The 72089-nt window shown below is 35.0% G+C and overlaps 6 protein-coding genes across 9 annotated transcripts in view; 1 reads left to right on the plus strand and 5 right to left on the minus strand.

The window, feature by feature from the left end:
* Positions 1-615: 615 nt before the first annotated feature.
* Positions 616-3735, minus strand: LOC133199664 (uncharacterized). The gene is made up of 5 exons (XM_061335537.1): positions 3721-3735; positions 3255-3444; positions 2879-3039; positions 2573-2670; positions 616-847 (listed from the first exon to the last, which is right to left on the minus strand). The coding sequence occupies exons 1-5, from the start codon at positions 3733-3735 to the stop codon at positions 616-618; spliced, it is 696 nt and encodes a 231-aa protein (XP_061191521.1).
* An 11746-nt stretch (positions 3736-15481) lies between these two features.
* Positions 15482-21705, minus strand: LOC133199430 (F-box only protein 32-like). The gene is made up of 8 exons (XM_061335235.1): positions 21476-21705; positions 20249-20336; positions 19979-20071; positions 19713-19806; positions 18538-18707; positions 16745-17010; positions 16559-16631; positions 15482-16052 (listed from the first exon to the last, which is right to left on the minus strand). Exons 1-8 carry the CDS (start codon positions 21601-21603, stop codon positions 15966-15968), a joined length of 999 nt encoding a protein of 332 aa, XP_061191219.1. The 5' UTR covers positions 21604-21705; the 3' UTR covers positions 15482-15965.
* A 2250-nt stretch (positions 21706-23955) lies between these two features.
* On the minus strand, positions 23956-29366 carry LOC133199616 (coiled-coil-helix-coiled-coil-helix domain-containing protein 7-like). The gene is made up of 3 exons (XM_061335462.1): positions 29118-29366; positions 24326-24424; positions 23956-24239 (listed from the first exon to the last, which is right to left on the minus strand). The coding sequence occupies exons 1-3, from the start codon at positions 29256-29258 to the stop codon at positions 24132-24134; spliced, it is 348 nt and encodes a 115-aa protein (XP_061191446.1). The 5' UTR covers positions 29259-29366; the 3' UTR covers positions 23956-24131.
* A 34-nt stretch (positions 29367-29400) lies between these two features.
* On the plus strand, positions 29401-37398 carry LOC133199613 (PR domain zinc finger protein 10-like). The gene is made up of 7 exons (XM_061335460.1): positions 29401-29473; positions 30585-30628; positions 30831-30959; positions 31947-32776; positions 33067-33219; positions 33557-33665; positions 34666-37398. The coding sequence occupies exons 2-7, from the start codon at positions 30604-30606 to the stop codon at positions 36753-36755; spliced, it is 3336 nt and encodes a 1111-aa protein (XP_061191444.1). The 5' UTR covers positions 29401-29473; positions 30585-30603; the 3' UTR covers positions 36756-37398.
* Positions 37399-37800: 402 nt separating this feature from the next.
* LOC133199615 (dehydrogenase/reductase SDR family member 11-like) lies at positions 37801-44614 on the minus strand. The gene is made up of 7 exons (XM_061335461.1): positions 44445-44614; positions 42682-42885; positions 42410-42504; positions 40889-41009; positions 40422-40508; positions 38123-38188; positions 37801-37926 (listed from the first exon to the last, which is right to left on the minus strand). The coding sequence occupies exons 1-7, from the start codon at positions 44574-44576 to the stop codon at positions 37885-37887; spliced, it is 747 nt and encodes a 248-aa protein (XP_061191445.1). The 5' UTR covers positions 44577-44614; the 3' UTR covers positions 37801-37884.
* Positions 44615-53727: 9113 nt separating this feature from the next.
* Positions 53728-72089, minus strand: part of LOC133199617 (serine/threonine-protein kinase Sgk1-like) — a 57435-nt gene continuing 39073 nt past the window's right edge. For 2 of the 4 annotated variants that reach the window (XM_061335463.1, XM_061335465.1), the window contains 12 exons: positions 68111-68256; positions 62015-62099; positions 61862-61911; positions 61435-61708; positions 60320-60432; positions 59080-59116; positions 58844-58930; positions 56804-56899; positions 56479-56586; positions 55986-56123; positions 55309-55366; positions 53728-55049 (listed from right to left, as the gene is read on the minus strand). In XM_061335463.1, the coding sequence (XP_061191447.1) occupies positions 54934-55049; positions 55309-55366; positions 55986-56123; positions 56479-56586; positions 56804-56899; positions 58844-58930; positions 59080-59116; positions 60320-60432; positions 61435-61708; positions 61862-61911; positions 62015-62099; positions 68111-68256 (1308 nt within the window). In that variant the 3' untranslated portion in view covers positions 53728-54933. Of the gene's footprint in view, positions 55050-55308; positions 55367-55985; positions 56124-56478; positions 56587-56803; positions 56900-58843; positions 58931-59079; positions 59117-60319; positions 60433-61434; positions 61709-61861; positions 61912-62014; positions 62100-62191; positions 62582-68110; positions 68257-68733; positions 68755-72089 lie in introns of those variants that run through there. The other 2 variants (XM_061335467.1, XM_061335466.1) reach the window with 2 other exon arrangements.

A 72089-nucleotide genomic window follows, 5' to 3' on the forward strand; every position in this document is an offset into this window, starting at 1 on the left:
AGATGACCATTGACAAGGCATGAAAATTTACGAGTTCCATATTTATTGAAGAATTGTCTATGATGTCAAAAAGCTGCTCTTTAATTTATATTTGGGAATGGTTGTATAACATACACAAATTTATGTAACCCGGATATTACCAAAAGCCCTTGACCTACTGATTTGACTTTGAATCAAGATTGAGACATTGGCACTAACATATCGAAGTTTAAATCAATTTGAATTCGTTGTGGTCCAAACACTTTTTTAATACTATTTCAATACCAAGTGACCTTGGGATATGACCTTTAGTCAGAATATATGTTAAACCTTTCAGTCATACTGAAAATTGAATCCGTTCCAATACAGGGTGTGATACGTATGGCCCAGGTACAATTTTGTGACAGGCAGACAGAAAACCATGCCAAAACCAACACGTCTTCCCCATTGGCTACTTCTTAAAATGTCAGAAATTAAGAAAACCCCTACAAATGCCCTTTAATGAAAGTAACATGATTTGAGAGAAAAAAAAATGTGTTGTCCTCTCCACCCAAGCTTAAGAAACGGGTTTAGAATTCTTCTGGATTTCAATTAATTCTCTTAACTCTTAATTCTTTTCTAAAAACAATGTCCAAATCATGTTAACAAATGTCTTGTAAGATATAACAAAATATATAAAAGAAGTGAGAACTTGTTGATGTTGCTCCTGTAGTCTGATGCAGCCTCGTTTTCGGCAATTTGAGGAAGTGCTTTGAGTTTTGGACACTCCTTTGAATCATCTTGGTCGCTGCTTTTTATTGCCACGTACCGAATTTCTTCGCTATCGTTATTTACATACAGGTTACCATGACTACCTATGATGGTGGCTCTGAAAAATAATCAAAAGTAAAAACTGAGGAAGAGCCAAACTTGTCTGTGTACCTTAAAACACCAAAATTAGGTTAGTGTCTGTGAAAAGCTGTTGCAGAAGTACAATTTCAAGAACTACTCAAGAATAATTCGGTCTAATACATGTACAGTGTATGTAATTTTACTATTTAAGGTTGTTCCTAAAGACGGCAAAGCTTTTTTTGAAAAAAGCTATACTTGTTAGTGTGTGCGAGTTGATAAATGAAGCCGGCTTTACAAGGATTGTCACGTGCTTCAATGTCAATTATCACTCCATATACACCAAAAATGGATGCTTAATCCAAGTACATCAGAATTTTTGCTTTAAAGGGTTGTTTAATTGTTTGTTTACTTCTAGAATTTTTTACTCATGTTATGACGCCACGCATAGCCGGTGAAAGGCTGCAAATTCTAGGCGCTTCTGGTCATTGTGCAGTGCATGGGGTATCTTTTACGTACCAACACTAATGCAACACCATTGTCCGTCCATGTACCGTAGTGGACATGCATGGACCCATACGTAAGAATCATCTCCTAACTACGCGACTCTAGAACGAAACATTCTAACCACTATGTCGCGCGGACGATTATATAAAGGGTGTCAAGAGAAGCAAAGCATAACAGAAACCGCCACGACTAAGAATAAATCGGATAGAATCGACAAAATTCAATCGGCAATGATATTGATTTTTCCATTTAAGCAGGTTCAATTTGAAATTATTAGAAATTTGATAAACATTCTCCATTCTAATTAAAATTCTAACGTCGAGCTGTTGAAATCTTTGTGAGGTTAGAATGTAAATGAATCATAAATTAAGTTTAACTGTTGTACTATTTTTTTTATATTAAATTCCTATATTCAAGAATGCTCTACATAATCTCCAAGATGAATTTTATTGTAGTGTATGATTTGATTGTCGACGGAGATTGTGAATTTTCCATACTTGTTAAATGGCGAGGAACCAAACGCAATGCTCAGTTAACGCCGTTTCAAAACAACATGGTTCTTTGATTTAATTGGTGTATAGATTATTACCATCAAATGTACTTTAAATCACAATACAGCTTCCTTCAGAACCAAAGGGTAGCTAAAAGTATGAGGAGATTTTTGTATACAATTAAATCAGTTGTTCGGGTGTAGATAAGACTTTAAATGGAAAGAGATCTTTGAATTTTGGGAGGGAGGATTGTTTGCTTTCAATATAAATCTTTAAAAAATACTAAAAATACAGCAGATATCTTGTTAAGTTTATCTTAAGATCACATCAGCGGCACTGTTGACAATTTATAGTTGGATTTAATCTTCTATACATCTTTATATGCGTCGACCAATATGTTTTCTACCTTAAGAGCGATACTTACCATGATATGCAAATACGTTTAATTATAACTGATAATTTAAATAAAATACGAATGGTGCCCAAATGCTACAAGTGTGTAAGAATGCTACATCAAAATGAGTTTTTCTTTTCGATGCAACGAAGATATTTGCATTTTCATATACATGTATACTCGTACAAGTGTAGTATACTGAAACAAACTATTCAGCAATACAACAATGCCAAAAAAGATTTACAATTTATATATTTGCCTCCATGTGAAGAGGAATAAAATCAGCAGATATTCAAGCCATCCTCGTGATCTAACAATTGTTCTGTTTTTTTTTTTGTTTTTTTTTTAATGTTTAATGCCATGAAATAAATACCTAAATCTGAGTTTTCTCTTGGTGTTGGTAATGATAAAATTGACTTCTATTTTTCCTTGGTAAGGTTTACCTGTCCAGTGTTTGGTCGAAACCGCACCCTGAAATAAAGAGAAACATCCTTAATTTTACTCTTCTTATAGTAAAAAAAACCGCGACCTGAAATAGGACGAAACATCCTTAATTTTACTCTTCTTAAAGTAGACAAATCCCCGCCTTCAAATAAGATCGAGAGACATCCTTAATTTTATTTTCCAAATAGTAAAACAGCGATAGAATCGAAATTCTTCACATCTCTGAGCGAGTTACCTTTGGATTTCTTCTGCAGTTGAGGAATTTGAAGTAATCATTTCCGGGAATCATTTCGAACTCTCCCACATTGTGATCGACATCCGGTCCCTCACATCCGCCCAATCTGGGCTGCAATAACACTCCAATTATCGGTCGATCTGTCATGTTTTCCACACTTACTGCAAAAAAAATTAAAACGAACACTGTTTATGAAATGGATAGAATGATTCTCTATTAAGGTTCTAAAAAAGAGATATTTCGCATGTAAAATTCGTTTTTAACCTTCAAAAGGAATTTACCTTAAACCCTCATCCAACATATAAGTAAATGGGAAATGGCTAGATATAGCGCTTCTATTCAAGTAGTGAACATCTCTGGATTTTTTTTTTCATACCTTGAATGTGATGCATTGCTTCATGGTAAATTGTGTCACTAACAGCAACTTTAAATAGGTTTTTGTCCTTCCTCGGGGGTGATCGTGACCCAGAGGGAAGCATAGTTCGGCACTCTTTGTCTGTGTTCTTAAATGGAGAGCTTTCCTCACTTCTATGGACTAACAGTATGCAAAGACACGTTAGTACCGTCTGTAAGTAAATATATCCGTGAGATTATTTCATCTCCACAACAAGTAAGCCTTAATTACAGCAAATTTACGAATTGCTCTAAATCTTATCAACAATTTAATAACTCTTTCTATGACCTTGACCCTATTTATGTTTAAATGAATATGCATGTTTCCCTGTCATCTACAATTTTAACTGAAAGGGTCATAGGTACTTACATACTGTGTTCACAAGAATAACAAGAGGCCCCTGGGCCACAACGCTCACCTGAGTAACTTTGGCCCTGCTGTTCTTCACCAGACTTTCCCCCATGTAAAACACCTCTTGTGGTCCTATCCTATCCCAGGGGTCATGATTTTAACAATTTATAATCTACACTACCCCAGGATACTTCCATATAAGTTTCAGCTTTTCTGGCCCAGTGGTTCTTGAGAAGAAGATTTTTAAAGATTTTTTCTATATATTTCAATGTAAAAAATGGATTCCCTATTGTGGCCCCGCCCTACCCCCAGGGATCCTTTTTTTTTTTTTTTTTTAAAAAATTAGAATCTACACTACCCCAGGATACTTCACATAAGTTTCAGCTTTTCTGGCCCAGTGGTTCTTGAGAAGAAGATTTTTAAAGATTTTTTCTATATATTTCAATGTAAAATTTGGATTCCCTATTGTCGCCCCGCCCTACCCCCGGGGGTCATGATTTTAACAATTTAGAATCTACACAACCCAAGATGCTTCCACATAAGTTTCAGCTTTTCTGGACCAGTGGTTCTTGAGAAGAAGATTTTTAAAAATTTTTTCTATATATTTCAATGTAAAATTTGGATTCCCTATTGTGGCCCCGCCCTACCCCCGGGGGTCATGATTTTAACAATTTAGAATCTACACAACCCAAGATGCTTCCACATAAGTTTCAGCTTTTCTGGACCAGTGGTTCTTGAGAAGAAGATTTTTAAAGATTTTTTCTATATATTTCAATGTAAAACTTGGATTCCCTATTGTCGCCCCGCCCTACCCCCAGGGGTCAAGATTTCAACAATTTAAAATCTACACTACCCCAAGATGCTTCCACATTAGTTTCAGCTTTTCTGGCCCAATGGTTCTTGATAAGAAGATTTTTAAAGATTTTTTCTATATATTTCAATGTAAAAAATGGATTCCCTATTGTGGCCCCGCCCCACCCCCGGGGGTCATGATTTTAACAATTTAGAATCTACACTACCCCCAAGATGCTTCCACATTAGTTTCAGCTTTTCTGGACCAGTGGTTCTTGAGAAGAAGATTTTTAAAGATTTTTTCTATATATTTCAATGTAAAACTTAGATTCCCTATTGTGGCCCCGCCCTACCCCCGGGGGTCATGATTTTAATAATTTAGAATCTACACTACCCCAAGATGCTTCCACATTAGTTTCAGCTTTTCTGGCCCAGTGGTTCTTGAGAAGAAGATTTTTAAAGATTTTTTCTATATATTTCAATGTAAAACTTGGATTCCCTATTGTTTCCCCGCCCTACCCCCGGTAGTCATGATTTTAACAATTTAAAATCTACACTACCCCAGAATGCTTCCACATAAGTTTCAGCTTTTCTGGCCCAGTAGTTCTTGAGAAGAAGATTTTTTAATGACCCCACCCTATTTTTGCCTTTTCTTGATTATCTCCCTTTGTAAGGGGGCTTGGCCCTTCATTTTTACAATTTAACTCCCCATCACCCAAGGATGTTTTGTGCCAATTTTTGTTAAAATTGGCCAAGTGGTTCTTGAGAAGAAGTTGAAAATGTGAAAAGTTTACAGACGGACGGACGGACAGACAGACAGACGGACGGACGACGGACAATGGGTGATCAGAAAAGCTCACTTGAGCTTTCAGCTCAGGTGAGCTAAAAACCTTTAATAATTTTAGGCTTGACCTGATTTCTTTTGACCAAAAGAAAATGCATATCTCTTCTGATCATCTACCATCCCTGTGCCACTGAATCCGCAGAATTGTTAAAGGCACATGGACACATTTGAAGTTTACAGTCTTCAAAATTTTTGGAAGAATTTAACGAATTATATACTGTATACAGGGAAATTTTCGCCCCCGTTTTATTTTCGCCCCTTTCGCCCTACCCTCATTTGGGCGAATTTAAAACGGGGCGAATTCAAAGAATACAGTATAATTTCTTAAACAAAACTATGAGTGGGCGAATTTAAAACGGGGCAAAATTGTTTATAAGTGTGAAAGGGCGAAAATAACCCTGTATACAGTATTGCAAAAGCCTATTAGGCTGATATATAATAAAAATCTATATAGAAACTTCTATGTGAAAATTATTTTGTAAAAACTACGGGCATGTTTGATTACCAAACATCCTTGCACTTTCGTAAACTAAAATTTATTCAAAATATTTAAGGAAAAGGGGCCCGGAAATCTGAGGTAAATTAGTAAAAGACATTAAAACTAGAATCAAGAAAAGTAAAGCCTAATGTGTAAGAAAGCAAATCCAGCACGCCAATGGTGTCAGTTTGTGGTCAGTGATGTGAGCAATGTCAGCAAATCGAACACACCTGGTAAAAGTAAACATTAAACAAAAAGAGTCGTGCCAATGTTTACAAATACAAGTGTTCAGTGTAAGGTTATAAAGATTGCCGATAACATTGAGTATTAAGAATCTTCATGTAAGCTCAAATAACGAAACTGAAGCTGTGTTTGAAATAAAAATAGAAATTTCAAATTTTAAACAGCAATGCAAATATTCCATGCGTCGCCCGCGTGGCGCAGTGGTTAGAGCGTCCGCTCTAGAGTCGCGAAGTAAGGAGTTGATCCTTACGTCGCGGGTTCGAATCCCACTGTGGGACGTGGAAGACCGGTCTTTTGGATGAGACCGTGTAAACCGAGGTCCCGTGTCGCAGTTGGTGCTGGCACGAAAAAGATCCCTCACTGCTCAATGGCCGTAAGTGCAGAGTATAGGACAAAATTTGCAGCTCTCCACCGGCAAGTGGTGGCGTCTCCATATGAGTGAAATATTCTCGAGAGGGACGTTAAACAACATACAAACAAACAAATAAACAAATATTCCATGCCCCTTTAAGAGGGATGGGTGACCAAGGCCATTTTTACTAAACTCGTATATACCCTTTTAAACCTCCTGGAAAGGAGGAGTTCTGCATTAAAATATAGTAAATTTCACTATTAAAGTTGACATCCCATCTCCACCCCCTTTTTACGAAAAAGTTGGGACTCGAAATTATTTAACCAAGAAATATAATTAACCTTCTATCAACTAAAGATACGGAATCAGAGATGAGGTAACCTCTGTAAACACCCAGAGGCCATGATGGCCCAGGAATCAAATACAGAACCGTCCACTTGAATTGTAGTTCTAATATTTTATTTATTTATTTATCTATTTATTTATTTATTTATTTTATTTTTATTTTTATTTTCTTTTTTTTTTCTTTTTTCTTTTTTTGCTAAATAATTATTATGTTAAGGCGTCTGGGTGGTCAACAAATTACCCAACAGATTCACCTTAACATATGTGAAATATGATATTTTTTTTGCAATACGCTACTATTTAGTACAGAGGAAAAAAAATCATATCTGGATTAAAAAGTTTCCAAATTATAACTCAACAATTCTTAAACACACTTTACATACTTTTTTTTTGGATCGTCAAGATAATTTAAAAAAAAAAATAGAATTGCGTCTCATATTGCTTTACATTCACAGGATACACTTTACAATATCTAATTACTACCAATTAACAATCATGTCAGCAGAGTCTGGATTTTGCCGCGAAATTTGCACTTTCGAAGCAAATAATTTGCATTCTCAAACAATTTGCATTCTCAAATAATTTGTTTGTTTTTTTTTTTTTAAAAAAGCATAAAATTACATCTTGAATGTAACTTTATTTATGCAAAGCTAAAAAGAACGAAAAAAATGTCCTACCTTCATTTTTTTTGTCTTGGTCAATGTTTATGAGCTTAATTTCTTAATGAACCTTGTTATTACTTTTTATACTAAAAGGTTTGAGGGCCGTAATTAGTTAACTGTCACCAGTGAAAGGTTGGATAAAAGTGGGCCCTCCAAACGGAATGAAACATACAGGGTTGGTCATCGACTCCCAAACTATTGGTCTACCGCTATATTTGGTCTGAGGTGGTCCAGTGAATAATTGTACCTTAGTGTCATTATTGTCAAGTATGAATATCTTGATAAATGGCAAGTTATTCTAACACATTTTTATTTATTTGCTCATATCCGGTAATTAGAGTAAACAGCCTCTAGCATGGCATGATGACTGGGCTTATGGGATGTGAATTGCGACCAAAAGAGTTAATGTAGTAGAAATGTATTGTCTAAATTCCAAAAAAAGATGATATTTGACTGTCTTTTTTATGATCGACAAACTTCACATTTTTTTGAGTTTGTTAGTTAACGGAAGTTATGGCTGATCTGTGACATTCTTTCTTTTACGAGGGTCATGTCATAAGTCAAAGCTCTACGTGTTATCTTTTGGGGGATTAAAGTTGCTTGATTCAACTGTTTATTAATGTAAACATATTTGACTACCCCCCCCCCCCCCCGGAAAAATATTTATCGTTTGCAGATAAAGGAAATACGAAATACAAATGGTCACTTCAGCATTTATCGAAAATGCAATTTTACAACCCTTCTAGACCCTATTGATAATGTAACACATTATTAAATCACGCGTATAACACTTGCAAAAGGGTGCACTTTTGAAACTTGTGTGAGAAAATGGCATCAAGGAACAGTACGTTTCTTGGTGTTTGGTTACGTAAAAATAGTAATATAACTGTAATTACACACGACGACCGACGAATAAAAAGTTTGATGTTTATTCATTGTATACACTCGAAAAACAAATTATGATAAAAAGATATGACAAATAAACAAAGCATTGCTTAAATAATGTTGTCACAACTTTGATATTACTTAATGAAGCAGAATACCTCTGACGGCACCTGACAGACAAACAGGTAAACAACTTAATTAAATTTGTTACAACTTTTATTATTTTCATGTTTGTAAATTCGCTCGAAAAATTCACTTAAAATCAAATAAAAGGAACAAGATATGTAAATAACCGCGTCACAAATTTGGGTATACTCAGTATATTATTTAGTTTTTGTTGAGACATTGGCTCCTTGGGGAGGTATATGGCGACCCTTTAATGTGGTGTGAAAATTAGCGAGAGGATTACACTAAGTGACGTTTCGCTTACCCCTTATTATGGTTTATAATTCAGTCTTAAAAGCAAATCGTTTCTACGAAATTAAAGGATTAAGCGTGGCAATGAAAAATAATTTTAACCCGGGTTAATATTCTTACATTAAAATTAAGCAGCAGTTCAACGTATATTCGTTAAAGGGAATAATTTATTTTAAATTTCCGTCATTTAAATTAAGATTCTAATGACAGAATATTGGTATGATAACCTGACAACACTTTCAGTCTATTTTGATCTATTTCACAGTTGCAATTCAAGTTAATAAAGTTCACTCTTCAGTTTAAGAGGTACAGTTTCTCGAGAATGGTTTGCATTTTCTTATTTTAATAAAGCACACATAATAAAAAAAACTTGCATTTTACGAATACTTGTACCATGACAAATGACAAATGAAAGAAAAAATTAACAGTATTCTCAATACTTTGAGTATAAAACACACAAAAAATATTAATATTTTTTAAAGTATAGTGTTGAACATTTCTGCTTTACCAAAACTAATTCCCACAGAAGCTTGACTGCAGTGTAACAAAGGATATCATCACTGCTGAATCCGAATGTTTTCTGTTACTTTCTCTTTCTACATCTATATGCGAGTCCTTGTCCTCATTTTAATAATAAAATATATGGAGGTAACGAACAGTATTCAAGCTCAAAAGTTCATTCAAACAATACAAATCAGGAGCAGAGCAAACACGAACCTCAAAAACATCAGAGGTGGGATCAGGTGCCATGGAGGAGTGAGCATTCCCTGCCGACCGGTCACATCAGCCGTGTGCTCCTTGTCATGATCGGGAAATAACGGGAAAAAAAATCTGCCGACAATTCAGTGGGAAAAAATAGTGGCCTAACAATTAGTATGAAAAAAGTTAGTCAGCATTTGACTTAATGATAGGTTGTATTTGCTGACAAGGTCATTGTATCGACCGTAGAACTTACAAAATGATTACTTTAAACGAGACTGTTGATATTCTTGTTTCATCAACTTGTTTGTCAATAACATACCTCGTTTTAGAAATTGTTCATACATAGAGCAACATACGTAGAGCACGCTCTTGCGAGTCGAATCAACTGAGAGATGTAAACCCAATATGCAGATGAAGATAAGGGTATAGTAAGTAAGTAAGTAAAAGTAAGTAAATTATTTATTATAGTGACATGTGTATTATACAGTTATACAGTGTATTTTACAACAATATACTTAGTTTTTTACACCCGGCCCAAAGGACCTATATGTCACTGTTTATATGTTAACAATATACATATATACAGGCACATAAATGAAGATAAATTATATTAAAATGTTCTTTTTGTGAAATTCTGACGAGTTTTAAAAGCGTCGAATATAAAGTTTGCAGAATGTCTGGGAAATTTACATAAAATATCTGAAAAGAATGTATCATCTGAAGACAAATTTGACAAATTTTTAAAACCTATTTTACGAAAGAAGTCTATCCTTTTAATTTCATATAATTTACAGTGTAGTAAAAAATGTTTTTCATTTTCATTTCGTTATTTTCGCAAAACTGGCAAATTCTGTCTTGGGGTGGCTCAGATTTATAACATGCAGTTTCAATTCGAAGTGGTAATACACTGCAACGAAACATTGCCATAACTGATCGGACAGGTTTCGGTGAATCCATACTAACGTACTGCTCCAGTTCATATTGATTTTTAAAAAGACGGTAAGTTCTTATATAGTTTGGAAATTTTTTGTAAATCTTCAATCCATTGTGTTTTAATTTTCTGACAGAGGAGTCTTTAATAATAATAATAATAATAATAATAATACTTTATTTAAAGAGGGTAACCCGATTAGTGCAATGCACTAGTCTTCCTCGGGGCCCTCTAAACATATTAATAATAATACAATTATGAAAACATTGTACAATAATTAAATAATACAACATGACGTAAAAGTACAAGTACAATTAAAAGTCTTTCGGCAAGTTCTATGCTGCATGTTGATAAGTTTGTGTTTGTATACGGCATATTCAGAGAATCAAATAATAGTTTAGTTTTTGAGGTCCAATTTGTTCTGTTATTTTGATTCCGATCCCAAAGGAAAATCTTCTTCGTCAGACGGTCGTTTTCTAGTGTCACCAGACGATTCCAGAATCGCAAGACGTTAATCTGATGTCGATAGTAGCATGGCATCCAACCACATTCTCCTTGGATTGCAATCAATGGGGTAAATCGGTGTACTCCTAAAAAATACCGCAAGGCGCGGGACTGCACCATCTCTGCACAATAATAATTTGTGGTTCCCTAAACTCCATTGCAGTAATCTAGAATAGGAGCAACACAGTTGAGAGATAGCTTTTCAAATGTTTCAAATCCGTCCATTTTAAGGGAGTGAATTTTAGATATCATAGATCCAAGAGCTCGTCCTCCAGATTTTCCTAAATTTTCGGCATTTTTTTTTTAAAATCAATATTCTCATCAAAGATTACACCTAAATATTTGTAAAAAGGTTCATAAGCTAAATTTTCTCCTCCTAGATAAAATGTATGAGTACTTCTTTTTTTTGCGTTTTTTCACAAAGTGAACTATTTTGGATTTATTTGGATTGATTCGAAGACGCCATTTTTTACACCACGAGTTCACAACATTGAGTATGTCCTGCATGTTCTTTTCGTTCGGAGAAATGATTGCGATATCGTCCGCATACAATAGAATACTTAAATTAAAATTTTCTTCAATCTGTACTCGTTTATTTAATGCTTTGATGGCCGTAGCGAGATCATTGATGAAAAGCGCAAATAACGTGGGCGACAAATTATCTCCCTGTCGAACTCCTGAAGAACACTCGAACCACCCTGTTTAGCGGTCTCCTATCCGGATACAAGATTCAGTGTTAAGATAGAGAGATTTTATTGCATGATAGAAGTTTCCATCGATACCATGCTTCAGCAGACTAAATTGTAGTAATTCTCTGTCGACCGTATCAAAAGGCTTCATAAGTAAGGGAAGTTGACGATTGAGAAATTAAAGTCATCACGTTTATCATATTTAGCTTTGTTTTTAGATAACCATTAACGTCTTTTTCTCGTAAAACATCCAAATATAAAACAGATGAGTCAGACTCTGTGGTATCTTATCTCAAGCTCACTGGGATATATCGTGTCGACAAATGAATGGAAATAACTATTGTTATTCAATAATACGTCATCGATAGGCCTATATCTATATGTCGAGTTGAAGGCCACAGCATGAGTTTTCTTTTTCTCATGCATAAGATCTTAAATAAATTCTGCTTATATGAATACAAAAATAGGTCTGCTAATAAGGGGGCGCAATTGGTATTCATGGGAATTCCAACAGATTGTTGGAAGACCTGGTCTCCAAAAACCAAACAGATATTGTCAATCAGAAACTCAAGCAACTTTTAATATCACCTTCAGGGTACTTGTGTGTAAAATCAGAATGTTTTTTAACAAAATAATTTTGCAAATGACCAATGACAAGGTAAGTAAATTGTGAAACATTATTTTAAGCTTCATCAGTTGAGGACAAATGTAAGAGTCCAGAAGCGTCAGTCAATTCCACCTAAAAACATTATCTTCATGCATTTAATTAATTAAGATCTTGCTAAAAAGTCGGTAATCAATAAAAATGCATTGAACCATTGAGGAAGTTTTATTTCAATAGAGAATAATACATGGCAAAATCTGTATCACACCCCATATCAACCCGAGACTCCAATATCAGCCCGAAGGCCGAAGGCCAGAGGGCTGATATTGGTCGAGGCATTCCAGTGAGGCATAAGAGGCATAAGAAATGAAATAATTATAAATTAAACAAATAATTATTTTGAATAACATAAAATATCTTATGAAAATAACAATTCAAATAAGCTTCATTAACAATAGAAAAAGATCCAATGAAAAATACAAAGATGTTCTGGAAAAGTGTAAAAAGGGCGAAATAAAGGGTGCTGATACAGGGTGTGTAATACAGGGTGTGTAATACAGTGACTCTGGACTTCTGAACTCGTGTGATGCATTGTGTTTACAATTAAAACAGAGGTTCACTCAATCATTTTTCTGATAAACATACTGTTAAGGATTCTCTATACACTGATGAAAGATGGTTTTAGGCTTTTGAGAAAATTACATCGTATAAATATGAAAATATTCATTTTCAAAATAGGGTACCTGTGATTCTCCCACGGAAAAAGAAATTCCATTAATGACAACACAATATTAATAAACAGAAATCTCTGCTGCTTACTAAATTAAATAGAGGAAACATATGCAAATAAAGTATTCAATTACTTAATCCTGGTATTATATAATGTTAAGAATACTAGTTCTTGAACTGGCTACAAACGTGTATTAACGGCAGTCGCTCGAACTGTATAAACGTACAAAGGAATTGGAACTCCCCAGTATGCAGTGTGTAGAGATCAGTATTTTAGTCAAAATCAATTATTTTGGCAAGAAACGGCTAAGTAAAAACCAGTATATGGAAATAATATTTCTTTAATTAGGAAAGGAAGGATAAATGATGTATATATATATACTGATTAACAACTCATCAAAGTCATAGCTTCTTGTATTAGTACTTCTATTTAAGTATACATTGTTTCAGACATTCCATAATCTTGTCTCCTATTTCAACAGGAAAAAGAATGTTTCCATTCAAGATTGAGCATACATGTATTTTGAAAGCAATGCAATAGGCTTCTTAGGAACAAGGCATTTCGAAAAAAAATTACACACGGTCATTGAAATTTTGGTTACCTCTACCATTGGTACGCCCTTTTTAGAAGTGTTCACCTTTATTAAGAATAAAAACAAGTCACCGTAAGAATAAATTCATCACAAATTACCAACAAAAAAAGAAAGAAAATCTAACTAAAAACCAATAAATCGTCCTCAGTATTAACTGCAGAGTTTCGGGCTAAGGAAATTAATACGCTTGAAGGCCCGGACCATTGTTCCTTTTAGGTTTACCCTTGATATATATCAGCCTCTTTTTCCGGTAAGTTATTTAAGAAATTGATTTCTAAGCCAGGTATCTTAACATGTTGGGTTTTTCTATGTTTTTCAAAGCATACATTGATATAATCACGCACCATTAGTATTCATTGCAGATTCTGACGAATTCTGAAGATCAAAGACGGCAAGAGATTTACGTGTCACTTAATCAAGGAATTTTTCATCTCAAATCAAAAGCGCAAGTTTGTAAACTGTAGGCAAAAATAGGTCAATGCAAAAGGAAATGTAGTTCAAACATTTCTATACATAACAATAGCCGATTCTTGGGAAAATGACAGAACCCAGAATTTCAATTAAAAGAAGTTTGTATTCCGTTATGCAACATTAGCCTGTTCTGTGATGTGTGAATCTAAATCGTGCATTCTCACAACAGATTGGATTGTGCATCTGAAATATTACTTCATAATTGATTCAGGTTTTAGGTTTCGCTGTTGTCTTTTTGTATCTATTCAATGAAAATGCCTTCTCACTCGATAAATCACGATAGATGAAATGGGAATCAGAGACCCACCACGAGGGAACAGACTCTTAAAGACAACGTTCTTATATTCTACAGAACAGGGGGTTTCAACAACCTTCTATTAGCTTATAATATACTTTCAACAATCTCCTATATGAAGCTTATACGTCCAACAACCTCCTGTATGCAGCTTATATATTCAATAATTTCATATATGCAGCTTATAATCTCATTAATCTCCTATGTGCAGCTAATACTTTCAATAATCTCCTAAAGCCAAGTGAAGAAAATAAACCGTGAATTTAAAAAACACTTGGCCACTCCAACCCCATCTATTATTTCCTGATTAAATCTATAATTGACAGAAAGAGGAATAAGTAGATAATTAGGTTAATTACTGGATTCTTGACTTTTGTTCAGTAATTGCTAAAACAAAATTCTGAACAAGTTTTTTTTTTAATCCTTTAATTTCAGATTGGCTTTTCTCAGAATTCCAAAATATTTGCAGGAAAAAACAATTGTAAAGACATTGAGGAAATATCAACAACACTTATACATAAGATGTAATAAATTAAATTTGTCTTATTCAAAATTATTATTGGTATGGACACCTGTGAGAATTATGGCACAATAAAGTGCTAAAAAGTAATCACTCAACATTTCATTAAATGGAATTTTACATTTTCATGCTTTAAAAAATGTTATAAAGATTCCATTCTTTAATAGATATTGCTGTTTTTTAACATTTTATTATAAAAATTAGAGTATCCAGTAATAATAAAATCTAATATTCTGACAGAAATTAAGTCTTTATTTATGATATCATCTAACTTCACTATGTTTTGGCATATGACCTTAAATTTACATTTACCACTATGGAATTTAAACTTTTAACAGGATAATAAATCTGTATAAAGAAAATGAAGATTTTTTTTTTTAATTTAGATTTTATCATTATAATTGTCAATGAAAATTGTTATTCTCATAAAAATGTGGGTTTAAATGCTGGTTCCATCATCAAGATTGCACTTTCTGAGGGAGGTGGGGTTTACAAGTTAATACAAACACAGTTATTATCTTAGAATTGCACTAAATCATGTACCATATATACATATCAAGTACAGATAAGACATGTACTTATCATGTACAGACAATACTTTTGAAATGGAAAATATTTGAAAGCACTCAGTAAAGCAATAAAATACTTAATAATCAACACGAAAAAAAAATGCATTGAACTGACAAAAATGTTCACAACAAAATAAACTATGTAAAAATCACTCATACTAATATAATACATGTATATGATATTTACATATTTACATATCTTCAAGAATTTTGAAAGACAATACACATGTAAACTTTACACCCTTATCAAACTTTACAAAACAAATATATGAAAACAGAATTATGTATAGACTATATATACAACATGTATATTCTTACTTTGTGTAGATAGGAAAAAATGTCATGATCAGTATTATCCAGGAAAAAATGTCATGATCAATATTCCATACAGGAAAAATAGAAGAAGTCAATCCCAGAAACTATGTGAAGGCTCTAAAAACTTGAAAATACATCAGATATTGTACATGTATTATACTGAATGCTCATGAAGTTTTTCAATGATGAGGATTACACAAATACCATTTCTTGTGATAAATTAAGTTTCTGGGATATTTTTTGTAGTTTGTGATCGCCTTCCGGGGCTGACATAGTCATTGTAGCAGATCTTTTCTCATTTGGCAGTGACAAAAAAATCAAATCTAGATTGAGTTCTGAAACCTATGGAATCCCTCACTATTGGCCGATTAAGTCCATAATCAAAAAAAAAAATAATGCCCTCTACAGCAAGAACAGATCTAAAAAGGCCTCTGGAGAGAGAGGTCTTGACTTGCCCTCAGAGTCACTGAAGCATGGATGCCCAATGGACTGAAACAAAACAAATTTTTAAAATTAATTTTTTTTCCCTTAAAAAAAAATTACAAAATATTTGCCTTACCTGCCAAAAAAAAGTGTTTCACAACATGACAACATATTGCCTTACCTGCCAAAAAAGTCTCTTGCAGTGACAACATATTGCTTTACATGCCAAAAAAGTATTGACTTACCTGCCAAAAAAAGTGTGTCTCAGTGACAACATATTGCCTTACCTGCCAAAAAAGTGTGTCGCAGTGATAACATATTGCCTTACCTGACAAAATAGTGTGTCACAGTGACAACATATTCCCTTGCCTACCAAAAGTGTGTAGCAGTGACAACATATTGCCTTACCTGCCAAAAAAGGGTGTCACAGTGACAACATATTGCCTTACCTGCCAAAAAAGTGTGTCTCATTGACAACATATTGCCTTACCTGCCAAAAAAGTGTGTCACAGTGACAACATATTGCCTTACCTGCCAAAAAAGTGTGTCTCATTGACAACATATTGCCTTACCTGCCAAAAAAGTGTGTCACAGTGACAACATATTGCCAAGTGGTCTGTAAAGATGTCTTTCATCCCGAAACGCCTACAAAGAAATTGAGACATTAGAAAAGTTGCAGAGGGTGTTTCTCTCTCTCCTCTGTAATTTGTGCATCATAAGGGTTGTGTTTATTACTAGTATGTTTCATGGTTATTTACTTATAGCAGCGTCTATAGATGTACTTCCAGTTGATTTTATCCTCATCCAGACCAAGTTCATGTGGCAAGAAGACTAGAAGCTGGTGATCATTGAAGTGGAAGAAACAGAGCTGTTTCCATAGCAACATCTGTGAAGAGACCTTATGATTGGCTAAGTTTGCCTGGCCTGTGTGTATAATGTCAGTGTGATCTGAGAGTTTTCTGAAAATGCATCTCACACAATCCTCTGGTAAATCTTCAAACATTGGCTTCCCATCTGCCTGTCTCTGAAAAAAAAGTATAAATCTAATTAGACAAAATATCACATAAACTTAATCTTTTCTGGTCCAGTGGGTCTTGAAAAGATTTGAAAGATGCATTTAAACTTTCACTAATTCTAAATTATCTCTCCTTGAAATAGGGTATCATTTGAACAATTTTAATCCCCTTTACCCAAGGATGCTTTGTGGCAAATTTGGTTGCAAAAGATGAAAATGTGAAAAGTTTAAAGCAATGATGCCGACTACGATAGACAATGGACAAGTTCTGATCAGAAAAGCTCACTTGAGCCTTTGGCTCAGGTGAGCTAAAAATCAATTTATGTTTAAAAAATTTCACAAAGTTCATTTAAAGATATAATGAATTCCCAACAGTTTAGTTGGAACACATGCAGCCTATACAGTGTCATAACAGGCCCATGTCAGTTTCTATATCCTGGGTACATCTGACCGATTCTCTAAAAATGTGTTCTGACTGAACTGTTAGACCTTCTGTCTTGTGACTGATCTGTTTGTCAGATTGTCTATTTTATTTGCTGACTGACCTGTATGACATATTCTCTAAACCTGTCTGTTGACTGACCTATTTGTGCTGGTAAATGTCTAGCTTAGAGATCATTCTGTCTATTATTATAATTGTCTGTACACTGACCTGTTTGAGCTGGTATTTGTCTAGCTTAGAGAACATTCTGTCTGTATTATACCTTCCATTCATTGACTTGTTTGAGAAAGTATTTGTCTACCTTGTAGATCATTCTGTCTATATTATACCTGTCTAATCACTGACCTGTTTGAGCTGGTATTTGTCTAGCTTGGAGATCATTCTGTCTATATAATACCTGTCCAATCACTGACCTGTTTGAGCTGGTATTAGTCTAGCTTGGAGTTCATTCTATCTATATTATACCTGTCCAATCACTGACCTGTTTGAGCTGGTATTTGTCTAGCTTGGAGATCATTCTGTCTATATTATACCTGTCCAATCACTGACCTGTTTGAGGTGGTATTTGTCTAGCTTAGAGATCATTCTGTTTATATTATACCTGTCCAATCACTGACCTGTTTGAGCTGGTATTAGTCTAGCTTGGAGATAATTCTGTCTAAATTATACCTGTCTAATCACTGACCTGTTTGAGGTGGTATTTGTCTAGCTTGGAGATCATTTTGTCTATATTACACCTGTCTAATCACTGACCTGTTTGAGGTGGTATTTGTCTAGCTTGGAGATCATTTTGTCTATATTACACCTGTCTAATCACTGACCTGTTTGAGCTGGTATTTGTCTATCTTGGAGATCATTCTGTCTATATTATACCTGTCCAATCACTGACCTGTTTGAGCTGGTATTAGTCTAGTTTGGGGATCATTTTGTCTATATTACACCTGTCTAATCACTGACCTGTTTGAGCTGGTATTTGTCTAGCTTGGAGATCATTCTACCTATATTATATCTGTCCAATCACTGACCTGTTTGAGCTATTATTTGTCTAGCTTGGAGATTATTCTGTCTATAATTATACATGTCTTGAGACTGACCTGTTTGAGCTGGTATTTGTCTAGCTTGGAGATCATTCTGGACACCGCTGCCCGATGTTTGTTCCACAAACATTCACTGCCAATGTGAGAGTATTGTCCATCTGTCAGTGAGTTCACAGCACAGTTCAACAGTGCCTTCATAGCTGGTACATTTATCTCAGTCCTCAGCACTGTCAAATTAATTTACAGATCCATAATTATTTTGTATTGATTTGTTTTCAGATTGATGTATATTTATTTTATTTCTTCTGAACACATTCATTTTACATATTCCTGTTTAAATTTCTTTTATCCTGCCTACCAGATTTTACAATTTATGTTGAAAAAATTTAGAAAAATAAATATATATTTTGTTCAACATTCACCTGCACTATAAAACAAAACTCCCTTGCCAGAATTATTAACTCCAAATATAATATATTCAAATAGTATATTAAGATGAACTATACTCTCACCCCTTTTAAATCCCCTAGATGGCAATCATATTGTTCAAAGTTTTATCTTTAAAAATGTAATGCCTAACAGCCTGTATTGCTCAGAAGCTATTGGATTTGTTTGAACTGATGGTTGCTGAGTTAATGACATAACAAAACATTTCATTGCACCATGGCACCTTGGCATTTAATACTGTACAAGACTTCGTAGCAAGAACAAGACACATCATAAAGATACAGGCAAAACACACTGAAGTTACAATTCATATTATGCCCCAGACATGATTTATATAACATCACTAAGCAAAATTGGCCTTTGAGAAATGACCTTCAGTCATGAATATGACATACTTTACAAAATGGGCAACATCACAATCAAGTTTGAATTTATTCCAATCAGGGGCTCCTGTGTTTCAGACAATATTTCCACTGACCTTGACCTTAAATAAATGATCTTGAATTAAAATCATGGTTTTGATGCATTACAATAAAGGGCTCAAGAGCTTTGGATATATTTCTCTATAGATGAGCAATCAAAAACACGTCAAAAACAATGTGTCTCCTCCCAGCTGTGGGGGAAGGGACCATCAAAATCGATAAAAGTTCCAGTGTACTTGTAATTAAAATTTGTTTGATCGCTACGTAAAGGTGTAAATTAAACGGAGCAAATGAAAGGATTGTTATAGGTTATTTCAAATTCTCATTTGGATATGATTAACGCCTGCCAGGTAGTTTGTCTACCTTGATTTGTCATTTCCTCCAAGATGTTAATGATATTTTTCTGTGACGTCCCACTCAGATATCGAAAGTTCCGGTTTAGCAGCAGAAACATGAGCTATAGAAAGGAAATAGACATCATTTACACCAGAATTAACAGAATGTCATCAGCTATGTACAATAAATATTCAAAGAAATCGATGCGTTTTAGTTATACGTCTACATACAGTTTACTATTGGAAAACAGGAATCAGTTATTTTGAGATCAACAGGTTATTTAATTTCCCTACCTTTCTGACGTAATTGAATCTGCGGAGGTCCCTGGCGGCCCCCGTGATGTCCAGGTGAACAAACGCCTCACTCAGACTCGTCATCACCTTTCTCTACAAAATAAACATTCATTTTCTAATCCAATATTAAATATATAAAAATTATTATTTTGTAAATTTGTATGGGAGGGGAGCTACACGGAAATCTCCACACTAAAAAGTTGTGACTGGAATTGCAAGAAACGCATAAATACAATTTTACAAATATTTTAAATCAAATTTCGAGTGTACCTCCTTTGAAATCCCTTTGATGTAGTGAATATGTGGTTGATGTTTGTGCCATGTGTCATCCCGCTCAATGACGGCAAGCCGCAGTAATCTGAAATCAAGCAAAATGCTTCATATTGAAGTCCATGTTTGAGTTGATTTCATAAGAAAGACACGCAACGTAATAGATAGATGAACCCCTCCCCCCCCCCCAAATAATTATGCTTATATTTAGTAAACTATAGAAACGTAGCGCTAGCTACTTCAGTTAAGGATCTGATTCCTCAATAATCACCTCTAATGACTTTTTATTATGCCCCCCCCCCCTCAATAATAATAATTACTTCTGATTACCTTTTTTTGTTTACTATAAACGTCAAGGAATTTTTATTTGGAAGTGCCCCCTCCCCCCAACTGAAAATGTGCCTGGGGAAGTGGATATGCTGATAGACCGTCAGACCCTTGTGCTAGGTTTTAATTTCACTCGGTCTGTGAAGTACTCAATTTGTTTTTGCGATTAGAAAGAAAAAAAAATCATCAATGGGACAAAATCACATGATTTATCTTCTCTTAATTTTTTCTCTGACGAATATCATAATTACGTTAATCAATGAACCTGTTGAACAGATGAACAGAGACACGAATTTTTATACCATATTCTACTATGTAAATAAGATGCAATTTGTAAATATCAGTATTTAGTTACATCTTAATTAAGAGATCGTGCCCCCCCCCCCCCCCCCGAACGAAATAACGAAAATAAACGCTTAATTTATTATGTAGCAAAAAACTCCATGCATAAACCTAGAAGTAGATAATTTCTTATAAAGTGTTCAATTTTGCAATAATTTCAGTTTTCTGCTATTCCGATGCATATTAAATATTTTTAACAAAAATCCTGAAAGGGGGGGGGGTGTCACTGCCCCCATGAAAGCGTCTGTCAACGTAAATTAGTGGAAAACTGAACATTATTTGTTGTATAGTTAAGGGTGAGATGAGACTATAATTTAATACTATACTGTAACTCTCGAGCTGGGTATAGCAGGTGAGCAGTTATAATTAATATAGATAATTCATATATTAATTGATCTGTAAAGGTCGATCTCGATCTAGATTAATTAATTGTACATGATAGAGCCAGACAGAAATAAATATATTCAAGGAGTAACATACAATATTAATGGCATGAATATTAATCACATGCAAGAATTAATCTTTGGGTAGACTGATGGGTGATGTATACGTACGTACCTTGCCAATATATTTTCATTCATTCGCTCAAATATTTTGATTCGCCATAGCCTGAGTCTTTCCCATCCTTCGTTTGTCCGCACCCACTGGTCTCCCGGAGATCGCCAATCCCGACTTAAAAAGGGCATCCTCAATCCAATAAATTTACCTCAAAAAATATGTCTGCTTCAAGTCTTCTTCCTTTGTGTTTTGGTTAATGCGCAAATGTTTATGTTTATGCGGAAATGAGCAATTTGCTCGGCAGAGAATGAATTCAAGTGATTCCATTGGACAAGGCAACTTGAAGGTCGTTTTTGATTGGTCGGGTTAACTTTAATATGCTAATGCACGTGGTAATGTTTACATACATCAGCTGACTAGGTAAACAAAGTTACTAACACTCTTTACTGTTCTCCTCCAAATATTCATTACTGCATTTACAAAGTGCATTAAAGACTTTTGAAATACCAGTTCGTTTCCTAGAAAATATGACTAGGTCGAAATGCAGTTGAATTATTTTCCTGAAATCGATCCATCAATTTAATTCTTTGTCATGTTTGTGCATGTGTTTTTACATGTGTATAATATAACCATTTAAACCAGCTTTAATTTTGTTTTATTGCAAAAAAGGAAAAAATCCAACAGCACTGTAATGAATTTTCAGTAAATAATATTCATGCTGTACATAGCAAATGCTTAATTTATGGTTTCAAAAAATCCCATATTTTTGTAGAATACCCTAATGTAAACTTGATGGAATCAGTTGGATTCATTCCTAAACATGTTTGTACAGCAGCCAATTATAACTGCGCAGCGAGGTTGTCAATTGCATAAGCAATCAGGATATTTATATATTTAATGTAAATATACACAAAATACGGGCACTGTGGTGGCATTATTTCAGCGCAAACACAAAGAAAAATCGAGGAAATATTAATGACCCACAGACATCTGAACAAAGAAAATGCCTCATATTCCCAAACTTCTGTTGTTCCCAATTTTCATTATTTCTCTCTCTAAAAAAAAAAGAGATAATGGAGTGTACTCTCAGTCTTCAAAATGTTTTATAACCAATTATTATGCATCTTGAACTGAGAATTCATTGCCTAACTAATACGAGTATTACAATTATTACTCTCGTTTTTCTGAAGTGGATCTATTCATATACAATACCAAGTACAAAAACATAAAAGGGGAAAAAATCTTCTCCGCTCTAGGCCTGATAATAAATGAATTATAAAGCGTTTGATTTGCTCACAAGAGAAACACAAATTGGGGGGAGGGGCAATTTTAGTTGATTTTACATTTTAAAAAACGATAAAAAATAATTCTATAGTATTTTAAAAACATCAATTTATAAGTTGCATTTCAGAGAGTAAAATGGAACAAAAAATGTTAGATAAAAAAATACCGAGTTTAGAAAATCACCTTCCTTGGTAAAGAACGGACGTGAATCTACAAGTTGTATGCCTTTAGGAACAGGGGGCACGAGGGGGAGGGGATACCCCAAATTTTGTCAACATACACAATGGGAAAACGAAGATAATTTACGGTTGTGTACCCTTAGTTACAATGTTGATGTCTTTTTGAAAAAAAAAATTGAAACCTTCGTTGATAGTCACTGATGACTCTGATACACCTATTTTGATCATATGCATTTTCTAAGGACGGACCAATAAACACAGCTCGGGTCACGTTAATTTCAAAATGAAAAAATTATCCCAAGGAAATAATTATCCCCTCGCAATTTTACGAAGTTCCAAGGGAATGTTGTCATTGTCCTGTATGCGCACTTTATTTTCGAGTATATGTTCGCGAAAATTTCATTCTCACGTATAATTCTACTACATGTATTAATTACATAAAGCAATAACCAAAATTCGCGAAATTTTGTTTGGCCTATAAATTCCAAATAACAATCTCAAGAAACTAATTAGGTGTAGCGAAAATTTAGTGATCTATCATATATTCTTCATTTCTTCCTTTTCTAGTTTACATTAGAAATTAACATAATTTATTATGAATAATTTCATCATTAATTGTAAACCATTACACATGATTATTGTCAATTCCTTTGTAACCTTGACCTTCTTGGAGAGGACTTGTATAGGCTATGCCTAATGTCCAATCCATTTATGTGATTTGACTTTGCATAATAAAATATTGATTAAAAATACATCTGGGAAGGCCCAATGCTAAATAGTCAAGTTAAAAGACTGCAATATGGGTAAACAAATCATTGACACATTTTAAACAGTATCACTTGCTTTTTTGACTCATACTTGCTTCATAGATGTATTGTAATCAGGGAAAGAAGCCTACTTATTCCGAGGACAAAAGGTCTGGGTCAAAGACAATACTTGATATTTATAATCTGTAAACACAGTATCAATTCATCCTGTGAGAAACTGTGTTCTTTGAATGAAACCATCCTGCGAGGGATGTTCTGTTTGTGATGCCTTCCTTACATTTTTGCAGCATAAATAACCCAAGCGAAGACATTACTTTATGTTTTTATTGTACATAGTTTTATTAACAATACCATCATTTCATGTCTAACAAAAAAGATGGCACATACATTGTCCAGTTCCAAGAGAGCTTAATTTTTATCACCACATCCATAATAAATTATTTAGTTTTCTATAAAATAAATTCACAGTCACTGAACTTTCCACAGTTATTTAGACAGCCACTTAGAGTACTCCTTCTTCACGTTCTCCCACTCTTCCTTCTCAGGCATGCTGGGTTTTATCCTCGCAAAAAACCTGTGCCACTGAACTTTATTCTGTAATTTATCATTTAAGTTATGAAATTACATTTATATCTGAAAAATAAAACAAGGAATTGACAGTAGATTTATTTTATTCTTACCCAAAATTTTTTACAGGCACGTGTATTTTCAAATTCCAGCACACACTTTGATTTATCATACATGTGTTTTTTCAGGCAATCTAAAGCCATCTGTCCTTCCTGAAATATAAATAAAATATTCTGTGATACTCGCATTGAAGGATGTCCACAGTGTTTTCCCTAAGAACCAGCTATGGCCAAATTGACGACTTCAACTGATAAAAATGCTGCTTAGAAATAAATATTTTTAAAAATAATTGTTGTATAGTTCAGAGAGATTTGTTTGTAAACCTCAAGCCCTAGCCTGTTACAACTGATCTCTAACCCTTTACTTTTTAAATAAAGGGAATACACAGTGTCCATCCACTGCAGTTAGCATCTTTGAATATACAAAGAATGTTTCCACACTGTTGAAAGGGAGTCTTTTCACTGAATATGGAAAGAAATGGCCCTGTTTGTCTCAAATTACAGAGTTGTTTGCATGAAGGATACAGAATACATGTTAATTATATTGAGATTGTTTTTTCTTGCTCAGGGATTCAGCAACTTTGTATTGCATAAGAATGCATTTTCAAGTATAAGGCCTCTGCTTTGAGCCTCTGAAAAAGACCTCATTATTTTCCCAATATTTAGTATCTTCCTACTTAAATTCACTTCATTAATAAAGTTTCCATCTGTATTACAGAGATATTAGACAAGAATTAGCCCCTGGTATACTATGATGACTGAGTTATAGAGTCACTAGCTTCATGACCCTAAGAGGAATAAAGCAAAGAAATATTCAAGGGTGACAATATGAAAGGAGACAACAGAGGGGGCACAAGGATGACAAAGAGAGAACAAAAACCCACTATACAACTCAAGGGAGCAAAATAGTGAAAATGAGAGGACAACAAGACAAAGGAACAAGAATTCAAGTTTGTTGATACAAGGTTTGCCTCTATTACTGGTGCTGTAGAGTAGGATTTCCACCATAGCCAGCTTACCCCTACAGAATCTAAGAGCAGGACTTCCCCCTGAAGATGGGTGTACTTAGTATTTAGCATGTTATCTGTAGGAATCATCTGTATGAAACATTTATAGTTTAAATGTCCATGATTTGGTCAGCTGACCACAGCATAAGCATGTCCCCTTGACCCCAGCAGGATAAGCAGAGAGCAAATACTGTCTTAGAGTTTTGCAAAATTTCAAATTGTTAGAAATTCACTCATTTTTAGTTCCAAGGCAATGGCAGCTATTTTGGATATCTAAATTCCAGAAACTTGGAGAGACACTTACACAACAATATTATGTACATATAGTTTGAAATAAAATTGGGGAAAAAATTGGGAAAAATTTAATCCATTTAAAATAAAATTCTTCCTTTTCATTTCCCTGGCTTTAGTTAAAAATCTGTCCAACTGATTACATGTACCATTGGGTTTTTTTCTTTTTTTCTCCCAAAAACCAGTTTGTCTAGATGAAAAGAAAAAGACTTAATGTTTTAGAAGAATTTGCTGGACATTTACTAAGAAAAATGAGATTTGAAACTTTCATTTTCATACTTTTTATGTTCTGGGGGAAAATCATAGAAGGGACACCTGTAACAATGTGTTGCCCCCTCCTCCCCTCAAATATAAGACATATTTTATTTGGGGGGGGGGGGCAATTGACTCTGAAGGAAATAACACTCTAAAATTATTACACAGAGTGGGATCCCCTCCAAAGCAAATTATATAAAAAGTGTAAATCAGAATTAAATTATTTACGGATAAGTCAGTCTGTTCTCAGAGGAACAACTCTAAAAATAGTATACAGCTAATTCTCTGCACAGATCATACTTCAGATCATCCTCACAGCATAAGGGTTCCTGAGTCCACTCCTGGCTGTTGGATACATGACAAACTTCACCCTTTTTTTAGGGCTTGCTTCTCTCATTGAGAAGCACCAATCAAATTGGGGCTTTAATAATAATACATAAAATGTAAACAGAAAGTAGCAGTTAAAAACACCTCAATGCACATGTTACTGGTTACATGCCACAAAAAGACTTAATGTTATTGGTCGAAAGATAAGATAAAGAATATCAGTGCAGTAAACCTGTAAAAAAAAAATGAATAAAAATTTTTAAGGGGTTCCATGGCCAAGAGTGGACTCAAGACCCCTGACATTGGAGTACACTCCCACAAGCACCTGAATTTTTAGCAATAAGTTGCAAATAAAGTCCTAGATCAAAATACCTTCCCCCGCTATATATAAATACACAGGGGATAGAATTTTTTTAACTTGGGCTTTATTTCACTTTACAACTTATTAATAAAATTCATGTTCCTGTTGTTATAATGACTTCAGACGCTATTAAAAATAAAATGTTCAATATTGCATTTAATCGATTTCCAGAATACCTGATCATTTTATCAATTTATGAAATCTGAAGACTAACAATAACAATACTATTCACTGCTATTTATTCAGTTTTTAGCTCACCTGAGCCAAAGGCATAAGTAAGCTTTTCTGATAGAAATTTATCCACTGTGTGTCATTGTTGTCGTCATTATTGTACACTTTGCACATTTTCATCTCAAGAGCCACTGAGCCATTTCAACAAAACTTGCTACAAAGCATCCTTTGGTAAAGGGGATTCAAGTTTGTTCAAAAGAAGGACCTTCCCCTCTGTGAGTGTCAAGGGGAGATAATTAAAAACAAGTATTCTGAGAGTATTGCATTAGCAATACTAGTCCCCTATCGGCAAGTGTAATCTGGTTCCCGTAAAAAATTGAAAATGCCATAATACTTGATATCATGATTACTTAACTTAATGGAACTCTTTCGCGGTGAAGGTAGAAAACATCTGTTAGCTGGGGGCAATGTGCTGTTGCATACAACGCGAGATCAAGCATTGTGTATTTTAAAAGGGGAGATATGAAAGATATCCTGGTGAAATACCTTGCGAAACATTCCCTGAACCATGCTTAAAAATTTTAAGAGAATCTAGTCTTCGTGTGTTACATATTTTTTAAATACCTTTTCACTAAGCTGACTCTTCTAATTAAATTCAAGTTGAAAAGGTCATAATTTCACCAAAAATCAATGAAGCAGAACGAAATGCAAACTTGATCTGTAACTCCTCAAGATACACTCACATACCTAAAAATCAGCTCAATATCTGCAAGTGTTTCGGAAAAAAGTGCAGAAAACCAAGTGCGACAGACTGACATACAGACAGAGAGACAGACAGATGGACAGATGCAGAGGAAACCTATAGTCCTTTCCGGTTATACCGGTAGGGGACTAATAAGTGAAAATTAATGGCATCTTTAAAATGTCTTCTTCTCAAGAACCACTGGACAACAAAAGATGAAAAATGTGTGAAAGCATCATTACATAGTGTTAATTCAAACTTGTTCAAATCATGACCCTGAGCATTGGGTGAGGCCACAATGGGCAATCAAATTTTTAATAAGAATACATAGGAAAAGATCTTTATTTTAAAATCGTTTTCTTGGGAACTGCATAGCCTGGCATGGTTAGTCATATTTATACAGAAACATGCCCAGGACTAGTGTAAATTCAAATTTGTTCAAATCATGACCACCTTTGAAAGCGCTGCTCGTGTAGCAAGCTCAATAGACAACGTGTACAAAAGGAGGAAATTCGGGTTGAAATCTGCACATTGTTCAAATAAATTTATATCAGTCCTCATGAAAAAATTCCAAACTCCCAATAATCCTTTGCAGTGAACAGCAACTTGGTGGCTTAAGCATAGCAAAAACTTAACTTGAACAAGCAACAATTTAATGCAATTTCCAAACCACAAAACTATCATTTGCATCCTCAGACTAAATGATTTTGTATGTATCATCATTTAAAAGGCTTAGGTATTTCCGAATTTGTAGGAAAAATCCGAAATTCGGAATCTCGATCCCGATGCATGGGAAGTCTGCAAAGGAAGAGAATACTAATATTTCTATTTTGTCATAAATATCATCATTTTTAAAAAAGTTGAAGTTACAAGACATGTACAGTAAAAGCAGGATAAAGGAGTTTACTGAAGTGTAACTCATTAGTCATCATATGCAGAATGCAAAACGACATCTGAGAGGTGTATAAAGTTGTGGAATTAATTACTACAAAAATGAAACTGTGCTCGCCCTAACGGTTTCACCGTCAGACATATTATGGAAACAGGCAGTGTATAGATTCAAGTTTATATAATTAAATCATGACTTCATGGGTATGGTTGGGCCATAAAATGTGATCACATCACAGGTACTTGGGTCTTGGTTTATAAATATGTATGTACCTTATTGTACCTCCAAAGTTCTAGAGGCGCTCCGAGAAAACTAAAAATAGTTCTGGGATAATTCAAGTTATATTTAAATTTCCCGGAACGCCTCTAGAATTTTGAAGTGTCTGAATGGCCGGAATATGTCGTTTTGAATCGGGTTTTATTATTTGCACTTAGTTCCGGGCACATTAACGAAAAGTTTGAAAATGTGTATAAAACTCATGTTTTAGGAATTATTTGCAAGATGTTAGGGTTTTTACAATATGTAATCAGTGTTCCGAGACATCCGGTGCATACAGATCGGTAGGTGCAGCGTTATTTTCATAGAACAAGCCATGTAAACAAGCGAGTTGAGCAGACGCCATTACGGAGCCTGCATACCTTTACTTTTTTTTACATATCAATAAGGTACATACATATTTATAAACCAAGACCCAAGTACCTGTGGATCACAGAGCAGTATATTAGAGGGGGGATCTGCTTATTAAGAACAGCAGAGCCCTTGTGACTCATGTGAGCGTTGCGGCCCGTGGGCCTCTCGTATACCTTGTAACAGGGGTCCGTGTCATTCCTAGTAGCTTCGAGTTGTTTGAATTCTTCAGCTCTCTTCTTGGTAGATGCTTTTGATAAATCCTCCCATTCTTTTCCGTCTTTAACAAATGCTTCATTTGTTCTAAATTTATCCATCCCTATGTTGCATGATTTAGATGATTTTTCGGATTTTTCCAACTTTTTGTTTACCCTTCAACTACGTGCATGGGCGCAGACATATTTGATCGTGACGTCATGAATTAGCGGCGAAGACAACTCCCATAATTCAATGCGGCAATGGCGACCGATGGGACTGCTAGTCGTCTTTGTCCAAACTGGCAAATTAAACACCAAAAATAGGTTTCTGTTTGGTAAGGATGCAACGAATACGTATGAAAGATTGATACACAATATTTCTGTGATGTAAAAATGTGGAAGTCGGCTGCATAATTAGGTCGTTATTTGGATTTTCCCATAGGTAGCCTGACCCCTCCCTGGTGCCTCTGAGAAGGCCATACGGTGAAAAAGTTACTTATTTTCCCAAAGGGGGCACATGTTGTCATTTTTTAACAGCCGTCGATCAAGTGCTGTAGCCACGTTGAGTTGAGGTTTTACAGATTTTGACTTCAAAATAAAAGAACACGAGAAAAAAATCGAACTCCGATGTGTTAAGTTTTACCAACGTGTAACATAAAGTTTCAATATTTCGATTTAATGATGAATTTAAGTAAGCATTATGGTGTTATTTCTTTGGATAATTCATAATTAATTTATAATTCATAATAATTTATTATTGTGCCGCATAAGAAAGAATAAAAATCTATTTTACAATAAAAAATAAGCAGAACCCAGTTTAGATGATTGATCATCAATTTGTAAAAATTTACTTCAGATATTTGTTGAAAATTATTGCTCTCAAAATATATTGCTTAACTATCCTAACCTTGTCACTTTAAGTAAACTCTGAGCTGTTTTTAAACAAATGCCACTATGACTTCATTTTTCGCACGCTGAAAATCAAACAATCAAATATATAGACATTTTAACAGTCCACTACAAGTATGCGTCAAAAAATAAATAATAATTATTCGTAATCTGTTGTATCTACCATAAATTTTATAAAATCAATAAGCTTTTTACCTTTATGTGCTGTCATCGATATCTTTCAATTTAGATATCTGTCATCCATATTTAGGAAAGTCAATGTCAGAACTATCACAGGATATGTTGAATAAGGCTAAAGAAAAATTATGTTTTAATCTACATTTACTGTCATGCACTACACAATGGAGATAATACATGTACACCCTTTAGAAAAAAGAAACAAAACTGCAAAAATTATTTCAACACTTTGGCAGATATAATTTCAAACATGCAACTGAATGACTGAGTTACATCAATATGATGTAGTGTATAAGAAGATTGTAGATTAAAACTAATTACAAAGAGTAATTAACATTTATACAAATGTAATTTTTTCAGGTTACAAGCAGCTGGAAAAATGACAACCAAACATGAAGATCAGTGTAAGTACACAAAATCCCTTTGTGTGTATGTCTTTGAAAGTGTACATTATAAGAAATGAATAAGTGGGATTGAAAAAATAATAAGTTAAAGCTATATCTACTTGTTGATTTAAAATAGTTGAGAAAATAGATGTAACATGATAAAAATTCTAAATAGTAACATATTTTAAATAAATACGAGACATGATTAAATATTTTACAGGGCATCATGACCTGATGACGAAAGGAGGCTTCCATCAGGTGTACGACAATGATATTCCATCAAGAGCTCGTCTGACCTGTCCACCGGGCCTCAGTATAAAAGCTGTCAAAGACCATGAGGGAAGGACCAGTAAGTGCTACAGTTTCAATATTTTTGATATATTTTCTTTAAAGTGAAGGGTGTGAATTTTGATTTCCTGTGATGTTGTCGACCATTACACACAAAAACAGCATAAATGAAATGCTGTAAATCACTTTTTATTTTAGACAATAATTTGTTCAAAATTTAACATATTTTGAAATATTTAGATGGTTTTGATTGAATTTGTAAAGAATTATGGAGAAGTCAGTTGAATTAGTGCCCATTTTCCTCCTTCACCGTCACATACATTTAAGGGGTGTGCAATTACCATCACCCAATGCCACGGGCTACCCATTTTAGAGGTCAAGCAAGTAAAAATCAATGCTTCATAAGCTCGTTAGCCTAGTAAATCTAAACAAAAGTAAACACGTTATTCATTGTACAGATGTCAAAAATACATCAACCGAATTTATGTAAGATTTAATTTTGTTGCCAAGTCGAAGATCTTCAATTGGTTTTAACACATATGCATTGTGCATTGCTAGCAACAGTTGGTTCAGTGACGAACAACATGTAAATGGTTACAGTAAAATGTTAGTGAAGCTCCAGAAGCTGCCAAACAAATTGATTAATGATGAAATATATAAAACTGACATTTGTTTGTATATTTATTTCAACTTATTACATTTTTTATTAGGGTTTTTGTTTTACATGTATAGCTGTTGCTGTTATTACATAGGCTAGTAACTGGTGACTTCAGGCTAGTAACTTAGTAACTGCCTGGGCTTGTAGCCAATTTTTGAAATTGCATGACCCTGCATTTTCTTATTACATGTATACTAGTTGATACACTGTGAGTACTAGTACAAGAAGAGCTTCTACATTCAGAAGTGTATCAGAAACAAAGAAAAAGGTCTTTAATCATAAGAGCTAATATGAATAATAAAAAGAAGAATCAATGTCCATTGAAGTGAAACATTAACTTATGATTTAAACAATTATAAAACTAAAATCAATGTTTAATCTTTTTTGAAGCTTCTGGGGTTTTTGCCAAGAAGATAGTCCAGGTTAGGACAAGATTTGGACCCATGCTTGCTCCAGTTAAAAACCGTACTAGGTCTGAAACTCCTCGACAGCCTGCTAATGTTGATGGCCAAACAGATAGTCTTCAGAATAATCCAATGACTACTGCATTGCCATCAAGTTCTCTACACAGCCAAGTATCGGTAGGGCAGCAGGGAGACAAGTCATCTCTATCCTCAACTGACCAAATGTTACAGAGTGTCAATCGCAGTATACAGGAAGTGGCTATTGACCGCAATAATGTGGAGCACCAAGACATTGTCCAGCAGGCCCTGGGCATTGTCAAGCTGTCTGACGATCATCACACTCCTGGTCCATTTGGGGATGCAAGTACTACGCTTTCAGAGACCATCCACCTCGCTACTTCATTAGCCAGTGAGACAATGGCAGGGGCAGGACAGTTTACAGCTAGTCAGATTGGGGACGACCTCAGTCTGACAGTTCCAATCGAGTCAACAATAAATCCCAGTGTGACGGAGGGTTTGACATTGACTGCCACTCAGGCCCAGAGTCTATTAGCTCACATGGACTCGTCTACTTTTCCCTCAGTGACAAGTAGTGGAGCCATGATGGCAAACCAACAGGACATACTAAATAGTGTTGTGACCGAGCCCAGCCTGCTGGCTCAGACTTCTGAAGCTCAGGTTGTTGGTGTTGTTAAGAATGCTTTACAAGGGGTTGTTAATGATATGATCAATGAAGTCTCGTCTACACCAGTCCAGCCCATAAAGGAAGAAGTAGGCTTAAAATCCAATCCTGCTGATCAGCCTTTTGTTGTTAAGGTATATTCATGCTTCTTGTTTAAAATGATTTATCTGTACGTAAAATATTATTGTTTAAGGTCCATAACCCCCTTAAATCATATGAAATTTTTATCTTCAACACCAATAATTATCAAAAAGAAATCAAACTTATGATTAAAATGCACACAATTTCAGCATACTTTCTAGCAAAATTTGACAGAAATGGCCCATTAATTTGACAATTTAATAAAGAAATTGTCATTCATCCCAGTGAGTTATTCCTCTTATCAAAGGGTGAATGAACCTTAATCTGATGTTTTGTCGGGCAGGTCTTCCATGATGACGGTTATGAAGATGAGCTGGACTTGTCAGATGAAGATAAGTGTAACTGGATGATGTTTGTGAGGCCTGCCAGAACTGCTGCTGAACAAAATGTGGTGGTCTGTCAGCACCAAAATCAAATCTTCTTTGTTTCTACTAAGGTACATATTATACATAAACATTGTATTTAGATACTTTTTTGGTATCTTCCAAGGTGCATACTGTACATAAATGAAAAATCATAATTTAGACACTCATAAAATATGTAGTAAATGACATATCTTTCTTTACTTATAATTGTTTTAAGATTTTACTGTATTTCCCTACATTCAATGTGAGTTGTGTTTATGTTGAAAGCAGGTGTCCTACACCTGTACATTAGTATGAGTTTATTGTACACTGTAGTTTTTGTTAAACATCTATAATTAAGTGTGCATTTTTATATAGTTTTGTTTAAAATTAACAATTTAGCACATGTGGCATTTCTTTTAATTGTAGCCCATTCCCTCCAACACTGAAATAAGGGTTTGGTATGAAGCGGAGTATGCCAAATTAGTGCAGAAGGAACTTCTTCCTGAGTTGGAGGGACCTCCTAACCCTGCCACTGGTTTGTAAATCGTTTTACCTCAAACTTGTTTATAAATATCAGTTGTTTATAGATCATGTAAAACAAAGAATCCAGTACAGGGGCTGACAAATACCATTGCCCGACGCCCAAGGCTAGTGAATTTTAGAGGCAGGCAAGTGAATTTTCAATAGGCACTTGTCCGTGGGCAAGTAACTTTAAAAAATCAATCCATAATTTTTTTTTAAAATGTCCTAGTTTTACACGAAATCAAAACTATTTTGTCGTAAGAGTTATCTTCCTTTGCTTGTCACACTTCAAAAGTGATCTTTATCCAATTCATTACAAGTCTTACCGAAAGTTTAAGTGAACCGAAAGAGACAAATTAGCACTGGAGAAATGGAGAAAGTTTAAACAAATAAGAGGCAGAAAAAAGATCAGAGCTGATGATAAGTGCATCGTCAACACTCATAGTCTGGTTAGTAACAATGTTAGCGAAAAAAACACAAAATTATCTTAGCATACTAAGTATCAGAATGAAAAACAATGGAAACAATTATTCCTATCAAATGGCAAAAGGCATGTGTAGGGCTGAATTACAATAGCAACACGAATGGTATGGTACTTCGTACTTTTTGGCCGTAGTTTTCAACTGTCAATAATATTCAGAACAACACATTCAAGGTTGCAAATTACGGTGATTACAGGGCAAATCGGTGATTCATAGTACCGAAAATTTTTCTGATTTGGTGACGAATTTATTCATTATGATGAATATGAAATGCTGGATAGTAGACTACAATGAAAGAATGAAAGGGAATATGTTTTGTTGTTTTAGATGAAATTGAAACTATTTTGTCATAAGAGTTATCTTTAATTTATAGTCTATGGTGGGGCAAGTAAGAATTGAAGTAGAGCAAGTGAATTTTGACCATGCACTTTCTATTTGTCAACCCCTGCAGTATGTAAAAGAAATGAATTGACAAGATCACTTCAGTATTGTAAAATATTATTTTCTGAAAGTTTCCGATTTTATTTGTAGGTTACCCATCAAAGTGGGCATGCTCAGTGTGTTTGGAGGGCTTCAATACTTTCAATGACTTAGAGGCTCATAATTGTGCAGGTGAACCTCCAGCTGATAAACGACAGCTCAGAGGAAGACCAAGAAAGGGAAGACCCAGAAAATATGTCAAACCGTCCAAAACATGGAGAGCTAGATTAGAGAAAAGTAGGCTACCTCCACGAAAACGAGGAAGACCCCCAAAACTAAAGGGAATGTTGACCGTCCCTAGACCACCAAAGGAAGTGAAGATCTCTGTCTCAGATCCACCTTTAGAGGAGAACAATTTGCAAGAAGTGATGGATAATCCACCTGAACTGGTGGATGATGACCCAATAGACAAGGATGATCATGATGTGTCTGCTTTGGAATTGTTAGATGAAGTTCTTGGGGAGGATGATGAGGATGATATCCCTGTCTTGCCTAGAAGAAGAGGCAGAAAGAAGAGGGCCCCTGGTGCACCTAAAATTACCCGTACACCAAAGAGAGAACCAATGGCTTGTCCTCACTGTGAAGAAACATTCACTAAAGAAGCCTTATTTGTGATACATGTTTCTGAACACACAGGGGTGAAACCCTACATTTGTGAAGTGCCTGAGTGCCAAAAAGGATTTATGTCCAAGTTCAAGCTGGAGAGACATAGACTTATTCATACATGTCCAAGATCCCATAAATGTTTATACTGTGACAAATCATTTAACAGGAAAGACCATTTAAAGAACCATATGGTTACGCATGATCCAAACAAGAAGCGGTGGGTATGTGAGGAGTGTGGGAAGGAATACTGCTACAATTTTTCCTATCGTACACATAAAGCCTTTCATGATGCAGATGCAGGACGAACGACTGAATGTGGCATTTGTCATAAGCAATACGAGTCTAAAGATGAACTGTTGTACCATCTTAAGGTTCATAGTGGAGCAAGGTCTGTGAAAAACTGTACTGAAAAAACACATGCTTGTGATGACTGTGGAAAAACTTTTTACACAAGGAAAGATGTTCGGCGGCACATGATCACTCATACAAAGAAAAAGGACTTCCTGTGTCAGTACTGTCCTCAGCGATTTGGAAGGAAAGATCACCTAACAAGGCATCTACGATCCTCTCATACAGGGGATAACAACAACAGCCGACCTCGAGCACCGAGGGCTGAGAGGAAGGAAAAACAACAGTACACCACAGCAAATGTCTCCATGGTCGGTCTTCAGATTCCTCGAGATGAACAGAATCTCCTAGTCGCTTCCCAGCCAATGAATTATCAACAGTTACAGGCTTTCGCATCAGAAATACCAGTGCCACTTCAAATGTTTGAAAATTCTGGAAACCAGACTGTAATTGCCATGCCTAATATGGGAACATTACAAACACAACAACAGACTCAGCAGCAACCTCAACAACCCCAGCAGCAACAGCAACAACCTTTGCAAGTTGCAGCTATACAAAATGTGCAACATGTTGCTATACAGAACCAGATGCCAGTGGCAGAGAATCGATATGTAGAAGCTATTATACGACATCAACCTCAACAGAACATTGTGTCCTCAACACCTACTGAGTATAGAACCATAGAACACCAGCCAAACATACAGACATACATACCAGTAGCAACTCAGCAACCCCAGCAACAGCAACAACAGCCTCAACAACACATTCAGATAGCAAAAACTGAAAACATTGATTTGACTAGGACAAATGGGGTGCTGCAAACAGAGTTTGTACAGACCCAAGCAACACGAAATGACATGACAGCACGTCCTACCGTACTACAGGCAGCTGATGTTAATAGGCAAGGTAATGCACCTGCTCAGACATTTTCTACTTTATTGGGCTACATGGAGACACTGAGATTTTTAGAGAACCTGCCAACTAATGCACAAGGAGCGGTGATATCTCAGATGACAATGCAGCAGGACGGACAGCCTCTCCCCACCATGGTCCCCATCCAGACTAGTACCCTAGCCTACTCTGTAGCTACCACTGCTACCCCAACCCATCAAATCATTCCGGTAGAAATGCAGACCAAGAGGATGGCTGTTACCCAACATAGTGCCTACCAGCAGCAGGGCTCCTGATACTCTATGCAAGAAATGTTTTCAGTCACTGAGCTCTTCCATTTTCCTGCCCAAGGACCATAACTCCTGTCTGAGACATACATCTTCCAGCCATCTTTGTTTTGTTTGTTATTGCTTCTGGTTTTATGGATAATTTTTGATGGTTTTGTTTATGAATTAATTTGACTTACAATTCATTTAGATGAAATATCTATCAAAATTATACCTATACATATGGTATATTTTACCAAAGTGTTGTTGACAATTTTGAAATGTTGTTTACTTTGAGGTAGACTTGAACATATCAACTACACCACAGTAAAGAAATTTTCATCAATATCTGGTTTAGTGTGGAACATGAACAAAGAAATTAAGTTTAAACACCATGATTTCAGATTGTGATATATTTATTTTACATTTTAAAGAAATCTATGTGATTTTATATGCACTGGTTATGTCCCACAGTTTCTGCTGATCTTTTTTATATTTTTCCTTTTACAGCCACCATAAATTTAAACCATTTATAAATTTGTTGTTGATATTATTACAAGTCCTTTGTTTTAATGTGATGGTATGATTAATTTGTACATAAAATATGTATATTTTGTAAAGTTTAATCTTTATTTCCTTTGCTAGTATTTATTACTACCAAGACTAGTCATCGGCAATCTTTATAAAGTTTAAAACATTTAATCATGTTTTTTTTTTAATTCTGCTTGCATGAAATTAGGGGATTTATCATAGGAAAAAGGATCAAATTACATTATAGCTTTGCATTTTTATTGTGGACTGAGATGAATTAAGGTAAATATGTTAACATTTTTGATTTTTTGTCTCTATATTTAGGTAAAAGTTGAAGTTTTCCTGATTTCTTTATGAATGCTTGTTTTTTGAAAAGAGATCTGATGGTTATGTGTCCTTTTGTTTTTTGTTCTTTGGTTTTTTTTTTTTAAGAATTTTTGTTAGTAAAGATGTACATGTATACATATTTTATAATGAAATAATTTCAAACAAGAAATTGAATTCACATTATAAGTAAAAATGAATGTATAAATTAAATTGCAGGTAATTTAAATGACTTTTAATTTGCTGTGAGAGGTACAGGTATTTTTCTGTATGGGAGGTCATACAGAGTTATTGTCCTTGACATTCATACTACTTGCTCCGTTGGTCGAATCATCATTTCACTGACCTGCAATACCATGAAGATTGTCATTAAGTCATACTTCATACTGGGAATAATGAACGCTGTAATTTTGATATATTTGCTGCAAATTATCAATTATGTATGTACATATAAGAAATAACAGAATCTTGAGCTCATGAGAGAAATTACCTATATAATAAAGATGATGATGATGGATAAATTTATCTCTGATTGTGTTTACCTGAACATGTGGGGGTGTAGCCAGAACAAATTCCACGGATTTCGCCATGTCCTCCGGCTTCAGAGCCTTCAATTGTAATAATACAGGGTTATGTAACTTAACTTTGATGAATACAATTACCAGGTAGTAAAATTCAGTTATAAAGAATTCCAAGGCGGTAACTACCATTGAGGCGAGGCAAATGCCTCACTAAAATTTTAGAATTTTCTCAAAAAGTGAGAAAAAAAAATCTTTGAACTGTAATTACATTGTACTTGTGGGTGTCTTTGTACTAAATTAATGCTTACAACAACATTTCAACATTTGTTTCAATTTCTGTAAATCGATCAACTCACCAGGCGTTAAAAATAATTCAAAACGTGAAAACTTTCAAAGATTGTCTTTAATTTACTATAACCCAGGTATCGGGACCCCCTTCCCCTGAGAACCGCCATCAGGAAACTAACCTGGACCCGCTTGGGATTTGGATGATCCCGGATCCCTTGCCTCACTAAAAATTTGAGCCTAGTTAAGGCCTTGAATTCACTTACAAGGAAATCTCGGTGCTGATTAACTTTTTACAAATCCTGTAGAAGACTTTTCACTATATGTCATATACGTATATAAAGAATCTTTGGTCATAAGGAAGCAAAATTCGAGGTCCAAGTGACTTCCTTAGAGTTTTACTGTATGCTGAGGATGACCAAAAGTGTATAGGTGTTTAAGTAAAAGAAAACTATTTAATATTAAATGCAAAAACATTGTGAAAGTGTTGAAGTTAAACCAAGATGTTCCCAGGAACAAATGCCGCCTGCAAAACCATGGTTCAAGTACTTTTAAAAACTTCAGATTATCATATGTTTCTAAGTGTGTGAATATATATGTTCTTAAAATAATGTACGTGCCAAATGCCCATGCGTCAAAGGAAATGAGGCAACTTTTATTTTTATTTACCTACATTTTTTATCATGGTTTGAACTTTCCTGTGCATCCATCTGTAAACCTTTTCTTTTCCTGGTAATATTTTTCACACTGACAAACCATATCAGGTGGGGGGGGGGGGGGGGGCACAACACAAAAGTAGGATTCTGTGACATCATTTTGGAATTTTTTTTCAATGCATGTACATAATGTAAATGTGTCTGGTTCATATATTGTACAGTATGCCACCTAGAATCATTTAAAGGTGTTGACTGATGCATCTTTGGGGGAATGTATATGTTCAACCAAAAGGTGGTTATTGTGACCTCATTTTGGAATTTTATGGCTACACAAAGTAAAATTATGTCCATATCATTTCTTGCACAGTGCGCAACTTAGTATCAAATTTTGTCAATAGATTCATCTCCCTTGGAGGATTGTTGAAGGTAGTAGAGATTTCCCACTGGAATAGTTCGCATTTTTCTTCCTTAAAAATTAATATTAATTTTGGTATGCAGATTTAGACTAAAAATAATTATTTAAAAAACCCTCAAATTTAAATCAGCCGCCGGTGTTGTTGTTATTGTTGTTTTTTTTTTTTTTGTTTTGTTTTTTTTTTGTTTTGTTTTGTTTTTGTTTTTTTTGACTAATAAAGATTGATTGATTAATTGATTGTATGTTGTTTTACGTCACCATATACCAGCTGAAAGGCTTCAAATTTAGATCTTTACTTGGCACTCAGGGCCATTGAGCAGTGAGGGTTGTTTGTCGTGCCAATGCCTACCGTGACACAGGACCTCAGTTTTTAAGGTCTCATCCGAAGGACCCACAACTTTCACTTCAAAGTGTCGAGCGCTTTGCGAAGGAACAGTAGCTAGTTGCTTCCTATTTTTTATCGACTTAAGTCAATCGCGGCCGTGATTGGAACATACGACCTTCCGATCACGGAGTGAGCGCTCTATAGCTCAACTGAGCTTCCGTGACGGTAAGCCTGATACAGAAGATCATAATTATTTATAGTATAATTCATTAAAACCTAAAAAAGGTGATACAATATCTCAGAGGTACTGATATTGTTAGAAACTCAGGGTCAATCTTGCATACGCTTACTGAGTAAACCGTTAACGACCATGAGTTTTCGACGAAACGTTAATTCAAGTCCCAAGTCATCTTCGCACTAGGCAAGTCTTTCTGATCAGCAGAAGAGTGTAGTGTATCAGAAACATTAGGGTTCATGAGGAGTGTAGCAGATCAGAAACATTTGGCTAGCGAAGACGATCCCAACCCCCCAACCCCCCCTTTCCTGAAGGACGTGGCAAATTAAGGGATGTCAGAGACAGTTTTGATTTCTGTATGTCGCTTTGCTCAGGAGACAAAACAAAAAAAAAACAATACTTACTTGTCTTGAGTTATAACACTCGTCTCCTCCCTCCTTCCCCATTAAGTTGTAGGCAAAGTTAGTTTGTACCAAACCAGGACTGATGCTCTGAGAAGAGTGCGAAGTTTGAAGTTTATTACAGTACAATGAAATCTGAATTTGTTTACAATTTGTTTACAATTTCGCGTTTTCTACTGATTTCGTTCCTTTTTGCGCGATTTTCTCTTTCTCACTATTTATTCAGTTCTCGTTTGGATGATCTGTCTGCAGGCCACGCAACTAACCGGAGTAAAATGAAATTTAAGTAATTAAAGATCTGGAATTTAAGTCGTTTGCGGAAAGTACAATACAATGATGCCCACTGAAGTGGTAAATTTTTCCACTTCATTGCGCATCGTAGTATCAATTGAATAAAGACATTCATGTCTCATTGAAGTAAAAATATGTACACATAAAGATTATTAAAAAACATTAAATTACAAAAATACCGTGATTTTAATGTGAGAGTTCACTCCCCTTAACTCCCATCGAATTCCCTCAGTCAGTGCCGTTACTGCATATTTTGTAGCGGAGTAAAAGTGTGCCTTGCCAACTCTGTGTCCAGACAAACTAAATACAATTTGTTTGACTTTACAATACTTAAGAAATAAATAACAAGTTTAAAAACTTCAATGGGAATTGAAGTGGGTCGGTCACGTGATCAAATCCTGTGAAGGCCGAAGGCCTTCTCAGAAGATTTGATCACGTACCGACCCACTTCAATTCCCATTGAAGTTTTTAAACTTGTTATTTATTACTTATATATACATTTGAGATGGACAATTGAATGTAATCGAATATAAATATTGCACTAACCGCACGCGCACGTCGTAGATTTCGACAAATTACGCTAGGTGTAAATCGGCTTGAAAAGCGGTTACGCTTCAAATTCATCTGGCAAAGGATTCTGTTTTGAAGGGAATATTCTGAGAACCCATATTCGATGTTAAAAAACACAAGAAACACGTCCGATGTTTGATAATAAAAAGTTGGATGAATTTCGGTAGGAAAGGGATGGATGGAGACACTTGTCCGGACCAGATAACTTGAAATCAAGTACAAAATTTGATCAAAAACATAAAATGTACGATTTCAGTAAGGCATATTTATATTAATTTATGATGTTGACATGGAGACACTGGTGACAGCTTACATTGTTAAGACAACGTCACAACGATCTCGATGATGGAGGTGTGCCTACCGAACTTCCAAAGTGCAGTGTTTGTCAGCTGTTTGTGGCGTGATTGCATTACATTGATATTTTTCAACAGATTTTCAAATTTATTGTGAGTAAAGTTTAACGAAAAAAAATTATAGCATTCAGAGGTCTGCGAGAAAAATAAGGGTAAACGTTGAGACTATGCAGCTCAGACATGGAATTTATAACATGTAGTTTTCTATTCTCTATGTAAAACCGATCAAAAACTGTATTAAATACTCGTTTACATTGTAAATAAAATGATTATTATAATTTACTTGAGTATTTTGTACATTTTTATGTATGAAAAACATGCTATATTGCTTAGTGGAGTAAGTCTTTTTATGTAGATATTACTGCGCTGTGTGATTGGGTCACGTAATGACCTATGACCTTCGAAAAACGTCATACAGTTATGAAGATATTTGCTCTCTGCATGTTTATATAATAGAGAGATACCACAAATGTATATATATATATATATGTATTTATAAAACGCTACCTTGGTATTACAAGTGCTAATACATAAAACATCTGTTTTCTTTTACGTAGCTTTCACATTTCGTGTTTTCATCTAATATAACAACTATATGAAAAAGACGTAGAAAAATTAAATGTGACAGGTAAAAAATTTTTTATCAAAAAAAGGGGGGGGGGGGTTCGATCACGTGTCTTTGCCACTGATAGATCCAAGGGATAGGGTGCATCTCCTTTTATTAGCCTTCAGATCGACACGAGTATATCTTTCTTTACCATTGAAAACTTGATTTACCTGTTAATATTAATGATATGTCCGTCGTCGATTCCACGATCTAACATTGATTTAATGGAAAGATGAGAACAAATACAAACTGCCATCACGTTTACCTGCAACAAAACATAAATTTATGTACACCAATCATAAAGGAGAAAGAAAGAGCAATTTATTTCTATAAGTAACTTACTCTAAGTAAGTTCCAATCAATTTATTATTTTATTTCAATCAGTAACTGCCAGTCCGGATCAAAGAAAGTTTCTTGGAAAGTATATACAAAGAACACGAACTTGCCACATTTCCTCCCAGTCGTCGTAATTCCCGTCAATGATTGGTGCATCCAAAGCGAGGCCGGCGTTATTGATGCAGACGTCCACTCCCATCATTTTCTCTTTAATTTTACAGAACATCGTCTCTATGCTCTCACGATCTCTCAGATCACATTTAATGGGAATAACACAACCAGGTAGTGACATACACTCTTTTGCGAGGGTCTACAATAAAATTACCAATCAACAGAGATCATAGTAATTCTATGAGTTTTTCTTTGGATAAAACACCGTCAATTAATTAGGGAAGAAAAAAACTTTAACATCAACAAGATGGCCCTCCCTTTTTGGACAAAACAGTTGTCTCCCCATTCCCTATAAAATATCATTAGGTTATGGCCTTGACAACATGTCCAAGGAATTTATAACTCTATGGTTAATCATCCTCACAATGTCAATGTTTTGTGATTTCGGAACTCCACACAAACCCTTGACATAAGTCGCTATTTAAAAGTTGGGTTTGTTGTTACACATGACGTAATGGGTAATTATAAACTAACCAATAAGAATATATTTTTCAAATCCGTCGTTTTCAAATGGCCCAACTCCAGAACATATCTTTTGTGATTGTTAGGAGGACGATCTTCCAAATTTTAATCCCCGATGTTTTATTTAATGTAACTAGTCAAAAATCCTACAATATCGACACATTCCATTTGAAAAACGAGTCATATTTGTTAACAAAACTTTGCTGTTTTCTGATTGGTTCCAATCCTAGACCAGGAACAAATGAAATAGTAGCTTTCTAGCCCAACTTTTAAATAGCGACTTATGTCAAGGGTTTTTGTGGAGTTCCGAAATCACAAAACCTTGACATTGTGAGGATGATGGTTAATTTGAATAAGGAGATGAATATATTTTAACCGATGCTTCGGCCTAAAGTTTTACTTGAATTCCTATCGAGGATCTTGGACGCCATTTTAGGATTTCATTACCGTTGACGTCCCTAGTCAAAACCAAGAGATCCCCAGGACATGAACAACAACCATTTTCTAGAGATCGAACCCATTTCAACCAAGGGTTTGGGAGCTGTATAGAAAATAGGGACCAAGTACCTGGGTCCACTCCAAAAGTCATTTGCACTAATTATTCAGAATATTGTTGCACGAGTCCAGTTTGTTTTTGGTTTGTTTGTTGTTTAACGTCCCTCTCGAGAATTTTTCACTCGTATGGAGACGCCACCACTTGTTGGTGGAGAGCTGCAAATATTGAGCTATATTCGGCACTGAGGGCCATTGAGCAGTGAGGGATCTTTTTCAAGCTAGCATCTTCTGCGACACGGGACCTCGGTTTATACGGTCTCATCCGAAAGACCGGTTTCCACGTCCCACAGTGGGATTCGAACCCGCGATTAACTCCTAACTCCGCGACTCTAAAGCAGACGCTCTATCACTGCACCAAGCGGACTGCACGAGTTCATAGTGACGACCGAAATTCAACCCCCAAGAATCACAAACTATAGGGACCGTGGCAAGGTGAAAGTGTGTTCGCGTTTTGAATTTCTACAAGTACAATGTGTTTCTTAATCACTGAAAAAAACTTGTTTGGACCATACCAAAACTGTGCTAGATTGGATACAGTCATTATTTTACAAACTTAGTCATTGTTAATTCTAAGTTGACAGAGTTTTTATATTCCTAAGGGCAGGGTTATTTTTAGCCGTGCTTCAACTGTAGACATTTTTTTTGCCAGCGTGACACTGAGGAGGACTATAAAACATCTACCTGTAGTTTATCCAGGCTCCGGGCGCATGCCGCCACGCGCATCCCATGTGAGGCCAGAAGTTTGGCAATGCTCCTCCCTGATCCCATTGAGGCTCCAGTCACCAAGGCAACCCGTCCTTCCCATTTCTCCATAGTTGAATCTCGACGACTTTTCACAAAGCAAAGTTTTTCTTTTCTTTACCTGGATGGCTATGGTAATTCTTGGTCGATGGACGCCGTCTGTTGTCGACTGTTATATATTCACGAGGGACATTTTGTGTTGTAAATCAATTACAAGGATATATCTTTCTGTGGCCATTTTCTGAATGTGAATGAATATTTTGTTGTTTTGTTTTGGTTTGTTTGTTTGTTTTTGAAGAACAGGAACTCATTTTGTTTACGTATAAGCCACGTACCGCAGTAATTCAGTTAATTTTTCGTATTATACATGTTTACTTCTTAATTGTATGGCAATATGATAACGGCTTTCGTAGTAAAATTATTGATTTTTTTTATCATGTTTGTAACTTTGTAAAGACATTATTTTGATCGGAAATACCTTAATATATGTAAAACTATATTTTACGACCCTAAACTATAATTTACAATGCATAACTTGTTCTAGGTAAACTTTTTTTTTTTTTTGGTTTATTAACCTGGTTAGAGCAACACTGAATAAAAACTCACCGTGTTGAAGATAAATTTTCATATGCACCAACATATTATTGTTTACGACCAAAAATTAAAATTTACACAATACTTTTAGTTTATCTGAGAAGGATAGTTTTAGAATTTCGCAGAACAACGATTAACCTCGAAAGTTCATTATGGTCATTTATTCATAATTATAATAATATTTTGTTGCCTAATAACGCGAACTTTCACAAACAATCAATTTTTTTTTCAAAAAAATTCACGTTGAAAACGCTAAAGTTGCGCTTTTTTTCTCCCGCGGTTATTTGTGAAGGTTTCCTTCCCACATAAGTATACGTTTATCCGAGAAAGTTTTGCGTTTATTTGCAAAAAACACATTAGAATTTCTCATTTATTCGCAAAAGCTTCGAATAATAGCGCATTTTTTTATCATACGAAAATGAGTTCAGATGATTTTTGTAATTTGAATCTAAACTACAATTTTGGTTTACGGGCAAAGATGTATACATATGAATTAGGGGAAAAACTATTCTAATATGTACTTGCAGAGAGATAATCTTAGTTTAACATTCGTAAACATATCGTTCACATTTATATTCATTGGCGGAGGGGGGCACAGGGCTCCCCTTTTTTGTCCAAAAATATACATAAGATTTAATAAATCATTTTTTTTGCGTGGCCGTGGGCCCCTACCCGGACCCCAAACTGGTCCCCCCCCCCATTTTCAAGATTCCTGTATCCGCAACTGATATTGTTTATAGTTGAAAACAGGTCGTTAATAAGGTCGTCCATTCCAATTTTTTTTTTCAGACCAGCTACAGATCTGCAGTTGTTAAAGAGTTTAAGCGTTGTAAAGTATTAGATAGATTTATAAATCTAAATTATAAGATGTAAATTGAATTTTACTAGTTCTACAAATTTTGCGTGCCATAATAATAATTGATTATGCAAATTGATATACTAATATTTACGTATGTGATCTTTTTTTCCCTTCAGAAGTCTACCAACAATGACGTGTTTGGTCACAGGTGCTGATATCCATGGAAGGGTGTAACATTTTAAGTCTGATATTTTTCTAAATAATTTCTGAACATCTTATTTCTTTTTTTGTGAAAAGGGTATCCCTTTTACGAATTCCATTGTATCATCTTTTAGCTCACCATGCGGGATCAGAAAATCAATTAAAATTTACTCTACCTCATAAGTTCGCACGTCATAAAATCTGAAACATTTGTCAGGCTTTTGACATTTTTATGTTCAAAGACTTTTCAATCATGTAATCTTAAATTGGTACAAAGAATCCATAGCTCGACCATTCAAGAAGTACATCAAATGAAGTCTACACAGAAGCACGAAAATACAATAAAGATGAAAGATAACGAGCACATACACGATATTTATAGGCGTCAACAGGGTTTTTATTTACTGGGTATTTAGATCTACATGTGTATATATTCTTGTTTCTGTTTCTTTCTTACTTTGGGGTTTTTGTTTTTTTTGTGTGTGTGTGTTTTTGTTTGTTTGTTTGTTTTTTGGTTTTGATTGTTTGTTTGTTTTGTTTTGTTTTTTTGTTTTTGTTTTGTTTTTGTTTTTTGCATTCTTTCATTTCGTCTTTGGTAATTATTGTTTTATATTGCTTTTGTTCAATATCACTATTGTTTGTTTTTATTCCCTTGGTTTGTTTTTTGTTTTGATTAGGAATGAGAAATGTTTGCTTTTTGACACAGTATGTATATACTCAGTAAATGAATGTTTTTTTAAATAAGTAAATATTTACAAACACTTTCAAAAAGCAATTGTACCAAAAGCGGATCCAGCACCGGCGCGCCGGGCGTGCGCCCCCCCCCCCCCCGTTTGATTTTTTTGTTATTGAAATTTTGTTTGTATTATCCTAAAATCAAGGGAAAAAACACTTGTTTGTTAGAATTCGTCAGGGCTTTGCCCTTGAACCGCTGGGGGCTTCGATGCAGCCCCCAGACCCCCTGCCTTCTACTGCCCCCCCCCCCCCGTTATGAAAGTCCTGGATCCGCCACTGTGTACGACTGAAGGATTGTAGATTTCTCGACGCATCTACATGTACATTGTTATGCATCTATTTTTAATTATGCCATAGTGTAACATGATAACCCATTCATGACTTTCTTTGTTGTGATAAATAAGGATTACTTACCAGTGACATAGTTAATTTTCCGAGGATGAGACTAATGTCATTGGGTAATTATTCCAGTAACCATTTTCCAATAAAGTCAATTCAATTCTTCTTTATTTTATTTTTCTTTTTTCTGGGTATAGGTATTTCCATGCATGGCAATTAATGTGTGATACATATAATTAAAGGAATGTTTATTATAGATACTGTAACTCAGACGGCAGCGCTGCAAGCATTGACAGATAGAGAGGGAGGGACTGGAGGTGGTCACCCAGTGGCAGTCCACGGCTAGCACACTCTGGGGATGATCAATCAGTGCAGCCTAGAGTCTTGGGGTGGTCATTCATGCAGCCAAATGTTGACAATGGCATAGTCTGGAGCCGAATACTCAGTGAAGCCTACTCTTAACAGTGGTAGAGTCTTGGAGTAGTCACTCAGTGAAGCCTACTGTTGACAGTGGCAGAGTCTTGGGGTAGTAACTCAGTGAAGCCTACTGTTGACAGTGGCAGAGTTTGTGGGTAGTCACTCTGTGAAGCCTACTGTTGACAGTGGCGAAGTCTTGGGGTAGTCACTCAGTGAAGCCTACTGTTGACAGTGGCAGGGCAGAGTCTTGGGGTTGTCACTCAATAAAGCCTACTGTTGACAGTGGCAGAGTCTTGGGGTAGTCACTCAGTGAAAACTACTGTTGACAGTGGCAGAGTCTCGGAGTAGTCACTCAGTGCCTACTGTTGACAGTGGCAGAGTTTGTGGGTAGTCACTCAGTGAAGTCTACTGTTAACAGTGGCAGAGTTTGTGGGTAGTCACTCAGTGAAGTCTACTGTTGACAGTGGCAGAGTCTTGGGGTAGTCACTCAGTGAAGCCTACTGTTGACAATGTCAGAGTCTGTGGGAAGTCACTCAGTGAAGCCTACTGTTGACAGTGGCAGAGTCTGTGGGTAGTCACTCAGTGAAGCCTACTGTTAACAGTGGCAGTGTTTGTGGTTAGTCACTCAGTGAAGCCTACTGTTGCCAGTGGCAGAGTCTGTGAGTAGTCACTCATTGAAGCCTACTCTAAACAGTGGCAGAGTCTTGGGGTAGTCACTCAGTGAAAATTACTGTTGACAGTGGCAGAGTCTTGGAGTAGTCACTCAGTGCCTACTGTTGACAGTGGCAGAGTCTGTGTGTAGTCACTCAGTGAAGTCTACTGTTAACAGTAGCAGAGTTTGTGGGTAGTCACTCAGTGAAGTCTACTGTTGACAGTGGCAGAGTCTTGACGTAGTCACTCAGTGAAGCCTACTGTTGACAGTGGCAGAGTCTTGGGGTAGTCACTCAGTGAAGCCTACTGTTGACATTGGCAGGGCAGAGTCTTGGGTTAGTCACTCAATGAAGCCTACCGTTGACAGTGGCAGAGTCTTGCGGTAGTCACTCAGTGAAAACTACTGTTGACAGTGGCAGAGTCTGTGGGTAGTCACTCAGTGAAGCCTACTGTTGACAGTGGCAGAGTTTGTGGGTAGTCACTCAGTGAAGCCTACTGTTGACAGTGGCAGAGTCTGTGGGTAGTCACTCAGTGAAGCCTACTGTTTCCAGTGGCAGAATCTGTGAGTAGTCACTCAGTGAAGTCTACTGTTGACAGTGGCAGAGTCTTGGAGTAGTCACTTAGTGAAGCCTACTCTTAACAGTGGCAGAGTCTTGGGGTAGTCACTCAGTGAAGCCTACTGTTGACAATGGCAAAGCCTTGGGGTAGTCACTCAATAAAGCCTACTGTTGACAGTGGCAAATCCTTGGGATAGTCACTCAGTGAAGCCTACTGTTGACAGTGGCAGAGTATGTGGGTAATCACTCAGTGAAGCCTACTGTTAACAGTGGCAGAGTCTGTGGGTAGTCACTCAGTGAAGTCTACTTTTGACAGTGACAGAGTCTTGGTGTAGTCACTCAGTGAAAACTACTGTTGACAGTGGCAGAGTCTTGGGGTAGTCACTCAGTGCCTACTGTTAACAGTGGCAGAGTCTTGGGGTAGTCACTCAGTGAAGCCTACTGTTGACAGTGGCAGAGTCTTGGGGTAGTCACTCAGTGAAGCCTACTGTTGACAGTGGCAGAGTCTGTGGGTAGTCACTCAGTGAAGCCTACTGTTGACAGTGGCAGAGTCTGTAGGTAGTCACTCAGTGAAGCCTACTGTTGACAATGGCAGAGTCTTGGGGTAGTCACTCAGTGAAGCCTACTCAATGAAGCCTACTCTTAACAGTGGCAGAGTCTTGGGGTAGTCACTCATGCAGTGAAGCCTACTGTTGACAGTGGCAGAGTTTGTGGATAGTCACTCAGTGAAGTCTACTATTAACAGTGGCATAGTCTGTGGGTAGTCACTCAGTGAAGTCTACTGTTAACAGTGGCAGAGTCTGGATGTAGTCACTCAGTGCAGTCTACTAGTGGCAGAGTCTGGAGGTAGTCACTAAGTGGCAGCCTACTGTTGGTAGAGTCTGGTGGTAGTCACTTAGTGCAGCCTACTGTTGACAGTGGCAAGGTCTTCAGGTGCATGGTCATTTAATGGCAGTTTAGTGTTGGCAGAGACTGGAGCCGGTTACTCAATGAAGTCTACTGTTGACAGTGGCAGACTTTGTGGGTGGTCACTCAGTGCAACCTACTATTCACAGAGTCCGGGGGTGGTTATTCAGTGCAGCCTATTGTTGGCAGTGGCAGAGTCGGTCATTCAGTGGCAGCCTACTGTTCGCAAAGTCTGGAGGTGGTCACTTAGTGCAGCCTACTGTTAGCAGTGGTCGAGTCTAGAGGTGGTCATTCAGTGGCAGCTCACTGTTGGTAGTCTGCAGGTGGTTACTTAATGCAGTCTACTGTTGACAGTGGCAGAGTTTGTGGGTGGTCAGTCAGTGCAGCCTATTGTTGGCAAAGGTTGTTTGCGTTAATAAATATAGAATCCTTTGTAGTCGTCAGGTCTACGGTATTAACAAGGTAACATTTTTGACGAGTTCCCCTCGCCCTTTTGTAAACAGCTGACTATACCATGTCACTGCTGATGAATTGCATTTAAAAATTTTCACATGAAATGAGAGAATATTTTCTGGATGATCTGTTCCTGGCTTGTATGAATGAAGTTATACATACATTTACAGAATACATACATTTATAGAAATATGTGTTTTAGAAAGCACTGTTACAACGCAATTTGAAAAATTAAGCACTTTGATAAAAAATGTCAAAGTGCTTTAAATTTTGGACCCAGTTAACGCACTTTGAAAAATAAAATTTCTTTTCAAAGTGTGTTAATATCGACCATATTAACGCACTTTGAAAAAAAAATGTTCACGGCTTGGTCAATATCCTTGCAAATTTTAGGTATGGTAAGTAATTATTTGAACCTTATTGGACAAATCTTTGGCGACGACGTCACTTCAGGGTCCGAGATATAGACGTTTTAAGTTTTTAGGGGTTGTCTTGCTCCCAAAAGTTCTCGTAATTGTTATAAAAGGGAAATGGGTCTTTTAGAAATAATGGAGGAATGATTGTTTAATAGCACAATTTCGTTTCTTTTATAATTTAATCAAGTCTGTAATAAGTTCGGTAGATGTAGGGGGTCGATAAGTGACTTAAAACATCGCATTTTTTTTTTAGGGAAAAGGGAGCAAATATGATTTTATTCTCTATCTCTCTATCTGTCTCTATCATATTCATCTATCTATCTATTGATTAGTATTATGAGGTATGAAAAAATATTTATGCATTTTATACATTTTTTTTTGGATCTGTATTGTATTTGATTTTGTAAAGCTACTTTGGCCAAAGTATAGTTAGTTGGCTATTGTTGCTTAAATCAGCGATATGGCCCCTGGGCATCTCTTCCTTAATATAATAGAATTGCGGGGTTTTTTTCGGGAAAGCTTATCTCAGTTTTTTTTTTTTTCATCTATTGTACATTAACTAAAATTTATTGAGAGAAAGTATATCAATACCAGTTATTTAAATACATACATTTGGGTAGGAAAGACAAGAGTTGGGCTGAGGGACCTTCTACCTGTCGGCTCCTCATTCTCGATGAGGGTAGATCAATTCATCAGTTATTTTCGAAAGAAATATAACAAAATAATGCTATTGTTAAATTCCAAGTCCAAAATGTTGATGTACACTCGTAACGCACTTTGAAATTTTTTTTAAAGTGCATTTGTTCCAATTTTAACGCACTTTGATTTTTTTTTTCAAACTGAGTGCGTTACCACAAAGCACTTTCAGAAACACACGAGAGTTATCTTCCTTACGGCACTGATTGGACACTCATTCAGCAAACCTCGGCCGGCTCGGATTAGATAGTGTGGGGATGCTTTACTTTTTCTTGTGAATTAATTTCTTAGTTCTAGTAGCTTTTAAGTTAATCATATCAACAGATGGAATTGGTGACATTACTATATATTTTGGGGGAAAAAATTACAGACTAGCTTTTAATTTACTCCAATTCGATTTGGCGTTTTTGCCAATTCATAACTTGATATTACTGATAAGAATGTATGATATATCAGCTATAGTTATGTCAAATGAGTGATATCACTGATCCGTCCAATAGGTTATATCACCTATTTCAAATTAGTATCTTCTCCCTTTATTACACACTAGAAAATACAATCATTATCCATTACAAGATGCGCATGTTTTTTTCTGTTTTTTTTTTTTTTAATATTACTTTTTTTTTTTAAAGAAAGTTGCCTAGAAGGAAATAACGAGAAATTTTCTTTCATGAATAAAAATGAGAGCTAATAGGGGTCAATTGTGCGTCTTTCAGAACTACGGTACATTTAATACAATGCGTATGACTTTCCTGCACTGTAACTGAAAATTACATTTTAACAATACTTTGTCGGAGTATTTCCTCTTTTGTTTTTTTTCTTTTTACCTGAATGAATCATTGCATCAAATGCAGTCTTATTCTTTGAAAATTGTGACCAAGAAAAAGTTCCAGATTACTTCGCATTATCAATAATATGACTTCCCCACTCATAAATGTGTCATTTCTTTTTGGCATTAAAAACACTAAACAAGCAATAAAATTATTTGAAAGTCTTAATACTAATAGTATTTTACTCATTTTACTTCAGAATGGTCAAAGTTATATATTCAGAAAAAAAAAATTAAAGGTGGAGGTCGACATGTATATTTTAAAAGGCTAAATTGAGGTTATTTATTTAAATAGCAATATATTATTTTAATTATTAATCTAATAAATTAATAATGTATTTTGGAAAACAGACCAAAAGCTAACGTTAAATATTCCACTACACGAAACACATGCAATTCAGAGTGTAGTCGGCATGGAAATCTAGGAAGCAAGACTTAACAGTATTAATTAGTCAGTATTTTTTTTTAAATAGAAAATTTATCATTTTCTTCTAGAAAACCTTCTTCCACAATATATATTTCCCCACTTTATTATTTATTTATGTATTTGATTTAATATCCAGTGATATAAATACATTGGAGGTGTTTTTCCGAGCATGCCGAAAGGTCCGAGAAGATGCGATTGGAGATTTCCCCGGAAGACTGGCAATATAGTGAATTTTCCCCCTCGGCAGATTGACAATGTTGTGGGACCCCCCCCCCCCACCTTTATCCCGGACCTGGTTATATAGTGAGACCCCCACCCCACCCCCCCACCCCCACCCGGAGAAGTCTCATTCTATAGCCATTCTTCCGGGGAGAAGTCTTACTATATAGCGAGTCTTCCGAGGAGAAGTCTCAATATATAGCTAGGCCCACCCAACCCCCGTCAATTTTGTTTTCCGAATATAAATTCTGTTCTTCGGTACCCTCCTTTTTTAATTTAAACAAAGATAGCGCTGTAGCCATTGTTATACGTAACTGATCACTGAACCATTGGTTTATTTTTCTTAATCAATACATGTAAATAGTCCAGTGCTGCACGGGGAGAGGGACTTACTAGTATTACATAGTAAATTTTTAGGGAAAACACATTTTAAAATGTTATATTTTGTACCAAATGATTCATCTAGTCATATTTCACAGCTTCTTTGAGCAAATTAAAACAAGTATCGGGAAAATATATCCCTTTCCTATATACCACAAACCCTATATCATATCAAGTGCGCCCAGACCCAAATCAAACGCACCCTCATTCTTTAAAGTTTTGACAATTATTGGTATATAAAACGGTTCCTGAAAAAATAAAATATCGAGGATATAAATCCACATCAAACATGTAGGGGGCGGAGCCTCACTCTGGTACTGGCTATATCACTCTAGGAGAAAGATTCATTATAGAGCCAGTAAAGGCATCTTCAACTTTGCGTAGTGGGTAATTTAACGGTTGAATGATTGGCTGGCTATATAATGAGTTTTTCTCAGTTCAATACAGTTCAAGATCAGTTGTATATTTACATGATAAATACCCTTTAATGATAAGTTGCATCATAGTTTTTCAGTTTAAGTTCACATTTGGATGAAATTCCAACATGATTTTATTCTTATGAGTGATAGCACTATAATTAGAAAACAAGAAAAGAAGACCCAGTTGTAACTTTTTATATCTGTTTTATTGTCATTTGATTCCTCATTGTATAATCAATTGCACATTGAGTATTTCATATACACATGTTGCTCAATAACAATATATTAAACAAATAACAATATTTTTGTATTAAAAAATCACAGTATCACTGTTCCAGAAATAAACCACCAGAGTTCTGGCTGGACAAGGCAGTTATCTGCCCATAGCAATACTGGTAGTTATCTGCCCCTAGCGATACTGGCAGATAAATATCACAGCACCTATAATGTTTATATAAAAAAATCTTCTGGCAAAATGTAAAACTGGCCCACAATATGTGGACAATACCACTAGTAAAATGACAGGTTCATGATTTCTGATATGTAATTCATTAGTTTGTGTGAACAATATAAAAATAAAACCGGGACCAGTCATTTCATTATAGGATGTACATAGAAGTTCGTTGTGTTTTATCCGTGCATTTAGAATGGATGGAAAATTTTTTGAAATACTAAATTATATCAACATGAATCAAAATTCTATATTTCCATGATACAAAGATAAAATGTGATATAATGCTAAAGGTATCTGCCCTATAAATTGACACAATCAACTTTCAAATATCAAAAAGCAAGAGAGAAGGCACAAAACAATAAAATATTGAAAATATTAGAATAAAAAGAATATGCTTTATACTGATTCTGGAATACAATTGATGGGAAAATAAACAATAAATTACAAACATGAATGTACTTGTAACCAAGTAGAAAATGGGTCACAAAACTGACCAGTTTACGACTGTTTGTCAGATATCGTTGTTTTTAACAAATTGACCAGTATATTTTGTCTGTCAATCAACAACAGACATAGGATGTACATATTGATGAAAATCCATCACCTCCACCGAATCAGACAAGATTCACTTCTTCAGTCTGTAAAACAGTTGCTGAAAGACATTATTGTGTCACAGGATCACAGAAACAACCTATCTCCCTATTATTGCTGAACAGCACAAAGCTGGGGACTCCTACCATTAATCATTCAACGAACAACCCAACAACAATCCTTAAATTAACAGTATCCTTCTTTAAGCAATCACAAACAAGTCTTAGGATCTCCCACTCAGCAGTTTCCACTCAGCTATTTGTTCATTGGTTGTGATGTAAGATGTGCTGACCAATCACAGACTATATGCACAGGGATGATGACAGAAGCAGACAACAGTTGGTCCTAGCTGAAGGCATCTTCTGCAGGAGGGACATAAGAAAATCCTTGGAACATGTTGTCAGCTTCCATCACACTGGCGCTAACTAGCTTACAGCTCCCTACAGACTTTCCAACTGAAGCTGAAATTAAAATATCAATCATTAGTAATTTCTCAGTCAAACTCAACACTCATATGACATGTTTCTCACCCATAAAAGTTTAAACAAATAATATATGGGCAGATATCTCTGGTTTTCTGTAAAGGGATTGTACAATATATCAAAACTGGGACCAAAAAAAAAAAGATTAATAACATGTACATGTATTAATTTGTATTAATTTCTTGGTCCAATAAACAAAATTTTACAGAATTTGACTTGTACTGATGATCTAACTTACCAGGTACTGGTTCTCGAACAAATTCTGGATCAAAGTGCTTTAAATCAAGCTGACCACTCTGAAAGGAAAATAATGAAAATTTAATTCATGAAATTTTGGAAAAGTTATTTGATCTTTGATATCTTCCTGTTTGGGTGAGGTATCTTGGTAAAATGCAACCATGTTGGACTTACTGTTTGAGATAAATATTTAAAGTTTACCAAATATATTTTATTATAACAGTACCTTGATCTGAAGAGCCGTATCACATCGAGTTGACAGGTGAGGATGATGAGATCAAAAGAGAGTTTGATCTCATGATCCGTGCCTGTCAACGAGACCTGATCAAGTTACTGGTATGATGATAAATTTATTGTATACCCCTCTATTATTAGCTAAATGTAAAAGAAGAAAACTTTTAGGATCAATTATACAACTTTTAACTATTAAACAAAACACTTTTTCATTGAACTTTTTGGTGCACAAGAAAAAAATGCCATGTATACTGTGTACTACGTCATCAGTTTCAGAGAGGGGTGATATGGATTCAGAAAACCAGTGTGGTGATCTGGAAAGTTGGGATCACACCGTCATATGGTTGTATGAAGTCAACAGTAAAACTGAGTGATACACAGTTGGGTATATAATAGTTGTTTTTTTACTGTTTGAGATAGATATCTAACTAAATAAAAACCTACCACGTTGGGGTTATATGGAGGATTAATCTTCTTGCCGTCCAGATCGTCCCAATTCATGTCAGCAAAGAAATTATGATTGCGGATCTCCTGGAAATCCCTCTTTGAGCCCAGTCTCTGTTCCTTCTCTTTTTGTAATAACTAAATTCATACATAAACCTTAGTTAATTGCCAACTATTAATTTTTTACTTTACAATAGTTTAATTAATTTACAATAATTCAGTGATGATTTTTACTGAACAACCTTCATATTTAATACTTGCTTATAAGGAACTCTGATACAAGGAATATCTAAGTTATTAAGAAGTTAAATCTTTTCCCCATCCCTTATATAATTATAACATTTTCTTAAATGAACCTATGAGGAGCTAAAAATTCATGTCCACAGGACTTCCTTATAAGCAAGTTTTACTGTAAGATTTCCAGTGAATTTAATTAATAAATGTTGTATTTTTTTAGGAGTCACTTGCGTGAGTTGTATTTTCTGATACTCACCCCATCTAATATCTGTCTCGCAGACTGTGATACGTTAGTTCGTAGTCGGAGCGGTTTATATAGGATATTGTCATACATCTCAGCTGTGTCCCGACTGTAGAACGGGGGCTGAATAATAGATATAAAAATAAACCATACATACACACCGAAATTTACAATTAACTGGCTTAAATCCTGAAATATTAGTAAAGGCTATTTATGTGACATTTGAAATGTATAAAAAAAATTCCTATTGATATGACAAACTTTGTAATTAATAAAGATGTTGGAACCACAGCACAAAGACTTCTTACAATTCTGAGTTTAGAGTACATAGGTTACATACCAGTCCATACATCATTTCGTACATAACGGCCCCCAGACACCACCAATCTACTGTCTTATCATAGGGCTGCTTCCGCAACACTTCAGGGGCCAGGTACTAAAACATAAACCAAACCAATCAATTATTACTTAATTAACATTTACCTGATCTGCAAGTCAAAGACTAAATGTAATAGGTGTTAGTCGGTGCCCCGGCACCTGTTTTTATTTTGACATGAAAACAAGAATTGTGACAGTACTTGGTATGCATATAGAATAGCATACTACGTAGTTATATGAACCCTCTGTCCATTAGGACCATATGTTATCCGATAATTGTGGCATTTGTAAAAAAAATAATAATAATAATAGTAAAAACACATACAAAAATCAAATTTAAAAAGATAACAAAACCTGAAAAATTTTCTTATGAAAATGTGCATATTTAACAATTATTCACTGGGCAGGAAATTGCTTTCAATACAAATTGAGTTTATGTGACAATTAAAAGTTTCTTGACATAAGATGCATTAACTAGAGTTCTTCGGTGCGATGTCAACAACCAGAGAATGAATTGTTCTCATAAATACGCACTATGTTACATCATGTTAATTCATGTTAAGTGTTTTTTATTCATATGTCACTTTGTGGTTTCTAAAAAAAATTTTTTTTTAAAACCCCAGGCTTTGACTACTAATGTTAAGATTAGAAGTAAGTATGTATGCTAATTAATTAAAATCCTAATCTGCCTCCCTGCAGGTGAAAAAAGAAAAACTACTTCCTTGTTCATCAATCCTGAATATGCACTGAGAAAAATTTAACTGATATTCTCAGCTTGTTTAGGGGTCTTAACACACAGGGATAGAATGATGTCAATAAACAGAAAGGGGAAACTGTCTAGATCATATCCAAGGCCAAAGGAGGATAAGGCACCACAGCCGTCCTGCTTTTCCACAATTTAATTTCACAATTCAGCTTTTCCACGACTACTTCATACTGCCTTTCCACGATTGGTTTTAACTATAAGTTGTGTGCTATCTCCTTTATTTGACACTTCATTTTCATGATTTTTCAATGGCCACATAGCACTTAATAGTACTTAACATCCAATAGTTGCCTATATTTACCTGTATTTTTTGTTATTTCCTCATAGAATTCTAGTCAGTAGTAGTGAGTATGAGCTCACGGTGCAATAAAAAATTAAAAGAATGAATTTCACAGTTCACTCTAGTCGGTGATAGTTTTCGGAAGTCATGAAAATTATCCATACTGAAACAAACTGTGGTGATCTATGTATAATATACACTGAATGTTTTAAATAAAGGTGAAGTTTCTTACCAACGCAGAGTAAAAAAGTATGCAAAGCTACAATTTCAACTGATGCAAAAGGAGTTGCAGTGGTAAGACATTTACCAAGCAAATGAAAGTACATTATAAATTAAGTTGTAGAAAAGCAAAAATTATAATCATGGAATAGCAGTACGATTTGTCGCGGAAAGGAGATTTTTTTGTTTCAACACAGAGTCGAAACACACAACAGTGAAACAGCGGGCACCATGGGATGTGAACATGGAGAAACCCTGCAGACAAAAAAACAGGGCAGGAACATGTTTTTAACCACAGCAAATTGTTAGACATGAACTTTATTAAAATATTGATTTGGTAATGAGCATACTGCATGTTTACATAATTAGTTATGAGTGTCACCTTGATTTAAATCTCAAAAAATCCTCACCTAATGCCATAATTAAGATTTGATCATGTGAAATTTAAAAACAAGATTTTCATATCAAGTTCTCAGGAAGTTAAGTGCCTGATCCATGACACAATCTATGTAATTAAGTTTAATTACCTGTTGTTGTTTTTTTAATAAATTATTGAACTGAGTGAAATTTATTACCATTTTTGATTAATTATGAATTTGGCATTGAAAATAATGCCAAGAAATTATGACAGTCTGCGACTGTTATGAATATTTTAGGAATGTCTAACTTGGCTTACATAATCCCAAGTCCCTCTTAATTAAAATTCACTCTTAAGGTCACTAATAAAGGCTACATACCTCTGGTGTCCCACAGAAAGTGTTGGTCGTCCCCATGCCCTCGATCCCCTCCTTACACAGACCAAAATCTGTAAGTGTTATATGACCCTGTAAAATTAACCATCAAAAAATTACAATTAAAATCCTCAATAGATCAGATACTAAAAAATAGATTTTACAGCTTTATTTTAAGTATTCATCAGAATAAGGTACAACTAGATGTACTCATGGACATGGATCAATCTGTAGCAATTTACCTTAGAATCTAGAAGAATATTTTCTGGCTTGAGATCTCTGAAAAACACAAGAAATGCCACACATAAAAGACTTTACTAAGAATAATGTCAACATATATAAATTCAGTTGCTTACAATAATATTCACAATGCTTGAGTCAAAGTCTTAAGGACTGCTTTTGCTTTTTAAATACAAGTAATATGATAGTTCCTTTATTCAAATGATTAGTTAAATGTTTACATTTTTAATTGTAACCACGAAAAATTAAAAACTATCATAATTTGAAAGAAATTGAAAAATAGTTTTCTTTAGTACAATAAGCCAATACATATTAGCATTGCTTTCAGATTTGATGGAGAAATAAACACACTAAATATGTTTGTGGAAAGAACCTGTACACTCTATGAACATGCAAACCAAATTTTTCAAGGACCAAAAAAAAAAAAAAAAAAAAAATCATTACTAAGGTGTAATGTTGAAGTAACGCAACAATTTTAATTACCATGTTGTTGAAAAAATAAGTTAAAAGCTCTAGAATTTTCTAAGAATTGCATATTCATATTGTCATATGCATCTCAAAATATTTACAAATACCTTGAATTCTTAAATGTAATTTCATTGTTTCACTGTATTAATTTAGAATCTATTTTACACAAATGTAAATTTTAACAAGGAAATGAAATCAGTGTGGTCTTGGGTTTCAGCTTGTCAGTATGTAAATACGGCTAACAGTGACACGAGGCATGTTACCCTGTCTTTTTACCTACACCAAAAAATAGTCTCACCTTCCAATTCATTAATCAACATTTACCAGTAGTTAAATAAAGGTTGTACAAAATAGGACCGGAAATGGTGGTAAAGCAAATGTAAGTTAGTGAAATTCATAGCCCCTTAACATTGGCCCTACCATTAAAGACATATGTTGTAGAAAGCACTGCCTGTACAATCGTGACAGGGGCCATGTACTTCAGACCTATTTGTCATCAATACCAAATACAGACATAAGACCATGCATGTATACTACTGCACTTGGGAAAATTCTCTTGTATGCATTTCCCCAGAATTAATCATTTTTTTCACAAAAGCAATGTACACAAAGAACAGGGAGAAATCAATTACACCACCTCCCTCCTTCTTTACCTAGAAATTTAAGATTCAAATATAAATATTCAACAAAAGACTTTCAAATAAATGGCTAATCCAGGCATGATTGCATAATGTTGTCAGAACAGAGATTTTTGAGTAGTGACACAATCAGTACCTGTAGATAATGTTTAAGGAATGCAGGTAACCAATGGCACTGGCCATTTCAGCAGCATAAAATTTGGCTCGTTGTTCTGGAAAATATCGCTCCCTCTGAAGATGGAAAAACAGCTGAAATAGATGGAAAAATACTGGATGAAAAATTAAATTATATGAATTCTGTTGTGTCATTTATTTTGTTTATAGGACTTCTAAATATGGAATCCTGCTTCAACAAAAGGCCTGGAGCTATACAATCTGAATATCATTATTTCATATGCGGGGCTAACTAGTACTTCAGCACCATGACGTCAGGGTTGTCTTATTGTCTCCCCTTAGCTGTCAATCAGGCCTCTGTTGTATATTTCTTAGTTCTTACAGCAATTAACAAAAATGATCAAAGATTTGAAAAATATATTTTACAGAAATAGAAGCAAAATCATAATCATGTAGAAAAATAATGACACCTGCAAACAAAAACCAAAGTATGGTAAAAATAAATGCAGACTGTTCTGGATTCAAAATTAATTTAACAAAAATAGTGCAGAAAACTAGAACATATTATGTTGTGAAATAATGATATGCAGTATTATAACAGAGACAGGTATGATGAACAGAGAATGTTCTAGTTTTTTTTTTCAGTTTCTGATATAAAGGACAGACATCTTTTGTCTGAAGATATTACAGAAAATAAAGAGAACAGTGAAATTCTAAATAATGTGTCATTATGTAGACAATAATTTTTAAAGGTGAAATATATGATTTAGAAGAGTTAATTATCAGCTGTGGTGGAAGTTAAAAACCTAGCAGACTTTGTTGCCAGTAACAGAGACATAAATCTCCGAGGTTCACTCTCCTATCTGACATATTGAGACCAGCCTAAGACCTGGGTTAACACTTGATGATTCATTAATTAAGTGACATTTACATGTTATATTTAAGATCGATCATCAGGTGAAAACTTTGTGGGGTTGTGGAGATTTTACCCCCAGAAAAGGTAAAAAAAAAAAAAAAGTCTAGATGTCAATTGACAGGTGTTAACTCTCAAATCCCAGTGGGTATGACATTCATCAAATATAAATTAAAATGTTGAGGAATGATAAAAATAAGCAGTAGGTGACAAAAGGTACTCACCTCTCCTCCATTAACATAATCCAGAACAAAGTATAATTTATCCACTGTTTGGAATGAGTAGTGAAGTCCCACTAGAAATGGATGTTTGACATTTTTCAGCAGTACATTCCGTTCTGACATAATATGTTTCACTTCATTCCGTTTCATGATTGCCTGTTTTTGTAGCACTTTGATGGCATAAATGTTCCCCTCATTTTTATTTCTTGCTAGTAATACTTTCCCAAAACTCCCCTTTCCAATAACTTTTAGGAATTCAAAATCACTGGGTTTAACACTGCAATGCAAATTACACATAAAAATTTGATGCATTGATGTTAAAGGATCTTTCTCTCTCATTTATAATAAACTTATAAAATTTTTATGCTTATAATTGCAATATGTCTATAAGTGTTAAAATATATTTCTTCACTCATAACTTTTAACTTACGTTTTCTTTTCACTGGGTCCTAAATTGACCGGGTTGACATCTCTTTCATTCTATGAAAATTTAATTTATGAAAAATTAATGATCTCATTTGAATTACTTCAATTCAAAGTTGGTATATTTTTCTTCAAATAAACAGTTTATTAACCGTCTCACCATGGCTTCCGAATCATCAAAGTTGTCTACAGAGTCCTGCACATTCCGCGGATTATCCAGATTCAGGAAAGCTCGCACTTCCGGACTGCAATTAAAAAAAAATATAATTAAGAAATTTTAATTTCAAATTATAAGGCTGGGAAACACAGTGCAGAGTGGTGATGGTTCCTTAATTACCATGATGTCGAGTGAGGTAATGAACCCTGTTCACTGATTTTGGACCTCTTTCTGCTCCAAACTAAAAATACATCCGCTAGGTTCCTCAGCTTCATAACGAGTGACAGCCCGACACCAGTGCTGGGTCATTTTCTCTCCATGATTTAACAATCTAATTTTTTTTACCTGGAATATGATAATGAGAGACTTCTACCTGTTGACTCTCTGGGATTGTAATTCAGGTGTATCAGCATATCCTATAAAGGTGTAATATCACTCTAGGGGTCACATCGACGCCATAACACACATTATGTCCCCTGGGCCCCTTACGTAGACCAATTATTACTAATGTGGTACAAATAAGCACAGACAACAACAGATGACAATTTAAAGTGGACAATTTAATCTGAGGTTGTCAAAATAAACAGATATTGTTACAAAATGTTGTATTAAACACTTATAGGGGACAGACAAACAGCCACAAGACTGACATCAGAGTCCCAATGTTCCACTCCAACTACTTATACAGTCTTAATACCTTAGATATACAAACAAATAAGCAATCATTTACATACAGAAGTCACTATGAATTCAATATGCACTGAATAGCCGCCATAAATCAAATTTATAATGCCAAGTGAAACTTTGCTGAATAATTACCTGATACAAATGAAAATAAATCCTATATCGTCTTGTGAAGTAACATCTTCTAGATTGTGGAAAATCACTGAAGTGATACTAAGTATATAATGTGCAAATAAAACACTGTACTTCTTTAACTACTGTCGAATGAGAGGTTTACGTATCAGTAGCTCATTCACAACATTCATGACTGGCGTGATGCAACAAGTGTCCCACTTTAGCCCAGATCTCGGCCCTCACACCAACCTCTGACCAGTTATGATATGTCACAAACAGTAATTTTTTTTTACCCTTTTCACCTATCCCTTCTCTGACTGAATGAATATATGTGAATCAAAGGTCAATATGTCATTTTCTGTCCCGGGGTGTTACCAGTAACAAAATACCAAGCTTGCATTTACAAATGAAGACATTGTAAGACCTGATTGTATAATATCTCTATCTCTCTTATTTATCTTTTTCTTCAGCTTATTGTAGAAGCCGGTAAACACACTGGTATATAATTAAGATGGATTCAGTTCTAAACACACTTTAAACATTTAAAAAAAGAAGAGAGAGAGCTCACCTTTGGTTACTTTAAAAATTCCATATAACAGAAAACATAACCACAGCTAAGAACAGAAGAAAAAACACAAAAAGAAAACCAAGGAAAAAAAAAATAAAAACTTGGAGTCACAGCTGAGTACTATAGGGCACTGTTCTGTCGTTCTACACAATGTGTTTCAACTGACACCTTTAGCTGTCAATCTATCACAGGTAAACCTCTCTAGCTGTCCATCAACTGAAGGAAATAAAGCTTCCCCTACAATATCTATATTGTATATATAAAGAACTTATATTTATGTCACTTTAGTAATGAACAACAATATCTTATAATCACCACTCATAACAATTTACCTAGGTATATAGAGGTTTAATTAGGGGATATATTTAATACTCTAAATCTCTTAAACAGTTAAGACAAGTTGAAAGGACTTTAAATTTTATTTAGAACTGTAACAAACACCTCTTACACCAAATTTTCTTTTAAAGATTTAAATAATTAAGGTGTGAGTGAACCTTATGGACATTATATCATGGTTACAAGTTAATTCCTCACCTTAATCCCAGCTAGAAGACAAATTCCAATAGAGAAGTAATCAGTGCCACTCCCATAAATGCTAATTAGATCAAAAATATGGTATTAAAAATTGCATAAGAACTGTCTTTTGCTACTTAATTCAACATATTTTTTTAATCACTTGATAAAACTTTGATGAGTACAGGAAAGGGGGGGGGGGGGCATAGTAGACCTTAGTTGTTTTTATTCAAAATTTATCAAAAATATGTATTTTCTATATCATTGATTTCTCAGAGCAACTTACGTGGTCTGAGGATTTTTTTTTTGAAAAATTAAATTTATATGAATAATGTTCATAAGTTGACCCCAGTTCATGCTCCTTAATTCAGAACATGACAAGATTTCATAAAATGACCAGGAACTGCTGTAACCTACTTATATGAATATATAGACTTGTGTACATCACAGGGGACTTCCTGTTCACATGACTATCAATAAACATACTCAAAACATGTCAGAAAGTGTTCTCACATTATCCCACAGGATTAATTAACAATGAAAATTAACGAGAATCCTGTTTTGAATTTGAAGGCAACAGATTTACATATAAAACCTGCAGGTACCAGTAGCTGTGTGAATTCAAGGTGTGCACATCTTCTGGATTTTATGATTTTTTGCCACAAAATTACGCATTTACTCTGTTTTGACACCAGTTATGTTCTTAATTTTCACACTATTTTCAGTGTTTTTTAACTAAGAAAAAGATTAGTCATTAATTGATGTTGGATTTAGAGTTTACAAGTGCTTCCCTCCTCCAAATAGTTTCACAGTCATTGAATGAAAACAATAACCTGATAATATTCCAAATCAAAGTGCATTTAACCTATGAATACTGTGATTTAAAATAAACTAAATAACTTTCTCACCATGTAGTGCTGTGATAAACTTACCAGGGAAAGCCCTGGTCCTATTATAACTGCTGTTAGCTTTAATTAGCAATACTTAAGATTCTTATCAAGAAAAATTCTATTTCCTTGTCTTCTGACAAAGCATAAATAATTTCTCAATTTGTAACAGTATTTAATGAGTCACCTCAATGTCAGCCACTTCAGGAAAAAAAAAAAAACCCAATATCACTGTGATCTACATCATCTTGATTTTGTGACCAAAGTTCAACATAATCTATATTCCAAATTAAGTAAAGTTTTGTTTATAAAAATTTACATTTATTTCATTTATTACTAATACATCATTAAAGCATAAACATGGTCAACCACAGACAAGATTTTACAGATAATTTTCCCCTATGAATAACCAGTTCAACCATGGATTTTCTACCATTTGTATATTAAGGTAACATTGCAATAAAAACAAACACTGAGAGTATTGCATATTACACAATACTTGTCACCAAACAATAAGTCTAGTTAAATATCATCAAACTGGTATGAAATGCAAACTTGACCTGAAACTAATTAGGGTAGACTAACACACTAAAAATCAGCTCAATATCTGTAATGTGTGTATAAAAATAGTCTGGAAAATCACCTGGTACAGACAGACAGACAGACAGGAAATCAATAGTCTTCTTACTCTCCTACCTTTTCAGTGGTACATCTGTCTTAGTAAATTTGCAGCTAAATTAAAGCATAAAAATACATGCAAATTAAGCTTAATATTACTTGAAATTAGTGCCTTCATTACCAAAAAATTGTCATGTACCATCTTTCAAGGCTTCAGAAAGCATCTATAACTGCAAATATCAGCTCTCTCTTTTCTTCCTATAATGTGACACTGAGCTTCAGTACTAATGAGTGGGAACACTGTGTCTATATATCTATACAGACTGCAGAGTTGGCTAAACTAGGACACCCTAACAAATCAGCTGTTTATGTAGTTCACCAGTCAGCACAATCTGAATCTCCACAGCTCAGATTTCCCAGGTTTATCAGGGATCTTATAGTAAAGTTATACAGACACATGAAGGGAATGGAGCTATTTTAGGAAACGGACAGAAAACCTTCTGTATTCTGCCAACTCATCAAATTGCTACAAGTAGTACATCATTGAATTCAAACAAACTCAGCATATGTAGTGTTTTTTATGCCCCCATAATCAAAGATTCGTGGGCATATAGTTTTTGCTGTCCTTTTGTCTGTCAGTCCGCCTGTTCATCTGTTGTCTCTTTGTCCACAAAACTTTAACCTTGCACTTAACTTTTGATTGGTTGTAGCTATGGCTTTCATATTTCCCATGTATATTCCTAGAGACAAGACCTTTCATTGGGTTTGATCACATTTGACCTCTTCATCTTGGAGTTTGACCCACTTAAGCAAAATTTTACCAAACTTTAACCTTGGGCGTAACTTTTGAACGGTTGGTGCTGGGGCTTTCATATTGCACAGGCATATTCCTTGTGACTTGACTTTCTCTTGGGTACTAACAATTTTGACCCTTTGACCTTGACCTTGGAGTTTGACCTACTTGAAAAACTTTAACCTTGGCCCTAACTTTTGAACGGTTGGTGTTAGGGCTTTCATATTTCAAATGTATATTCCTTGTGACAAAGACCTTCCCTTGGGTACCAACAATTTTGACCCTTCAACCTTGACCTTGGAGTTATTTCTACTTTTAAAAAACTTTAACCTTGGCCATAACTTTTGAATGATTTGTGCTGGGGCTTTCATATTTCAGGGGTGTTTTTCATGTGACAAGACCTTCTCTTATGTACCAACTACCAACAATTTTGACCTTGGAGTTTGACCAACTTTGGAAAACTTTGAACTTGGTTATAACTTTTGAACGGTTAGTACTAAGGCTTTCATATTTCACTTATGTACATGTATTCCAATTGACAAGACCTTCCCTTGGGTATCAATAATTTTGACCATTTGACCTTGGATTTTGACCTATTTTTGAAAAACTATAAATTTGGCCATAACTTTTGGTTGGTGCTGGGGCTTTCATATTTCACAGGTGCATTCCTTGTGACGAGAGCTTTCTTTGCATGGGTACCAACATTTTTTATCTCTTGATCTTTGAATCTGACTTGCACTTGAGAAAGTTAACCTTGACCATGAGCTACCATACAGGGGCATCAGTGTTTCACAAACACTATTTTTTCTGAGAGAGAGAAAGATCTATTGAGTTCAGGTGTACATTATTATTGTTCCTTTTAAAGTTCCTAAACACAAAACTCAAAGAATCAAAACATTTGTGTTCATTAAAATATCAATACTTAGGCTCCCCTAACACATGATGTTAAGTACCTGCCAAAGCAAAAGCTTCATTAACTTATGTTTTACCAACATGTGCATTTTATCAGAAAAGCTTTTCCTCATCAGAACATCAGTTTGATCATCAAACCTCCATGAAAGACAGCTAGCACAAAAAAAACAACAATTACTGAGAGAAGAAAATGTCAACAAACTTTTGTTGAAATAACAGAATATTAATAAGATGGAGAAAATTTATCCAAATTTATCTGAGGCTTGAGCAGTAGAAATGACACTGACGGCTATTCAAAAATGTCAATCTTTGATAAATATATAAACATAATCAAAAACTCAATCGTGTAACCTCAGAGACATTTAAAAATAAACTTCCATAGGGTCCAATTCATTGGATTTCAATTTTCTTAATCAAATAATAGATGTTAGAATTATTGTACTATGGGCCTGATCAGCAAATGTAGGCTATAGATCTTCTGATTCTAATTCTAAATGTATACCATTGCACCATACAACATATTTATAATTATGCACTTAACCTTCACACAAATTAAACTGCATTGTAAAGTCTGTAAACTGTGATCATAATATTAGCATACATATATTATAGTATTAGTTAGTAAATGTTTATATTCAAGTGATAAATCAGGTTCACACACACAGACTTGTACTGAATTATCACTCTGCAGTGTAAACCTGTAGTTCTTTAATACCAGAGTCATTTCTGTTTCCTAAATATTTGACTTTGACATGAGTGAAAACACTGCGATCAATGACATGAACAATTCCTTGCCTTGACCTTCATCCCAACCTTTGGCTTTATTCAGCTTCATTGAATATAATTATGAAAGGTCTCTGAAGTTCTTTGTATGGACCCTGACAAACAAATTAACAGACAGACAGACAGACAGACAGAGAAACAGCACAACTAAGTCCCTAGTCTTTGACTAAGTGATAGGGTCAGTGGGGGCTATAGATAGAAGTCTATTTTAAGTTTAGGATACTTACTGCTGTGAAAGCTTGGGGTTGGTGACAAGCTCCTGGATGAAGATGTCTAATCCCTCGCGTCGCTGCTGTATAAAGTCAGGGTCAAGGTTACCAAAGATCTTCTTACCAGGGAGACGAAGACTTGCCTCAGGGAACAATTTCTTCAACTGAAAAATTTTTATTCTAAACTTGTCACTTTGTTACAAAATTCTCCTGCTTCTATTATGTGGCACCATGGAGTACCAAAACAAGTGTAAAATTAAAGCACTGACTGAAAGTAATGATCGTATTAGCTGCATGTGACAACAAGTGCCCTTTCCTGTCAGATCAATGCACACAAGGTCACCAAAACTTCTCCATAATTGAGCAACAAATTGCCAAAACATCTGATCAAGTACATCAAGATAACACTCAAGATATATAGGGAGATTCAGAAGAGGATAGGAATGAATGGGGATGAGGTATGTCATAAACCCGCAGGAATTGGTTGTCATAATACAAAAGATGAAAAAATCTGCAGATGGGGCAATAACATAGACATATGGAGAGCTTTCTTTACTTAGCAAAAACAAACATGAAATCTTCATACCTAGTGCTCTTGCTTGTTCATGCTAATTGATTAAAAAAATGCCACGTATACAAACCTTATGTACATTAACAGAACAAAAACATAAAAATCCTATATCTTAAGACAAAGATAGAATGTGTTGAAATCTTGCCGACAAGTCTCTGCCAGGTAAATAATTAGTCATCAGGTCAGTACAACTGTCATCCAAAAATAGCTACAAGTTCTCTAAGACATTCCTTCTCTGAATGTTAATATAATACATGGAAACAGTATATATGGTAACTCATAGAGAAATTTACACAAAACTCTGCAACACCTCTATACGAACAATCAACTACAGTAGATCATCTAAGACATGAATAATCCATAGTCCCACATTAATTCTTCTGTGTTATAACTTAATTATTTCATGTACATTACTGGATACTAATTCCAGGTTGATCACCGTGCAGTTATACAAATCAGACTTGACCCCGTTCCCTTACTTAAGGTCAGACACATTCTGAATTTGATGTCAAATAGTGCTGAAGGTTTAAAGCTTATATGCCTCATAATTTAAATTATTGCAGACTTGTTCACTGATAAGAAGGAATCAATCATGCCGATCAATTCCACTTACTGCAGAAAGTATATCAGACATAATGCTAAGTCAAAGCAAACTGATATCTACCTTGGGAGTTTTAACTATACGTGCAAAACAATATTTTGATAATGGATACAGTACTTTAGAGATCAAACCTATTTCATATTCTATGGGATGCCATATAGACAATACTAGTATATGATAATAAAATACAAGAATAACACTACATTCTATTATTTTATGGGAACAGTACTATAAAACACAAAAAGATTGGAGCTCAGAAAGAGAAGAACATATGGAGAGGAAAAGGAGAGGATGAGAAGGATCAAATAAAGATCTGAACTCAAGACTTCCAACTGGGCTATTCTGTCTGGAAATCTGCCTGACTGCTTCAACAGTATAAATTATTAACTTAAAAAAAATGATATCACATAAAAAGGAAACACACAAAAAGCTATGATGTTATCATGACCTTTTGTACCATTACATGCATTCTTCTGTTGTTATCAATTCATACATAATCTCCAATGAACTGTAAAAAGATTGATCATTTTGGATATATCATATCATTTGCATAATGCACATGAAATTCAATGAGGGACCAGCAGTAATCATTCTTAATAGGACAAGCTGACATGAAAAACATCCAAGTTATCTGATTATTGTAATCATTCATGTACATTTTCAATAAAGTTATGACTTACTAGGAATAAATAAGAAAAAGTATCCCCTTCTTCTTTTAAAAAACATTAGTACCCTCTCCTTTCTTCCATTGGAATAAGTAAACGACAGGTACCCGCTCCTTCCTCCCAGAGGAAATTGAAAAAAAACAGGTAATCTCTTCTTCCTCCCAGAGGAATAAATAAAATAAACAAGAGGTACCCTCTCCTTCCTCCCAGAGGAAATCAATAAACAATACATAATGTCTCCTTCCTCCCAGAGAAAATCAATAAACAACAGGTACCCTCTCCTTCCTCCCAGAGGGAATCAATAAACAATATATAATGTCTCCTTCCTCCCAGAGGAAATCAATAAGCAAGAGGTACCCTCTCCTTCCTCCCAGAGGAAATCAATAAACAGAAGGTACCCTCTCCTTCCTCCCAGAGGAAATCAATTAACAACAAGTACCCTCTCCTTCCTCCCAGAGGAAATCAATAAACAACAGGTAATGCATCCTTCTTCTCAGTGGAAATCAATAAACAACAGGTAGTCTCTCCTTCTTAGAGGAATAAATAAAGAACTGGTATTTCCTCCTTCCTCAAAGAGGAATAATCTACAGGTACTCTCCTACCAGAGGCATAGATAAACAACTAATAACCCCCTCCCCTGAAAAAAAAACCTGAACCCCCCCCCCCCATTCCAACAAAATAAATTTAAAGGAATATGTATACAGTTAGATTCTTACTTGGGAGACATTTTTTGAAATTATGGTCACATTTGTTTCCACTATTCTGCAAACTGCAAACAATTAATTTAAACAAATAAGCATCCTTCTGGAAATATTTACATCAAGAAAATGTGTTGTTTATATATAATAGCACTAGTTTCTTACTATTTGTTGATAGCTTTTATCTTCTGACAACTGAATCAATTAAGAATAAAAAGTCCTTTCAGACATTGGATCTCACAGTAAAACTTGACAATCTACACCATTAATTAAGAAAAGTATTAATGAAAATAGGGTCCTTGAATGCTTTGCCTCATAAATGTAGTCAGATTTTGGTACAAAGCAATTATCCAGCTTTTAAGATGAGGGAGTTCCTCTCTTTTGATTTTAAAATGATTGTTTTTAGTTATTTTTTAATACAATGACTACCAGCAAACTATTGGGTTAAAACTCCTTGCATATGAGGTTTGGTGTAAAAGAAGAATTATAATATTAAAATCTGCATATTTATAAAATAATTTTTTCTGTAGATCTAAAGAATTCTGACTGTTCTTGTTGAAAAAGATCTGTTTGAACTCATCTCTAAATTTGGCAACAGTCAATCACATACTGTTCTCTATGTTTCTATTTAGGGCAGCATTTTAATGGAAAAATCATAAAAATATTAATTAAGAGTAATAAATGTCAAAGTACTTTTCATAACAAAGAAACATGTCACAAAAGTTGATGTTGTTGCTGTGTATTGGAAGGGGGGAGGGTAATAAGTGAGAACAGCTAAGGAGGAGTTATCGGACACTCTCAGGCAAACCCCTCTGATAAACCTCCCAGACCATGTCTGTTGACAAACAAATCAGCTGACTAACATGCAGAAGACACTACCTGTGCCAGCCCAGTTCTCATGTACTCACAGACCACATGGATTGTGTACTACAGTACAAACCAAAGATTACAAAATTAAACATTACACAAAGACTGATAAGTAGTCCCCCAAACCTGCCAATGGGTTCAACTTATGTTCAGTGACACTGGGGTCAATGCCTACTGGCCAATTACCGGAGTGTGTAGTAGATTACCTGCTTGTCAACTCTTCTAGGCCCAAGCTTGTGCATATATTGATATATGATAAAATAGGAACTAGAATGGGCCTTTTTGTTAAGATAAATGTTACTTACATTGGATTTCATTATTTGTAATCTTTTGAAAAGAGAACATGACGAATGTTTAAAGGTTACCATAACAAATAACATTTTTGAATGCCAAAATATTTTTTAAACTGTTCTCATTTTTCATTAGAAAAAAAAATTATGCCAAAAACAAACACCAAACACAAATGAAACAAAAACAATTTTTAAAAAACAACAAACTTGAAATCAAGAAAATGAACATTTTTACAATTCCAAAACATTGCATACCATCATTACTGGCTCTGATTTGAAATTTTTAACATATAAAATAATAATTT

Source organism: Saccostrea echinata, unplaced genomic scaffold (genome assembly GCF_033153115.1).
Source record: "Saccostrea echinata isolate AGI-Se365-2 ecotype Australia unplaced genomic scaffold, CSIRO_AGI_Sech_v1 ptg000034l, whole genome shotgun sequence".
NCBI lineage: Eukaryota > Metazoa > Mollusca > Bivalvia > Ostreida > Ostreidae > Saccostrea > Saccostrea echinata.

Excerpts from the sequence above, each read along its gene's own strand:
- LOC133199664 (XM_061335537.1), bottom strand. Across the intron at positions 3,040-3,254 it reads AGCAATGCATCACATTCAAG|TAAGTGTGGAAAACATGACA; the intron begins GTATGAAAAAAA and ends TTTTTTTTGCAG. Across the intron at positions 2,671-2,878 it reads ACTGCAGAAGAAATCCAAAG|GGTGCGGTTTCGACCAAACA; the intron begins GTAACTCGCTCA and ends TCTTTATTTCAG.
- LOC133199430 (XM_061335235.1), bottom strand. The coding sequence starts at position 21,603 with ATGCCCTTTTTAAGTCGGGATTGGCGATCTCCGGGAGACCAGTGGGTG. Across the intron at positions 20,072-20,248 it reads TCAAAGGGATTTCAAAGGAG|AGAAAGGTGATGACGAGTCT; the intron begins GTACACTCGAAA and ends TTTATTTTGTAG. Across the intron at positions 16,632-16,744 it reads ATCTATAGACGCTGCTATAA|GCGTTTCGGGATGAAAGACA; the intron begins GTAAATAACCAT and ends ATTTCTTTGTAG.
- LOC133199616 (XM_061335462.1), bottom strand. The coding sequence starts at position 29,258 with ATGGATAAATTTAGAACAAATGAAGCATTTGTTAAAGACGGAAAAGAA. Across the intron at positions 24,425-29,117 it reads ACACGGACCCCTGTTACAAG|GAAGGACAGATGGCTTTAGA; the intron begins GTATACGAGAGG and ends TTTATATTTCAG. Across the intron at positions 24,240-24,325 it reads GTGCCTGTAAAAAATTTTGG|AATAAAGTTCAGTGGCACAG; the intron begins GTAAGAATAAAA and ends GATAAATTACAG.
- LOC133199613 (XM_061335460.1), top strand. The coding sequence starts at position 30,604 with ATGACAACCAAACATGAAGATCAGT. Across the intron at positions 30,629-30,830 it reads AACCAAACATGAAGATCAGT|GGCATCATGACCTGATGACG; the intron begins GTAAGTACACAA and ends AATATTTTACAG. Across the intron at positions 30,960-31,946 it reads AGACCATGAGGGAAGGACCA|CTTCTGGGGTTTTTGCCAAG; the intron begins GTAAGTGCTACA and ends TCTTTTTTGAAG.
- LOC133199615 (XM_061335461.1), bottom strand. The coding sequence starts at position 44,576 with ATGGAGAAATGGGAAGGACGGGTTGCCTTGGTGACTGGAGCCTCAATG. Across the intron at positions 41,010-42,409 it reads CATATCATTAATATTAACAG|TTTGTCTGGACACAGAGTTG; the intron begins GTAAATCAAGTT and ends AATTGTATTTAG. Across the intron at positions 38,189-40,421 it reads AGTGTTATAACTCAAGACAA|GCTCTGAAGCCGGAGGACAT; the intron begins GTAAGTATTGTT and ends TTACAATTGAAG.